Consider the following 72089-nt stretch of genomic DNA (forward strand, 5'->3'; position numbering starts at 1 on the left):
CAAACGCTTCATAAGGAATAAAAAGGTCCAGAATTTGCTACTTTTTCAATTAATCTGAGAGCCCAATAGAAGTTACTGTGTTGGCATATTGCCACACCCCCACGGTGCTGTTCTTCTGCAGGGGCATCCATAGTTTTGGGAGTTCTAGGTGCTTGAAGTCTTGTCAACACTGAGGTGCAGTTATCTGCTACACACTCATACACAAGCACACACAAACGTGGTTTGCATGTGCTTAGCTACCCTACATCCAGATAAATTTAAATACGTTCTGATATTTAGATTACTGCAAACATCACAATGCACACCACACTGACATCATACCCACACCCAACTCAATGCAGATAAAGCCAAAGCCTTGGCTGTGCAACACTAAACTTTTCAACACTCACAAAAACAAGTACCTTTTTGAGGGGTGCTACAACAGCTATTTTGAATATTATGAACATCAAAATACCACCTCCACACAAACACACAAAAACCATATGCATTAGACATGAAGTTAATGGGGATGGAGGCCCATTGTAACATCTTTCACACACAGACAAAGTTGTTATAGGTGCAACACCATGGCTATTTTGAAGATCACTAACATCAAAATACACACAGGCCCACTCACAAATATATGTGATCAATGGCACTGAGGAACACACCCTGTAGGCCCCAGCTCTCACGCAACAGCTGAAGTTCTGTAGGATAGTTGAGCACCCATAGTTTGTTTTTTGCACACATTAAGTCACACATACACATACTTCCAAGGTATGGGTGAAGGCCACACAATAAAAGATCTCACACATCTACAACAACAATTTAGTAAACAACAATCACGACATTCTGCTACAACTACAGTTCTGCCACAGAGTTTTCATTAGCATTGCCTTGAGCCAAACGGGCGAAGTTGAGAATACATAGGTAAAAAGGAGAACCTGTAAATGTCATCGTGTGGGGTACAAGAAACAATAAGTGGCTAGACAATTTCTCCACTCATTATCATCAGCAGCCCTTGAGTGGAGTCTCCCTTGACAGATATTGCAGGTCACAGTAAAAGAAGCATCACGGCCATCCCTGTTCATCTCGACACTCCTACATTTGGTTGGAAGAAGTCAATGCTTCCTGGTCTACCATCACTGCAGGGACACCAGGTATGGCTATAACTAAAGAGGAAAGTCTAGCACTATGGTCCTTAACATAATGTCTATTTGTAAAGTGCACCTTTAGTCTGCAAGGCATCTTGGCCCTGAACTATGGTGCTAATGTTATCAGCCTCAGAAGGATGATTCAAACTCTTGGCCATGTGGTCAAAGACAGAGCCCCGGAGTAGATCCATTAGTCCACTGAACCACGAAGACCCGGCTTTTAGGAGCACAGTGGTAAGGAGGATGATGAAAGACCTTCCTCTGCTGGACAGTCATTTCACCTCTATCCATTTCTGGATGGAGGTTTCAAAGTAGCAGGATCCTGTCTTCTGTTATTATCCCCTGCAAAGAAAGCAACATGTGCTCTGGGTTCTGCATACTTGCAGACAACTCATGGAGCTCTGGCAACATCATCCTCACTCCCTCCTTTTCACTTTGATCCTTTCCCCCAGTCAATACCCTCATACACTGCGCTGCCAACACAGAGCTAGCAACATTGCCTGCACAATTTGGATAGCCTGCTGTTCCAATAACTGCTTGAACAGCTACGATCTCCACTGTGTATGTCCAGATTATATTGCCTTTCATACTTCCATTCCTTGTGTCCCAATACTTGTATTAAATGTAATCCATTGCCATCATTCCTTACCTCCTAAACACAAAACAAATAAAACAGCTCTTAAAGGCAAAAACATAAATTGTACAAAACTGATTACTGCACGTTTTTTTAATCCAAATTATACCAAAAATAGAATTACAATAGTTTATATACTTGTTCGACATACAATGCAGAATGTTAAGACAAAAAACATGCTCTTTAGCAACAGCCTATCAACACTCAGTATATAAAATGCTAAATTCCGACTCTGTGGAATTCCGCATTTGAATAAAAACTCAGTGGAATTCTGTGAAGGCGGAGTTCCATGACCCGCAGAGTCCTGAATTCATCAGATCTTGGAAGCGCTAAGCAGGATCGGGCCAGGTTAGCTGATCCCGACCCTGCTTAGCGCTTCCGAGATCGGGCGTATTCAGGACGGCCATAGGCAGTGAAAGCTGCCATTTCAGGACCCTTGTGCACCAACCTGTCCTGTGTGCTGTGTGCACAGGGCAGGCCAGTGCACAAGAGACCTGAAACGGCAGCTTTCTTTTGCTGCCTGTGGCCCTGGCATGAATTCAGGCCTGGGCCGTAGACAACGAATGCTGCCAGGCCTGTTGTGCACTGGCCTGCCCCGTGTGCAATGCACAACAGGACAGGCCAGTGCACAAGAGGCCTGAAACGGCAGCTTTCAACCTTATCAAATGTCACAAATTTTACAGCCATAAAATTGCATAATTTAGAGTTTAACTGGAACACTTGCTATATTCATAGTTGCAACTACTTCGCATTGAGGTTTAATTTGTGTAAGTATATATATCTGTGCTACAAAGGAAAACAGAGAAGACTCCACAATATTGTATTAAACAGTGGTGGCTGGTAAGGTTTGTGAGTGGTGGAGCTGGGCTTGGTTGGCGGGGCACAGCATTTTTTTAGGAGATTAGCGGCGGATGGGCATCAGTCTGGCCATTTTAAACATTTAGGAGCAAACTAGCAGAAACCAATGTCTTGTGAAAGCAACTTGGTTCCTTGTGTGCGAGTGCCTAGGGCTCTTCAGTCTGGTGCGATGTAATTGCATTATATGCATGCAACTCGTGCTATTGAAGTGTTTGAATTGCATTGACTTGCAATTGCATTCACCATTTATAGAGCGCCTCTTAATCCTGGCGAGATTGAAAGAATATCATAGGCAGTCACACTGTGACACAATGGAATTTGATCATTTTGGGATTTGAAAAAAAAACAATTCTAATGCATTTTTAAAGCAAACATAATAAAGTGATGTTGTGCTTTTATAATTCCAATTTTCTTGTTATCAACATGTACCAGCCTTATATTATTACCACAGATAATTGTAAATCATTAAGCAGGAGAGAGATATTTTAATATAGTGTCAGATTTTGACAGAAAAGGCACTGTGCTTCTGAAGAATACACTTTGTCCTAATATGTTTACAGGGTCCCCATCATTTCACGTGCCTCTGCCCTCTACCTTTACTCGTAGTAATCAATCATATCAGATGCTAAGGGTTATGCACGGACTGAAGTCCGTGAGTGGGGAAGATAGTGTGGACACAGTGCACTGCAAAATATGTTGCCCCTCAGCGTCCCATTATATTCATAGCTCACTCCTGAGACAAAATCACCCTCTAAGGTCTGCTGTTGTACACCCTACATACATTGGGCTCAATCACAGCTCACCAAATGGGCCTGGGTCCGGCAGCTGTCAATTTCATTTTGAGGTCTTACTTGGTGAACTGCTGCGTGCTGGTCCAACTCCTTTACATACATCCAGGAGTCACAACAGGAACCTGCAGTGCTTTCGGTTTACCAGCTCACTAGCTGCTGGCACCGCAGTAAATCATGTGTCTGTCTGAACAGACACACATGGCTCTCACTGAGGCTAAAATGGTGTTGAGCTCTCGTGCGTGGAAGGCACTGGCAGTCTCAGACACCACACAAGTTGAGTCTGCGCAAACTCAGTTTCTTGGCTTCCCACAGGCCACATCATTTCCCAACTCATCAGAGGGTAGGGTCCCACCCAAACCCTGTAACGAGTTGGGAGGGGTCCCAACCACCACACCTTGTAACAAGTTGGGAAGGGGTGGGGTGGCAGTGCTCTCCACTCCCTGATTTACATGGAGGCTAAGCGCTTCAGGGCTTGAATAAAAAATGCTAACTATACCTCCATGTCATCAGGGGTGGATACTGGGCCTTGATGCTAGGTCTTTGTTGAACTGATGACCTCACAGGCCTCAGGGGTGTGAGATTGTCAGCTCAGCAAATAGATGGACTTTTGTCCTGCTTACAGAGGAGCAGTTAAAGTGATGGGTCAGTCACTTGTCCGCATTAATACCGAGCACAGCAACAACAATGCTGGTTACAAGTTAAAGTTACAAGAGGGTATTTTTTAATTGAAAACAGATATAAGAGTGCAATGATTGCTTCGTTTTTACTGTGAATGTAAAGGGACGGAGCCCCAAAGCCCGTGGACTGAAACTGCCAATGGTATTAAATGTGCACTCAAGAGTTGTTTCTTTTGCTTGACTAGTGAGAGTTTTCTCATTAGATGAATGCATGGGGCATGAGCTCCATGAATAGTTACTTGAAAGACTACTGGGAAATGCTTGGAGTGAATATTTGTACTTTTTTGTGAGTTGTTTTCTTCAACTTCTCTCATCATCAATTCAAAACTTAATACTGAACTTCAAATAGAACGTGTACCTACAGACAGTTGAATTTCCACAAGAAAGGTGTACTCTCTCTTAATTAAACACAGTAGTTGCTTCTTTTTTGCTTGACATTTTGTTCTACTTTTTCACAGGATGTTATGGCCATTCAAATTATCAAGAAATAGAGGGCTTCTAGATAATTTGAGGGCCTTAACTACTTTGAAGTGGATAAAAGGCAGTACCATCAGCTACGCACTTAAGGCCTCATTTACAACAGATGCCCTACGACCCCCTAACAATGCATGGATGCACTGTATTTACAATACAGAGCTTCTTGGAGCACATTTTCACAGATGCGTGTAAAAATTATGACGCGTCTGTGGCACTAAACTCATTCATCGCTGGACTAGCATAAAACCAGCAATGCCAGGAGGCCCCCGTTGAAAAAGCACTGCATCAGTTTTACATCTGCTCTGAGCAGGCGGCAAAATTCTGGTGCAGTGAAGTCACAGAATGGGGCAGTGAAATTTTTTACATTTCACTGCGTCTGTTCTGAGGGACTTTTCCCGTGGGAATGTCTACCTTGCATACATTATACCTAGCGCAGGTATAATGTGATGCAAGGCTTTAGAAACTGACGCATTGGCCCAATGCATCAGTTTGTAAATGTGGAGTAGTATAGAGCACTGCTTGCACCATCGTTGTGTAAAAAAAGACGCAACAGTGGTGCAAAGGCCTTGTAAATGAGGCCCTTAGAGAAAGAGTGACAAATTCTTAAATGATCAAAGGATCAGACTGATCTCACTCAAAAAAATACAAGAAGCATTTCCATTAATTTGGTTTTCACACAGGACCTGGGCTATCTCACAACCAGAGAAATGTCAGAGAAAGCTAGGATGGTTAGCCATGGTTTGTTGCCATTGCATAGTCTTCATGAAGGAATGGCAGGAAAAGGAACGAGGGGATTCTCCATAATGCAGCACCCTTAATTGGCTGAAACATCAGTTTTTCACTCAGAACAGTAGCTAAGTAGAGAGGACACACGTCATCGAACCACAACAGATCGGACTGACGACACTCATGTTAAAACAAGAAGCACTTCCATTCAGTTGGAAGTTCACACTGGTTGATCTTCAATAGGAGATATCCAAGGGCCTGTAAAATGGTGGACGGAAGCAGGAGGAATCGCACCATGCCTTAGTGCTGCTGCATATTTTTCACAGAAAAGTAACTGGAAGAAGAGGACATGGCTCTTAAGTGATTTGGCACTATTGAATAGTGTTAAGTGCGTAAAAGGCGATATCATCAGTAGGGCGGTCAGTAAGATTGCGGGGGTTGGGGAATTTAAAAATCATTATACTACAAGCAGGGTGCATGAGAGGGGCTAAAGAGTTAGTGGAAAGGAAGACATATGTGGCTTGGTAAGGGAGGGATATAAAGTGAGAGAAAACAGAATATTTTGTATAAAAACAACATTTTTGAATATTTTCAAAACAGTGAGGAAGAGAGTGTGTGTGCTTTTTTGTCTGTGGGTATGGAAAAATTCCTGGTGACATCCAACAGATACCTCACCATACACGACTGAAAGCACCTGGACCCAAATATTTTTCCAGAAAATACATTTATCATGGGCGCGTAACACCCCAAACACCCCCTTGAAGTTACACTCCTGATCATCAATTGTCTTTGTATAGCTGAAGAACAATAGAGGACACACCCCTACTCCCCTTGCTCCACTACATTTCCTATATATCTTGGAACCTAAACCTCATTGTGATTAACTGTACCAGAAAAAAGTACAGATAATGTGGTAATTCCTCTCTTCCACTGAGTCTCAAACTTTACTTTATCTTTTTAACTGCCAAAACAGAACAAGAAGCTGATATTATTGACGTATGCAGCTTTTACATTTGCTCTTACTCAGAGGGAGTATACAGTTACAATGAAATACAGTGAGTGATACATTTTAAAGTAATGGTTGTGTTTGGGTCTTTACGTCACTAGGAATTTACAGCTGAAATGCCAAGTGAAAGGTGCAGTTTACAGCATTATTTTTAGTTGCTGTCACTAACAGAGACCCACTGTGCCCTAATTATGGTTGCCACCTTTTTTTGGCTGGCCTGCTTTTAAAAACACTGGCCATTTAAAAACCAGGCGAAGTGGCAACTCTGGTCCTAACTGTTTTCACAGGATATATGTAAGCTGCTTAATCATTGGCTGAAACACACAAAAAGCATTTCGCCGTTTCTAGGTCACCTTTTGCAGAGCTTTCTTCAGGCACAGCCAATTTTAGATTTACAAAGCTAATTTGATTTGGCTTGATTCTAACATTGTCGAATGCCAAATTTAACTAAAAGTGCGGGTGGAATCTTTGAGCAAGGGAAGGTTACCACCCTTTGCACCTGATTCACCGCTCCTTGACCCAGCTTTCCAAGGGGCATAGTTATGCTCTGTTTGTGGATTTGCATCCAACAGGGCCAACCACAATGGAAGTTATGATAAGGCAAAGTTGAAAGTATTTGCGAGTCAAGTTAACACTTGGTGGGTACCTCCGGCTTAAAGACATCAAAGGTATGATTGAAAGATGTTGTCATGTCAGGTCCTGTTTGGTAGAAATGTTTAAATTGACAAATGGACCACTTGAGGGTTTGGCTCTGTATGGGCCCATAGGTGGCATTTTAAATTGGTTTGATTTCAGAGATTTTCCAGCTTTAAATTTCAATAAAAGAATCACCAGTTTTTCCATATCTCTGTTCAAAGGTAGCTTTTCTGGGTTGTTTATATTATTCTGAATTTACTGGTGCGGGTTTCTGGTGCACCACAGAAGACATTGGGGTTCTCTAGGTAACCCTCAAAAGTGAAGAAAAACACATTGGTAAAGAATACAAATGTATATTTCTGGGGGTGAATCTGAATCTTTCAAAGAGATCCTAACGGGAAGGAAAATCAATTAGGAATCACCCTATGGAAAAAAGGGAATGATTTCAAATTCCCTTGTATAATATCCAAATTTATAGGAATAGTTGTGAAAATCACAATCCCCAATTTTAACCTTGGTTAACAGTATTTTTTAAATGTTAATTTGCATGTGATATGTGTACTGCTTCTGGTGATTACAGAAAACAAAAAGAAAAACCTTACACATGGAACATTTAATATAGGATCAAAATAAATAGGAATAGTCATGAAAATCCCAATCGTCACTTTTAACCTTCTTCATCAATCTTATTTTAATCAAATGTTCTTTTGAGGAGTGTTGGGAGTGCTACACTAACTGAGGTAGTCATAGAGGGTATGTGTGAAGGGGCCCACCACTAGCACAGAAGATATAGGATAACCCATTTGGTTTTTCGTATGTTTTTTACATGATCTGGAAGTTGATGTGTGCAAATTCAGTGAGGTATAGTTAATGCAAGGTGGGAGATATCTTAATGCTGGACCAAAAAGGGTATTGAAGGTGAGAGCCCCAAAGAACGACAATAGATTAATTTGTTTTTCCAAGCATCTCTTCCCCTGTTGAAGTGGAGAGCTAAATTGCACCAGTGTCCTTTGTTACCACTTATTAATCCTTCTGAATCATTCCTTAAGAAGTAATAGTTCTTCTTTTTCTAGGAAGAGGGGGCTGAGTTATAGAGGGTAAATCCCAGCTCACTGGTGTGGTGGAGGACTGAGGGGACCCTGGGTTGTGTTGTTCCCTTTACCCATTGTAATATCTTGTTCCGCAGACAGGGGCTCAGCAAACTCTAAAGATACTGATGTGGACATGCGAAGAGAAATACAGCTTTTGCCTGTTGCCACTCAATATCATTGTAGAGTTACGAAAGAAGGCCAGAAGGGGAGGGACTTTAATTTTCCCTCCATGTTTCTTAGTCATCCATGTGAGGTTTAGCACAAAATTGATTCATTTTGTTGACCCAAAGAATTTTAACTTTCTGTACATCTTTTTTCTGGGGAGCATTTACTGCACCATGCTGCCCTATTCTAAAATAACAATAATTATTTTGCTCCTTCCACTTTCTTTCCTTCTTCCTGTTTGCCTCACAATTGTGCTAATTTCATTTTGTTGACCTTATGACTCTGAGTACTTTACCACTGCTGACCAGTGCTAAAGTACATGTGCTCTCATCTCTAAACTTGGGTTGATTGGTACATGCACAATTGGCATATTAATGTATTTATAAGTCCTTAGTAAAGTGCACTACATGTGTCCAGGGCCTGCAAATTAAATGCCACTAGTGGGACTACAGCATTGTTTGTGCCACCCACTCAAGAAACCCTTAGACGTGTCTCAGGTCTGACATTGCAGAGCCTGTGTGTGCATTTACATTACCAAGTCGTCTTGGCATTTTAAACGTCTTGCCAAGCCTTAAACCTCCCTTTTATTGAAAATAAGCCACCCCTAAGGTAGGCCCTAGGTAGCCTATAGGGCAGGGTGCTATGTAATTAAAAGGCAGGACATGCAATTTTAAGTTTTACATGTTCCGGTAGTAAAAAACTCCCAAAGTCGTTTTTCACTACTGCATATCTCTCTCACAGGTTAACATTGGAATTACCTTATTACATTTCATAAGTGTAATTCACAGTCTGGAAGCATAACCTTTTCGAGTTTGGTGTCTCTGGAATCACAATTTAATATTACAAGGTATGTTGAAGTCAGATTTTAACTTGCAATTCTGAAAATGCCGCTTTTCGAAAGTTGGCATTTTCTTACTTTAGCCATTTGGTGCCTGCTGCCTGTCTCTGATCACATGCCTGGGGTTGGTGACAGCTAGGTTTTGTGTATTCCCCCTAGGCAGCAACACACAATGGGAGCTTGGGCCTGTGAATACTCTGCCAGGAAGAAGGACTGCTTTGCTGCTGAAGGACCTACACTCTGCTGGACTGCTGCTTTGCTGGGCTCTTGCCTTATTATGCTACCCTGCTGCCTGCTGTTCCCTTGCGTGGGTGAGAAGGACAGGCCATTCATCACTTGAACCCAGAGTGACTCCAAGGGTTAGCTGCCTGGAGTTCTGATCTTAAGACATAAAAGACTTCCAACCACTCTGCATCTTGAATCTGTCATCAATGAGTTTGCCTTGCCAAGTGGTGCTACCCTACTCCTGGCGCCTTGGAAGTGGGCCTAAAGTGCTTTCACAGTGGAACCAACTCATCCTTTGCTGAGCGGTGCATCCTTGAGCAGAACTGACATATCTCCTCTACTGATCAGCGTATCCCGAGCAGTACTGATACATCACAGCTGCTGCATGGATTGGGCCCATCGCAACAGACTCGAATCGTCACTAAAAAAACACATCTGGGTATGACGCATCACCCTCGGAACTGCCACTGTGCGATGCTATTCCTGCCACAAACTGCTCGCATCTCCTGTTAACAGCAGCCTTGACGCGGAAAATCCGCATTGCAGCCTCACCGCTCATCAAAACGTATGCATCGCCTCAACTGCACAATGCATCCTCGACACTGGCATTTACATCATAAGCTTCGCGACAAGATCCTAGATATCGATGCCACAGGACCTCACACCACAGTGTGGCCTCATCTGGCACTGGTACATTGTCTCAGCGGCAACTCCGCAACCAGGATTCAAGGTAATTTGTTTCAGCTGAACAAATGGGTCAATATAGCTGGCCCGTACTCCATCGCAGTTGGCCAGAACTTCTGAATTTGTCCCAGTCTGGCATGAACAGATCTTCCCAATAGTGCATTTTGCTTGTCAGCGCTATTTTTACTTAAAACTTTGAAATTCAGTATCTCCAGTTCGACTTAGTGGATTTTTGTCATTTGTCTTTGCTGTGTTTATGAAATTCAGAAATATTTTTCCAACTTGGTGTGGAATATTTTCTGTGCTGTTTGCACTGTTTTGCTGTTTGACTTGTTGCACAAATACTTTACTCATTGCCTCTAAGTTAAGCCTGACTGCTCTGTGCCAAGCTACCAGAGTGTGAGCACAGGTTAATTTAGGGTTTGAGTGACACTTACCTACTGACTAGGATTGTGGTTGCTGCTTGACCAGGGCTCACACCCTAGTAAACCAACAAACACATTTTTAACAGTGCTGCATTATATATTAATATGCAAAGAAAGTAGGGTCATATTACATTAACTGAAAGTAGCTGAAATGTGCATCATTGATTAGCAGAATATTTAATTCATACGTGGAGGATATGCAACATTTATAGCCAATCTGAGCCATGAATCCAGATGTTCCACAATAGGGTTTGCGAAGAAGAAAGAAGAAAGGATCAACTTTTCCCAGCTCCATCTCACTCCGTCTGCCCTTCGACGCTGTTTTGGCTAAAAAACACGCTTTCCTCTCTCGTTGTTTTGCCTCTTGCTGGTGATTATATCCCTATTTCATTGCTTTGGGCTCTAAAGTATCAGTTCCAGGGTGGACGGTATGCGTGAAGGGTGCCATGTGCCTTTTCCATTCCCATGCTCCCGTCATTTAGGTCATAAAACATATTCTTAAAGAGAACCTTCTACCACGCTGTATGTTTTTTTCTTCTCCGTCTTCACTAATCAGGTCCATTTCTCTCCATGACCCAAATATATTTTTCTCCTTTTATCTGTGCCCTTGGTCTCATCGATTGCCTGTCTCTACCTTTAAGGAAACCTAAAAGACCAGGCACAATAGGCACAATAAATGTCCCCTATACTGCCCATGGAATAACTCCACAATCACTTACCCCAGATACAAAGTCTGCTGGCACCCACATATACAGCCATTTCGCAGTAGTCTTAGAGCATCAGTCCTGTTCCTAAATCCAACCACAAGTGTCAAATTCAGTAAACCTGGTGCAGCAAAAGGTTTTATCGCAAATAAAGCTGCTACACTAGAGGCCTGGGTTGGTGTATGAGCCATTAGGAAGCCCATCGGCGCTACCTCCACAAGTCATATGTAGTGTCACCAGCATTGAACTATGCTACTAACCAGGGTCGACTAATTATACCAAACAGCATTACTGTTAATAGCGGCGGCCAATCCGTCTCTTATCAGGCACCTTCCATTTGTGTCATCCTCCCTTTGGAAGTTTTACTAGCCCTACTTCAATACTGAAATTCGGAAAGAGCCCGAAGCTCGTTAAAGTCGGCTAATGTTTAGAACATTAAGAGACCCCCACACAGGGTAGTAGTGGTAAATACAGGAAATTAGTCATTCAGTAAAATGGCTTTACTGGATTTTAAACTCGTAATATGCAGATCGCAGCAGATGCAAGCAGTGGCCATGTAACTCATTAAGGAATCATGCTAAGGGTGTTTTTACCCTCGAAGAGTTATTTTTCTAGAAAATGCGTGGAAAAGGGAAAAAATTACTAAATTAAATTGCATTCTCTTTCTTTTAAAAAATAACAAAACCCACAATACAGTCTCAAACAGGTTTTTCTTGAAAATTGTGCTGGTTTTAGACAACGTGGATATTTTTTTAAACTTTATGATACATCAGCATTTTAAGTCAAATAATAACTTAATTGTTGAGAAACCTTTATGAACTATTTATGTTTGTATTTCACCTTTGATAGAGCGTTGCGACCTAATAAATTACCTGTATCTGAACGCTCTTAGGTCGATGAATCTTTTGGCCAAGTGGAACTCTCCGTACTCGGGAGTAATCCATCAAAATCAACAATCAATAATCAATAACGAACATAAGCAATTCCCCGATCAACATAACACTTCACAATTAATCCAGAATACATTTCGGCGAAACCATGACCTTTCGGTCATGAATAATCACACCAGTTTATGCAAAGTTAATGATTTTTTTTCCCTATATTAACAAAGCTAGCACAATGTAGATGTGTCTCAACACCAAATGATATATGTAAATGAACATTAATAGCTGTCCATAACGACGAAACAAATGCAATCTATGCAGCATCTGAACAATAATGCCTTCGATAATAGCAACACAAACCACTAAAACTATAATCTGTAATGAGCTAATTGCATACATTTAGTCAGCATAACAAGGTCTCAAATTGCATCGTGCATCAAATGAATCCTCATCTAACCTCAAATTAGCATCCGCATGTGGGACTTCATGCAAAAACAATTTAGCAACATTAATTTGGAAAACTCCTAACTAGGGCTCTTATCAAAATCAGCAGTTGGTTACCTAAAAAGAAACGCAATGCAATTGTACAATTTTTCCTTCATATTTACCAAATTCAATCAGCATTCAAGGAAGTCTTCGTCTCACAGGTACCGATTTCGATCAGCATGGGTACCGGTTCCGATCAGCATGGGACGGGGCAAAGGGGGCAGGGTGGACAGGGCAATTGCCTCTCAGCGGCAAAATAAAACTATTACTTCATGCAAAGGGACAAATCAAAGTTAAAGTCTCTAGGGCGAGAATTACTTAAAGTCTCTTTCTCTCGATTAGAGAAAGCATCAAAGTCTCTCAAAATGGCGTTGAACATCAATTGGCATCGTAGAAGATAGGCAATAATGTCTGATAGGTAATGGGCCAGTAATAGCTGCTTTCTTCTTGTGCACCTGGGTTTTATAGACAACAGTTCAAATCCAGTAGGGTCTTCCATTGGAGGGTTCATAGGTTAGCTTCAAATTGTCCAATCAAAAACAACAGTTCTCAAGCTTTTACTTAAGCATACATTATCCTTGGAGACGGGTACGCAAGTTGCAACATTTTATACCAATTAACTCACTTTCAGAGCTTCCATTGTCCGCACCTGCAGATTGACCTTGGAGCAAAGAGAAAAATGCCAGGCTGGCACAAAACCTTAAGATAAGCATGTGAACGATCTCAGTGGAAAAGTACAGCTTCAAGCAGAAATACACGTTTATTAGCACATTGGAAAAATACGAGCATCTAAATCGTGAGACGCGGCAACTAGGCCAAAGCCTCCACTAAAGTCATGCTAAGCTAAAACATTTCTAACAAGCAAAATCATGGCACACGTTTACGATTATGTCAAACTAGCACAATTCTAATACATCACGTTATATAAAGCACGCTTATAAATGTTGGCAAACTACTCTGAGGGCACATTTGTCCCCGTACAATCTTATTTAGTTCGATTAAAGTCACACTTGATTATTGCTACACTACGTTTAAGCGCAAATAAATGTAAAACCTTCATTTCAGCTTCATCAATCCCTCCTCTGATGACTACTTGTCATCACACAAAACCATGTCCACAAATTTTATTCCATTAAAATTCTGTCAGTTCTCTCTGCCTTGTAGTTCCCCTTGTTCTTGCTTTGTATTCTTCTGCCATTCTTTTCATCATTTTCTCTTCCTTCCTTCTTTTAATTCTTTCCATAATCATTATTATTCCCCTTTTTATTCCCCAGATTCCAAAAATGCAAATCAGTACTATTAATATTCCCTGTATTATTTTTAGCAAGATTCCATTCCAAATGCCACCAAGCCAACTTCCCACTGAAGCAAGTCCCTTTCCAACTTTCTCCCACACTCCTGGTTCTTTCAATTCCTTCAAATCTGCACTTTCTTTTGTCAGGTTAGCAAGCATTGTTTTAATCTTTGCACTGTTATCTGGAATATACGTGCAACAGTGTCGTGCACCAAGCATTTTGCAAGCGCCGCCATCCTTTGCTAAAAGAATGTCTAAGGCAAGCCTGTTTTGAAGAGTCATAGCTCTTTCCGCTGCAAGTTCAGCATCCATCAGGATTATAGCACCTGAAAACTTTGTCAACATGTTATCCACTATAGTAGACAACTTTCTTATTTTGATGGAATTCAACACAACTGCCAATGAAGGAATCATGGCTCCAAATATATCTCCTACCACAGCAGCTGCAGTCTCTCTTTTCTGGATACGATGGGATCCAGATGTCTTTGGAATCATCGATAGGTCATCCAGTTGATAAACCTTTGGGAACACTATACCCAAATAACATCTTCCCCCACCATCCCTTTGGAAGACGATAATAGGCATTATGCCCACAAATGTAATACACACCTGGTATGACAGGGTCAAGTCCGTTCAGCATGAATGTCCATTTGGCTTTAAAGATAAACGTATGTTTACACTCACTCGCTCCTACAAAAATGTTATCATAATAAGATTCACCTCGATATATACAAAATTTCCCTACATGCCAAGCATCTAAAGCTATTCTCCCTTGTGTCTTTATTGCAGCAAAATCATAATTATCTACTGAAGTCCTCTTATGTAGTTCCTTTTCTAATTTCGCATTCATGTGTGCCCTTCTATCATCTGTGCGATCTAAAAAGCTTATTTCTACTGCAGATAGCGAGCAGGTAAGATTCTCCCTATGAGCGTGAGCCGTTTCAAAAGGTAGCATTGGCTCGAAAAATTCCCTCATTATTTTAGCATCCCAATCTTTAGCAATCTGGCTAAGCTGCGTGATTATAGGAACATATGCAAAAGTAACATCATAATTTGAGTAAAAATACTGTATGTTAGTTTGACCATAAAATCTAGAAGTCACTATACTACATGTAATCCCATATGTAAGAGGCATGTGGTGATAAGTCACCCCTTCCGTTACCGATGTCGGTATCTGTGTACACACATAACAATCTTTCGCATCCATAGTCTCAAGATATTCTGTTAGCAAGCGATAGAAAACATTATACGAAAGCTCCTTTTTATCATGCAAGTGTCTCTCATCTAATTCTAGTCTTTTCAATACAGTTAGTTCAGTGACAGTAACAGGAGCAAAAGTAGAAGCATCAATTTTCTCATTCTCACCTTTACCATGCATTCCAAGCACTATTGCCATTATTATTAGTACACATGCAATTACCAAGCCTATACACGCATATTTACAATATTTCTTTCTACTGTTTTGCGTCATGATCTGTATAGAATCAGAGAGCTAGAAGCACCTATAAAAGAAACGATTTAGCAATTCAGTTACAAGGCTGAACGAGCGCAATGTTCACACAGTCTTCTTCAGGAGGCCAAGTCACTTCTCGGTTAGCAGCATTTGTCTCAATTCGGCAATAACTCAGTCAATAACTGAGTTTTTTTTTTTTTTGCAAAGTTCAATAACTCACTCTCTCTTTGTTTTTTTTTTTTGTTTTTTCAGGTGGCACGTTGTCTCAAATCGTGTTTAAGAGTCAATCAGGTTTTCAAAGTCTTATCAAGTTAGCAAATGTCTCATCCGGTTTAGCAATGTCTCAGCTGGTTGTATCACGTTATATTATAGCAAGCAATGTCATTTACCAGCTTTTCAATCAACAGTGTCCATAAAACTTTTCTTTTCTATTGGTATCTCTTCTTCTTCGTTCTCGAGGCTGAGAGATACAAATTCGTCAGTCCAATCGTCATGGACTACATATGCCCATTCTGGACCGGAATATCTCCTGTTCGGTATCCTTTTCCTCTTCAATTTTGCATCTCTCTTTGACTCTGCCTCACTGGTACTTTCCTCTTTGGCCAAGTCTTTCCCTTCACTTGAGGTTGGTGCCACGACAGACACTTCTTTTCTTTTCTCTTTCACTCTTGGCCCTTCGTCATTCAGTTTTTCTCTAGTTCCTAATTTTACTGGTGATCTACTTTGTCTTTTCTTTGCACCGTGTCCATTTGATGGACCTGCGATCTCTTCTGAAGAAGTTTGAATAGTTTGGTTCTGTTCTGTTTTGTCCCCTCCTCCTGAGGAGTCAATCACGTTTTCCTTTTCTTTATCTGTACCGTCTGCTTCTGGGAAAGCCCTCCTCTGATCAGGCTCTCCTGCTTTTTCACTTCTTTCGAGCCCTTCGTCACCGTTACTTTCGTCAGGCTCTTTGTCACTTTCAGCTGCTTCAGGCTCTTGGTTACCTTCAGCTGCTTCAGGCTCTTGGTTACCTTCAGCTGCTTCAGGCTCTTTGTTACCTTCAGCTTCTTCGTCGCTGTCTGAGGTTTCTCCTTGGTCTTCCCCAAGTGAATCTGTTTCTTCGTCTTCAGAGAATATTTCTCTTTCGACTATTTCTGCCTGTTCACTTTCAGTTCTGTTTGGCTCTGTCTCAGCGCTCGGTACTTTATTATCAGGAACTGGCAGTTTCAGCGCTTCAACTTCCTCATCTGTGGGACACAACACTTTCTTTGTGTGACTGGCGTGAATCCAGTTGGGAACCCCCGCACACTTCACAGCGGTAGTGGTTGTCAGGATCACTTGGAAAGGGCCTTTCCAACGGGGTTCCAGACACGACTTCCTCACGTGCTTCTTTACCACGACCCAGTCACCTGCTTTCAGTGTGTGTCCTGGACCTTGGATCGGTGGCAAGGTGGTTGCTTCCACCTGGTGAGAGAAAGAGCGAACCACGTCAGCCAGACCTTTGCAGTAGTCTAACACCATATCATCTGTAATATTCAAAAGCGCGTTTGCGGGAACTGCAGGCAGTCTCATGGCCCTGCCCATGAGAATTTCGTGCGGGGAGAATCCAGTCTTTCTGTCGGGGGTGTTTCTCATTGACATTAACACCAAAGGCAATGCGTCAGGCCATTTCAAATTTGTCGATGCACATATTTTCGCCATTCTCGATTTCAGTGTACCATTCATTTGCTCCACCAGTCCTGATGCTTCAGGGCGATAACTACAATGCAGCTTTTGCTCAATGTTCAGCGCTTCGCAGAGTAACTTTATCACCTCGTTATTGAAGTGACTTCCCCTATCTGATTCTAAAGAGATCGGGAATCCGAAACGTGGTATTAACTCCCTCAACAATAGTTTTGCAACTGTAAGGCTGTCATTTCTACGTGTGGGGTATGCTTCAATCCAGTGACTAAAAATGCACACAATCACCAACACATACTTTAGACCTCCATGCACAGGCATCTCAATGAAGTCCATCTGCATCCTACTAAACGGGCCACTCGCCCTGCCAATGTGGCTCGCGTTCACAACCGTTCCCTTCCCTGGGTTCATCTGCTGACATATGACACATCGATGGAAAACTGCTTCTGCAGCTTGACGAAATCTGGGGTTAAACCAATCAGTTTTGAACAATCTTATCATGGCATCTCTCCCTAGGTGAGCTTGCCCATGATAGAACCACGCTAGCTGCGATAAGAGACAATTTGGTAAGACGAATTTTCCCTCAATTGAAACCCATACGTCATCTGGTCTCTTTGTGCATTGTGACTTAATCCAGGAATCTTTTTCATCCTCCCTGACGCTATTCTGTAATTCTTTTAGTTCATCTATTGTATCCACGACCTTCAAAGCAAATGCTTCAGCTGGTTCGAGCTCTGGCTCACTTATTGAATTCCATTCATCCCTAAGCAATATACAGTTCAAGGCACAAAATCTTGCGACTTGATCCGCATATGCGTTTCCCAAGGAAACATAGTCCTGTCCTTTTGTATGAGCACTACACTTTACCACTGCAATTTCGGCTGGCATTTGAATGGCGTGTAACAATTCCCTTATTCTTTCCCCGTTTTTCACTGGCGACCCTGAAGAAGTCAGAAAACCTCTCTGTGACCATAGTTGCCCAAAGTCGTGCACAATTCCAAACCCATACTGACTATCAGTATAAATGGTAACCTTCATCAATGTGGACAGTTGACATGCTCTTGTAAGGGCTACAAGCTCTGCTACTTGTGCGGAATATACTCCTTGAAGCCAGGACGCTTCCAAGACACCTGTTACAGTACATACAGCATATCCTGCATTCAAGATTCCCATTGCATCTCTTAAACATGACCCATCAACAAAAATAATTTGGTCATTTTCATCAAGCTTAGTATCTTTGATGTCAGGTCGGGGTTTTGTGCAAAATTCAGTCACCTGAAGGCAGTCATGCTCGACGTCTTCAGCGTTCTCAATTTCAGCATTTTCACCGGGAAGCAAGGTTGCTGGATTCAACGTAGTGCACCTTTTCAGCTGCACATTCGGTGAGCCCAGAATTATTGTTTCATACCTTGTGAGTCTTGCTCCAGTCATGTGTTGTGTTCGGGAGCGGGTCAAAAGTATCTCAACTGAGTGAGGGACCATGACTGTTAATGGATGTCCCATCACTATTCCTTCACTCTGAGTGAGGCTGATACCAACTGCTGCTACGGCGCGCAAACACCCAGGAAGTGCTGCTGCGACCGGATCCAAAGTAGCTGAAAAATACGCTACTGGTCTGTTTACGCCACCATGGGCTTGGGTCAAGACAGACAGAGAACATGCATCACGTTCATGACAAAACAATGTGAAAGGCTTTGTGTAATCAGGCATACCTAAAGCTGGAGCCCTGCACATGCATTCTTTCAATTCGACAAAAGCATCCATCTCATCTCCTTTCAGCTCAATTTTATCCAAGGCATCCTTCTGGGTCAATTTCAGCAAAGGCTTTGCTAGAGTCGAGAAGTTGGGAATCCACTGGCGACAGTAGCTCACCATCCCCAAAAACTTCCTCACCTCCCTCCTTGTCTTTGGTGGACTCATTTGAAGTACACTTGTTATCCTTTCCTTCATTATTCTCCGTGACCCTTTCTCTATTTGGTGACCCAAGTATTTCCCTTTCTTCTGACAGAACTGCAACTTTGAAGGAGACACCTTGTGTCCATTCCTTCCCAAATGATTCAGTAGGGCAATGGTATCGGCTGTGCAGCCACTTTCTGTCTTAGTTGCAATCAGTAAGCCATCAATGTACTGTACTAGGACTGACTCGAATGGCAATTCTAACGCTTCCAAGTCTTTCTTTAGTATCTGATTGAAAATGGACGGTGACTCAGAAAACCCTTGAGGAATTCGACACCAACTGTAAACTCTGTCTAAGAATTTGAAACAAAAGAGAAATTGGCTGTCCTCATGAAGAGGCACTGAAAAGAATGCTTGTGACAAGTCGATGACTGAGAACCACTCGGCATCGCAAGGGACTTGGAACATTATCACAGCTGGATTCGGTACTACAGGGCAGCATTTGACTATGATGTCATTTATTTTCCTCAAGTCCTGCACTATTCGGACCTTTCCACTCGGCTTTATTAGTCCCATGATTGGTGAATTACATGGGCTGCTCAACACTTCTTTCAGTACTCCCTGTTTCACGAATTCGTCAATTAGTTGGGCGACTTTCATGAGGGTGTCTTGTGCCATGTGGTATTGTGGGGTCTGAGGAAAAGTTACATTGGGTTTTACTGTCACTTTCACTGGTTCCACTCCTTTCACCAATCCCACCTCTTTTCCTGTCATATCCCACACTTCCTTTCCGACTGTTTCCCGTAATTCAGCTGGAATATCTTCTTCAGTTATCATCGGAAGAAGGTTAATCAGAGGATGTTTTTCATCGACAATTTCCATCTCATCCCCTTCTACACTGTCCTCTTCTTCCCCATCACTGCTCGTCTGAATTCTGATTCCATCGTACGAACACATAATCGAACATCCCAATTTGCACAATAGGTCTCTCCCTAACAGTGCTATCGGGCTTGAGTCACAGACCACAAAATTATGTAACCCTTGGTAATTACCAATGCTGATTGGTACTGGATCCGTGATTGGGTTCGTCAGGTACCTGTTTGCTACTCCCACCACTTGAACTGTTCTCCCTGAGAGGGGCAAATTTGGTACTTCAATGCTCCTCACAGTTGAACGTGTGGCTCCTGTGTCCACCAAGAATGAAACACGATGACCCATAACTTTTCCCTCCACATATGGACCCTTTTGATCAACTTCCAAGGATGCTGCAAGCACACAATTTCCCTCCTCATCTGAACTTTCACTCTCCCATACATTGTTTATTCCACTCTCACTGTGTAATGGGAACTGTTGTACTGTGCCGTTTGTACTCATCACCTGACTCGAGACCTGTGGAGGAACCATCACTTGCTGCTGACTCATTGGTGCCAAGGGTATTTGCATTTGCTGATTAGGTACCATGGGTAACTGCTGTTGCATTGGCTGCATTTGCGTCATCTGCATACGGGGCATCTGCACCTGCTGCGGCTGCATAGGCTGTAATCCTTGCAGCTGATTTATGGTCTGAAAATTTGGGTTTGGACCTCTCATTTTCGGTCCCCTCATTGTCTGAAATGCATTGACATCATTGTTTTGCTGACCAACACCTGCACCTTCCTGCACCACCATTGGGCACTCGCGTATCCAATGTCCGACGATTCCGCACACGTGACACGGCATCACCCTTTTCATTGCCTGCATACCATTTGGAGTCACAACAGTGTTCAAATCCGGACCATTATTTACAAAACCTCCTCTGCCTCTGCCTCTCACCTGTGGCTGAAACACCATATTTCCCTGCAGCTGCGGCTGCGGCTGCGGTATCTGCTGTTGGAACCCTTGCAACCCTTGCAAACCTTGCAACCCTGTCTGAGCTGCTTTAAGTTGCATCATCATCACTTTCTCTTTCAACCTTTTCTGTTTCACTTCAATTTCGTCGCTACAATATTTCGCATAATTCAACACCTCATCAATCGGTTTCGACTGCCAACAAATCAAATGCAACTTTATCATCTGACTTATCTCTGGTCTCAGCCCTTCCACAAATCTGAACACAAAATGAAGCATGTCCTTCGCCTCTATTGTTTCTGTGCCACTGTAGTTCTTAAACGCCTTCAACAACCTCTCGTAATAACTATGAATCGACTCTTTAGCCTCTTGGGCAGTTCGATCAATCTTCTGCCAATCCACATTTTTCGCGGCAACCTTCGTCTTCAAGTGCTCAATCACCTTGTGGTACAAGCTCATCACCATAGGTGATGGTGCACCCATATCCCTGTCTCTCTCTGGTTCACTTGTCGGCCAACCTACAGCTCTTTTGCATTCCTCCCACAAATCTGCCGGAACCACAGTCTCAAAGAGGGTGTTCAGGTCTTCCCAAAGACATTTTGCAAGCTTCACAAACCTATCAGTCTGTTGATACCATTCAATCGGTTTCTCTCTCAGTTTGGGAAAATCATCCGTAAAGGATTGAATGTCGCTTCTGTGCCACGGTACATGTATTAATTTTCCCCCTGCTGTCTCCCTCATCGGTAACATGGTTACTGCATCACTACTCTGTGGCCTTTTCTCCTTGTGCTCTGGGACACTGTCTTTCTTCTTTTCCTTTTTCTTTGCCCACCTGCTTTCCCATTTGTCTAAGCACCTCCACACTTGTGCACTCTGCAGCAATTCTCTAAGGTGCGTTTTCATGCCTGCTGACCTCATGTGTTCAAAGTCTGTGGTCCCGAAATCCAATCTATAGCTCCTGCTCAAGTGTTTTGTCTTGTCTATCTCAATCCCGTTTTTGTCAGCTATTTCTTGCAACCTTCTGTGTACCTTGTTCACTTCTCTCGTAATCCTGGGACATAGATACCTCAGCTCTTCTTCCGAGTAGGACTCTAGCCTATTCACACCCATAGTCCCTTCCACCAACTATTCTGCTTCCATGCTCAACCTTACCCTATTCAGGTAGTCTTCCCCCTTCCCACTTGTTGAGCTTTGTGTGGAATTCAGACTGTTGAACCACTGTGTTAGCTGTTGCGCATTCAACCCCATTAGTGTAGCATTCACATCGACTGCCATTGATGGTTGCGGCAACTTTTCAGTGCTCGATGATAGCGGTATTATCAGTGGGGGACTCGACCTCACCACTTTTGACTGAGCACATATGGGACTAAACTCCATCAAGGACCCAGATCCAGTTGGCTGAGCCGCTATCGGAGTTATCCCTGGAGTGTTTTCTATGCACCTCCTTTCCGTCCCATTCTGCAGCATTGATCCTTGACCGCTCATACCTGAGTTAGGCTGAACGTACAAAGGTACCGGTGGACCTACAGTAATGGGTAGTGATATCGCATCTGGGTTCTGTCCATTTCCCATGTTCTGAGACATGTTCATTCCCACACTATGGGTCATCATTGCCGGCATGCCCATCTGACTCCCCGTCATTTGAGCATGTGCTGTTCCCCCCTGCATCTGCTTTTGAGGCATCAAAAACTGAGTTGTTTCAGCTTGTGCCAATGTTGGGTTGCAACCATTCTGTACTCCCATTACGGTTGGATCTAGAATCATTCCCGTACTGTTATCACTGCTGTAGTACCTTGGGACCTGCAGCTGATAATTTTCTGCTGGTTTCAATATAGGCACATCTGGATATATTCTCCTAACCTGCGGTATCTGCGGGGTGAACAGTAAACTCGGGTCCTTAGATCCCGATGACGTTTCTGAACTCTGAGTTTCATTATTCTGTACTGGTGCCGGAGGGGCAGAACTGGTACTTGGACCTTGTCCATTCTCTGCATAAGGCGGTGGACGGTCGTTCAGCAATTGCATGATGAACTACTCATCATCTGACTCATCTTCTCTATCTTTGGAACACCTCCCAGTTGTCTTACAGGTAGCTTTCTTGCCTGTCTCCTCCTCTTTTTCCTTAGCAATTGCGGGAAAATTTTTATCCCCTGCAATACATCTGACCTCCACACCTTCTGTGCATTGTCCCACCTAGCGTCCGCTAGTGTCTTTTCTACCTTTCTCATCCTGGTCTCGAACTTCTTTTGCTGTTGCTGTCTAGCCATTAGTTCCCAAATCGCTAGAGCCTCAAACTGTGCTGGCCTTGGAGGCACCTTCATGTCGTGCATCGCGAATCTCAAATTCTCTAGGATCCTTATATTGAATGCCCCTGAATCGGGAACGCTACGCTCCCATGTTTCTCTGTCAACTTGTGCCATTGCTTTAGCCAAAGGGACGGAGCTACCCCTTTTTCCTCCATTACAATGTAAGCTGGTGTACCTTCGGGTGGCGTCTCCTCTCCTACTCTCGGTTTAATGTAAGACTCCCCCTTCATCGCACTCTTGAATGCTTTAAAAAATTTCATTTTCTCGTCTTTTATTTCACAAAGTATGTAATCAATAGGTGACTTTAATTCCCGGAATACTCTTCGCTTGCCTTTCCCCTTCCAATCGAGTCCCACGGACTGCGTCCAATCTGTGTGCGACCCTTCTCTGAAACCAACCTATCCCAGCGCAGCTCCTAGTGACGTCACACTCACACACACTGCGGCTGACAAAACCTCGCGGCTAGTCCTCCTTCACTCAGCTCCTCTCGTAACAACTTCTGGCATGTATCGCGAGCAACCAAAATAATAATAAAACAGATCTGTCGGTTTACTACAGGAAGGGTAACACAATCGCTTCAGGACCTTAGGGATTTTTCACTAGCCTCGGCAGTTATTCCATCTTTCTCAGTCCCCACTTTCGCAAGCAAATCTGACCCGCAGACCTACTCTCAACTTGTCAATGATCTATTCTAGTGCACTTAGAATTTTGTCAAAGCCCGAAGTCGAAGTTTCTTTCACTCCCTTAACACACGTACCGACTCGTTGACCACGCCCGATCAACCTACTAAACCGCCCAGACCACAACATAAAACAACATACTCCGGAGTCTCTTGACCTCGCAGGGCCCGTCTCAACAACAACAACCACGTGGACCTTTTTCTGCACAAAGCGCCACACGCACATGAAGTTCGACGACTTCCCTACTCTCACACTCGGAGTCGCACCTCCGCTACTTCTATGAAGTTCGACGACTTCCCTACTTCTACACTCGGAGTCGCACCTCCGCTATTCTCTAAAATCCTCGCAACCTTTTCACACACTCTGCGGCAATAAGCTGTGCAAGCGCAAAACCCTAACTTCACTCATACCGTCACTAGTACCACCAACGCCGATTCCACACCTCCATTCTCTCCATTCGCAAGCTCCGAGATCCCGGGAAAGTCGCGGGGGACTTAGCCCATCATCATTCTGTCAATCTGTTTTACCCAAGAAAAATCTAATTCAACTTCTCGAGTAGGGTCTCAAAGGGCGTAACCGTTAATTCAACATCATGTACTTTAAAATACGGAGTCCCAAAGGGCGAAACCGTTAATTCAAAACCATGTACTTTAAAATACGGGGTCCCAAAGGGCGAAACCGTCCTCTGCTACCATCTACTGATAGAGCGTTGCGACCTAATAAATTACCTGTATCTGAACGCTCTTAGGTCGATGAATCTTTTGGCCAAGTGGAACTCTTCGTACTCGGGAGTAATCCATCAAAATCAACAATCAATAATCAATAACGAACATAAGCAATTCCCCGATCAACATAACACTTCACAATTAATCCAGAATACATTTCGGCGAAACCATGACCTTTCGGTCATGAATAATCACACCAGTTTATGCAAAGTTAATGAATTTATTTCCCTATATTAACAAAGCTAGCACAATGTAGATGTGTCTCAACACCAAATGATATATGTAAATGAACATTAATAGCTGTCCATAACGATGAAACAAATGCAATCTATGCAGCATCTGAACAATAATGCCTTCGATAATAGCAACACAAACCACTAAAACTATAATCTGTAATGAGCTAATTGCATACATTTAGTCAGCATAACAAGGTCTCAAATTGCATCGTGCATCAAATGAATCCTCATCTAACCTCAAATTAGCATCCGCATGTGGGACTTCATGCAAAAACAATTTAGCAACATTAATTTGGAAAACTCCTAACTAGGGCTCTTATCAAAATCAGCAGTTGGTTACCTAAAAAGAAACGCAATGCAATTGTACAATTTTTCCTTCATATTTACCAAATTCAATCAGCATTCAAGGAAGTCTTCGTCTCACAGGTACCGATTTCGATCAGCATGGGTACCGGTTCCGATCAGCATGGGACGGGGCAAAGGGGGCAGGGTGGACAGGGCAATTGCCTCTCAGCGGCAAAATAAAACTATTACTTCATGCAAAGGGACAAATCAAAGTTAAAGTCTCTTGGGCAAGAATTACTTAAAGTCTCTTTCTCTCGATTAGAGAAAGCATCAAAGTCTCTCAAAATGGCGTCGAACATCAATTGGCATCGTAGAAGATAGGCAATAATGTCTGATAGGTAATGGGCCAGTAATAGCTGCTTTCTTCTTGTGCACCTGGGTTTTATAGACAACAGTTCAAATCCAGTAGGGTCTTCCATTGGAGGGTTCATAGGTTAGCTTCAAATTGTCCAATCAAAAACAACAGTTCTCAAGCTTTTACTTAAGCATACATTATCCTTGGAGACGGGTACGCAAGTTGCAACATTTTATACCAATTAACTCACTTTCAGAGCTTCCATTGTCCGCACCTGCAGATTGACCTTGGAGCAAAGAGAAAAATGCCAGGCTGGCACGAAACCTTAAGATAAGCATGTGAACGATCTCAGTGGAAAAGTACAGCTTCAAGCAGAAATACACGTTTATTAGCACATTGGAAAAATACGAGCATCTAAATCGCGAGACGCAGCAACTAGGCCAAAGCCTCCACTAAAGTCATGCTAAGCTAAAACATTTCTAACAAGCAAAATCATGGCACACGTTTACGATTATGTCAAACTAGCACAATTCTAATACATCACGTTATATAAAGCACGCTTATAAATGTTGGCAAACTACTCTGAGGGCACATTTGTCCCCGTACAATCTTATTTAGTTCGATTAAAGTCACACTTGATTATTGCTACACTACGTTTAAGCGCAAATAAATGTAAAACCTTCATTTCAGCTTCATCACCTTTCACCCATGTTTTCTTTTTCCAGATCTTCTTAATATAGACACTAAACCAATACATGTTTTAGATGAGCATGATATCGAGAGAGCTATGCATTATACTTACTAGACTAATATTAGCTACGTAATTCAAAAACATAACGGTAGAATAAGGCCAGTGAAGTAAGACACACACCTACAGCACTCTGGCGCGCAGGAAGCCTTCACTCATCAGGGGGTCGCCGTCATTCAACTCTAGAACTATGAATATTGGTGAGATACGGAAGTAACAGGAGAGCATCACCACATTCTGCAGGGGGCCTTATGCTTTTTCGTCAGACAACTAGATAAGACATCGAAGTTGTATAGGGTACACTTAAAGTTCCCAAGATAAACTGAGGTGGCATTTCAGCCCTAACAGCACTCATATTGCTGGCTGCAGACAGAAATCCCGAGGAGACAATAGAGGCAAAGCAAAGACCCACCACATAAATCAGAGCGAGTGGGTAACTTGAAAGGGATGATCTCATTTTAACAACTGCAAATGAGGTAAAACTAGTTGAAATTAGAGAAAGGAAATAGTTCCGAAATACGTTTTTCTATAGAACTTTATCATGTAACTGAAAGGATGTGAAACAGAAAAAGTTTTAAAAAAAACAGCTATTTATTAGATATGAAAACCATATGAAACCTTAAGGCATCTGCATTGTAAAGGCATGCGAGGTAAAGGAACCTGCATGGTAAGGGATGCGTGGTAAAGACATGTGTGCTAAAGTCATATATCCCCAGAGGACTGTTATGGGTTTTTATTAATAATGTGGAAATACTGAACTGATAGTATACTATTTGATGGTAAGAAAGTAAGGGGCTGATTTATACTTTTTGCCGCAAACCTGCATTAGCGCAGGTTTGCGTCAAAAAGTATAGCACCAGCTAGCGCCATTCCTAGACTCCGGGCGCGCACCATATTTAAAGAATGGTGCTAGCCGGCGCTAAGGCCCTGTTAGCGTCCTTTGAAAGGACGGAAACGGGGCCTGGGAGGCCTAGGGGGAACCTGGGCCTGTGCGCCAAATTATGATGCTACACTGTTTAGAGGCAAAAAAATTGCCTCTAAGCAATGTAGCGCCATTTTCTAGCGCACAAGCCCCATGGGCAAGGCTCCTGTCTTAGTAAAGACAGGAGCCATGCCCACCACCCCATTGGGGCCAGCGCCATGCAGGGGGCCCCAAGTCAGGGCCCCCGAGCGGTGTTGGATAGTAAAAATAAAAATACCTACCCGGACTTACCTTGGGATGGGTCCCCCATCCGTGAGTGACCTCCTGGTGTGGGTAGGGGTGGGTGGGGGATGTCCCTGGGGACAGGGAAGGGCACCTGTGGGCAATTTCCATGGTCTCTGAACATGGAAATCTACCTCCAGGTCCCCTTAGGCCTTCCCATACCCAGGCGTTAAATAATGGTGCTAAGCAGGCTTAGCACCATTATTTAAGGCCCTCCTTCTCCCGTGCGTGATTTTTGCATGGGAGGATAAATAAGGCGCTAGGGCCTTTCAGGCATTTTTTGCCCAGGAACACCTACCTTGCTTCTCATTGATACAAATGTCGTTAACTCCAATATTTTGGCGCTAGACATGTCTAGCGCCAAAATATAAATATGGAGTTAAGTTTGCGCCAGATTTGCGTAAAAAATGACCCAAATCAGGCACAAACAGAGTAAAGATATGGGTCTAAGTTGGATGTGGTGTCCAGGTCCCCGAGTTGAACCTCCGAGCATCTCAAGAACCTAGATCATTTGGATCAAAATCAGTTTATAATGAATAGGTCCACAACGCTTAACATGCACAGACTACACTGGATACTGGAGAATGCTCCAAGTTGTTGGCCTTTCACAGCATGTGTGATATTAGGCCTAGAAAAAGCATTTGACATTGTAGACTGGGGATACATGTTTTCAATGCTAGATCTGATGGGCATTAGATGTAGGTCACAGCGTCTCATAAGGCTCCTATACAAGGAACCCCTGGTAAGGGTGAAAATAGGGCAAAGTATCTCGACCCCCTTTCCTATCAGTAGGGCCACATCACAGGGCTGCCTCCTCTCTCCCCTGCTGTTGGTAGTGCTGAGACTCAGAGAGGCCAGTTTAGAATGAGGCATTCCAAAGGTAGAAACAACTCTTGTAGTCTCATTATATGCAGATGCCGTCCTAATCTACATCAGGGATATAAGGACATTCTAGCTGCATTTTGATCTGCTTCGGGACTGGGGATAAATTGGCCAGCTACCTGTTTGTTTCCAATTCATCCGTAATGTCACCCCCAGCTAGACTAGGGAGGCTCACATACCCTTTGCTTAGAGCACCGTACCTTCTGCGATCTGGGCATTAATGTTTACAACACAACTCGAGATCTCACAGATGGAAACCTCATGAAGCCAATCGCTTCCTTCATCTTCAAATCACATTCTGATGCTTGCTTCTACTTTCAGTACCGGGCAGAGTGTCCCGGTCAAAGATGGAGATACTCCTGCACCTATTGCATTATTTTCCTACCTTACCAGTAAACATCCACCTCACTACATTCTGTACATTGCACGCTATGCTTGGCGGCTTTCTTTGTAAAAAGGGTAGGATCAGGGTAGCCCTGGCCAAATTTCAACTCCCCATGGAGACTTGGTGAACTGAACTCTGAACATTACTAAGTGGCAGCACAACTGTGGTGCCCCCCCGGTTGGCGGGGAGTCACATATAAAAGCTGTGATTGATACCTGGGTGAAGAGCACTGCAGATGGTGCGATAATTGTTTCTCTTTGGGGCACAGTCCCCTCACCTGCAGGTAGTCTGCTGTGGGTGACATATGACATCTTTGGGATAGCCCTGAGTCTCATGCGGGATATGCCTCAATATGTCCTTGGGGTCCACTTGAGCTCAGTATTCAGAGAACAGATCAGCGGGGAGTGAGTGGAGCACTGGGAGCTGGAGGACATAACTTCCTGGGTGATCTGTTCCAGGATGGAGCCCTCATCTCATATGATCAGCTGGTAGAAATTGTGGGCCTCCTGGTAGGCCATGTCTTGGTTTCTAGATTGTGGTTGAGAAGGAGAGATTGTGGGGTATAGTGGAGACAGAGCCTAACCCCCAGAAACTGTTACAAGCAATGCACACAATGGGGGACAGATGTCAACTAATTACGTAGCTGACTTGGACTCTCTCCCACACATTGCAAAACCACTTGGAGTCATTCAGGAGGGCTTGGGAAGTGGACAGAGGTTGAAATGCCATGGATTGACCCAGACAAGGGGGACAGAATTGTTTTATATCTATGATAGGTCTTCCAGAACGCCCACTTCCAATACATAGAACTTAGGCTGGGCAGCGTTTATGCAGAACGCCGTGAAGTGCTGAAAAAACTCTGCAACGCTATGCAAAGTCCACGAGTGGCAGAGTTTGGATAAGTCACAATGTTTGCTCAGGTTTTCAGTGCCGGGAGTTTCTACCACGCTGTAAAATCAGCAGCAAAAGCATCACATGTAGAGGCAGAGGGTGCTAGCTTCTTACTTCCACTCGAGTATATTTTCAACTGAAGTTGCAGCTTCATCAATGTGAACAGTGGCTTTCTTAATGTGAGCAATAGTGATTTCTCTTGCTGACCAACTTAACGTTGGCGAGCCGCCTGAAATAAAAAAAACTCTGCTCCACTTCGTGGCATTTTCTGGAAATCCACGCTCTGCAGGGAGCGCAAAATGGGGCAAACTCTGCAAACTCTGCTAGCAGAGTGGAATTCTTTACCCACCCTTAAATAGAACACAACATCCTACACATGGTGTACCTCACCTATGTCAAACACCACAAATTATTCCCCAAGGCTTCATCGGAATGACAGCCCTGCCACAAGGCCAGAGTGGACATGCTGCATATGGTCTGGACTGCCCACTTGCCTGCATACTTTGTCGGGGGTCACAAAAACCCTTCCCAGAATAACATGCTGTCCAGACCTCAACTTCATAGCTAGTAGCGTGCTAAGCCTTTGTAGGTGCCAAAGGGCCGGGAGGTACAAATCGATTTAAAAACCTGGTATTACTATTACTTATGGCATGTAGATTAATCACTATTTACTGGAAGGCTGGCAGCCTGCCTAGTGTAGGGCACTGGCAAGCAGCAACACCTATCTGGGGAAAGGCCGAAGCCAAAGTGCTCCAGCGGGAAGAAGTGCAGGCTGCAGAGGCGTCCCATTGCTGTGGACTGGAAATATCTATTAGTTACCATTCAGGGACAGCTGGGAAGTTCCACCACATCAGACTGAACAATCACTTGCTATAATAACTCATTGGAGACATTCTGGGTGTATATACTCCCTTTCTCTTCCCTTCCTCTCTGACCCCTCATTCCCTATATAGTTGCGGCGTGGTGGTGACATACTTTATGCCATGGGTTTAATGCGGACACTAGATCCACCATACACTGGCGGATCCCAGAGGCAGTCTGCATGCTGCATTTTTGTCTTCTTTTAGCCTCTGCAATTGGACTGCCCCACAGTTTGAAAATGTTTGTTGACTCTGTGGAACATGTTTTTCCTAACCACTACAACTTTGTGTAACAAGATATGGGATTCTTGTTACTTAATGCCTGGAATGATGTTGTCAAAATGATTGCATGGAATGACAACCCTGTTATACCGTCTATGATAAAATTCCAATAAAGATGATTTCTTTATTTAAAAAAAGGGAAATTACCCATAATAAATGGTCAAAAGAAAATGTGAAAATACAGCAAGATTAGTGTTCTGTCCTCAGGGGATTGCATGGGTTCCTGCATCTCTTGTGGTGTCGGGGGGCCCAACCCTTCTGGGTGACCCATTTGCCCTAAGGTCTATTATTATATTATTTCTGAGGTATGGGGTTCTTATGAGACCCCTCAACATATTTTGCAGGGGTCCCACTATGTTGTGGTATGCCACTGAGAGTCACTACACATGTACTCAAATACAAAAAGACAAATGAGATGTGATAGGGTGACACAAATAGTTTAGGGTAAAAATAATTTATCATAATGTACATGTGACTAGATAGTTGTAACTTGGGTATAATATAAGAGAACATGTTGTGCAAATTTCCATTGGGAGGTGGGTGGAAGTTTCAGGGTTAGAATTTCCTAGAGGTTTGTGTACACCCACAAACTTAAACTTACATTCATAATCTCCTTCCTGAGCTGTTTCAGCCACCAATACAGTTGGAGGTTTACTTTTAACGAGGTCTTTTGTGAATCCCTGCCACAACAGAAGAATCAAGAACATCCTCAAGGCATTTTGGAAATGTAGTGGAAGGATTTTCTCATGCTTAGCAATATTTTCCAAACGGAGAAAAAATATTCACATTTATCAAATGTGTTTGCACTTGCTCTATTATTTCCTCGTGCCAAACTATGCATGTATAAATTTGCTTGAGAAAATGTAATTTTCAAAACGTTTCATAGATTATGCATTGAAAACTGTAATTTGTGAAGGTTTCCAGGCATAAACTTGACATCTTTTGAGAATTCCACTAGGTAATAAATTTGCAGCAATGTACTTAAAAAACTAGGCACCTTTGTGTCAACTTATTTCTCAATACATGCAAAATGTGAAACCCGTGCTCCAACTCAGATACAGACCCACTTCCACACTCCCTTGCCTAGGGAATTCTCCAGAAATTATGGGTACATCACAACAGTCAAATCATCTTGAATCTCCCTTCTTGTGAAGTAACTTCTAGTCAAATTTATTCCATTTGCAGTCCCGGGAATCTACCATGCTAAACATCCGAGGAGAACTGCTTACCGAAAGACCCAAAGTTGTGTGTACACTGATTCTCTTGCAGCTCTCCAGGACATTTGATACCATTGATAATAAATACCTTCTCGAATATCAAATGCTGGTGTGCGGGGATACAACCCTACTGGATTCTCGTCAGTCCTGTCTAATCATAACTACTAAGTCATGGTGAGTCCTTTCTTCACTATATTAACTCCTATCATGTGTGGCATCCCAAAGGTTCTGAACTCTCTCCCAATCGCTACAAAATTTACCTGCTTCCATTAGCACACAATCTGAATGTTCACATCATTGTGTATAATATGTCTGCAGATAACACTCAAATCTTCATCAAACTTGAGGAATGAAGGCTTTTTCACTTTCATGTAGTAAACTGAAGCAAGGACGAACAAGAATGCATCTCAGTTGGCTTTACCTAATCAGTAGAAATTCTTAAATCTTGCAAGTGGGCCCAATCAAGCCTTCACTTCTCCTCTACTTTTGGATGGAATTAATGACCCCACCTCTAAACAGGTTCTGACTTTCCACAATCTGGACATTATCTTTGACAGCAATCCCACCTTTTTTCCTCTCATTAAACCAATCAACAAAAGTGCATTCAACAATCTATGCTTGAGTTAAGGCATCCTCTCTTTCCCTCAATTCAGCCTAAATATTTTACTGTTTTTTTTTGTGCTGTTCTCGTCTATGTTACTGTATTCTCAGTGGTGTCCCTAAGATTTGCTACACAAACTGTAAAAACTTCACAATAAGCTAGCAAGGCTTATTTGCAGCTCACGATTTAACAACAACTTTACTTCCACCCTCAAAATTAAATATCTGAGAGAAGCACTAAAATTGTGCATCATACACAGGTATTTTGATGTGCTTGTGCCAGGCTACCAAATCAAATATTCTCACAGTACCATCCATGCTGGTGCCTTAGATCATTCTCATCAAACCTTGTGCCCAATCATTGCTCAAAGTACTGAAAATTCAAAGTTAGATCAAAGGTGGATCTCTCCAGATTCAGGGCTCCTACCTCTGAAAATCCCTTCTAGGATGCTTCTTTTCTGTTTATCGTGTGGCTTGGACTGTGTGGGCTGCCAGCTCCCAGCTTAACTCTGCCCATATCACTTTACACCTTCTTACCATCCAGGCATTTAGGACTGGCACATTAACTGTACAGACATTTCACTCAAGCCTACTGGACATCTCCTACAGACATTTGAGAATTTACCCATCAGTTCTACTCCTGTTGGTGTAACTCATGTTAGACAATTGGTCTCTAGTTGGTAGAAGTGTGCACCCTGCCCAGGTAGGGACCACAATCCTAGTCATGATAAGTCAGATACACATTTTTGATTAACCTGGGCTCACCTTCTGGTAGCTTGGCACAGAGCAGGCAGGCTTAACTTAAGAGGCAATGTGTAAAGTATTTGTGCAACACACACACACAACACAAACATAGTAAACAATGATAACACCACAAAAAGACCACACACAGGTTTAGAATAATAGCGAATATTTATCTTAATGAAACAGGACCAAAAGAACAGAAATCCAATCAGTAAAATTCAAGATATTAATTTCTAAATATTAAACTACAAATTGTGCTTAGGAAGTCACTAGGGGTCAAAAGGTTACTTGAGGTCCTGAGGGACCAGTACAAATCCAAAGTTCAGGCCGACCTTGATGGCAGCATCACCAAGAGATTTGCAGGCAATCTTTGATGTCCCTGAGACTGCACAAGAACAGGGGTAAGCCTGCAAGTCTGAGTTCAAGTGAGATGAGTCCAGTCCATGTCCTCAGCAGGGCAGAGATCAGCAGGCAGCAGTGAAGCTCAGCAAAGCAGAGAAGCAGTTCCTTAGAACAGTCAGTCCAGGAAGAGTGGCAATCCTTACAGCACAGCAGTCTTTATTCTGGCAGAGTTCTTCCCAGTTCCAGTAGTGTACTGAATTGGTACGGTCAGAGACCCGATACTTAGACCCAAATGTGCCTTTGAAGTGGGGTGACCCCAAAGAAGGGTCTTTGAAGTGTACAGAGATCCTTTCTTCCTAGCCCTGCCTCCAGACAACCGGTTCGGGGTAATCAGCACTTTGTGTGGGGACAGGCACTTCCCTATTAAAATATAAGCCTCAGATTCCCTCCCCCCTTCCTTCCCAGGAGGGCCCATCATAATGCAGATGAGACCTTTTGTCACACGCACCTTCCTGTCTTTGTGACTGTCTAGAGGGAATGCACACAGTGTAGCTGTCACCTACCCCAGATGTGTACTGGAGACAGGCTGCAAGTAACACAGAGCAGTAAAAGCAGAGAAATGCCCACTTTTCAAAAGAGGCATTTCCAAAATAGTAATGTTAAATACAACTTTATCAGCAAAGAGGATTTATCACTACCATTGCAATAAAATGAAACATGATGTAGCTACCACTTTCTGATCAAGAATTACAGCTCAAAAGTATATTAAGGAATTCCCAATGCTGGCCTATGAGATGAGTAGGCCTCACTGTAGTGAAAATTACTCTGGGACTTTTTCACTACCAGGACATGTAAAACGTCAAAGTACATGTCCTGCCTTTAACTTACTTAGCACCCTGCCCTTTGGGCTATGGAGGGCCTAGCTTATGAGTGACTTACATGTAATAAAAGGTTAGTTTAAGGTTTGGGATGGGGTTTTAAATGCCAAGTCGAAGTTGAAGTGAACTGTACACACAGGCCCTGCAATGACAGGCCTGAGACAAGTTTGAAAGGCTACTGGTGTGGGTGGCACAATCTGTACTGCAGGCCCAATAGTAGCATTTAATTTACAGGACCTGGTTATATGGTATACCACTCTACAAGGGATGTAAAAGTAAATTAAATATGCCCGTTGTGTATACACCAATGTTACCATGGTTTAGGGGAGAGGCATATGCACTTTAGCATTGGCCTGCAGTGGTAAAGTGCTCAGAGATCAGAGGCCAACAAAATGATACAGCAAAAATGTGAGGCAAACAGGAAAGACCCCCTTAGGCTGTTAGGTCTGACAACCCCCACCATGAAACTTGTCATTGAAGTGAAGTTCCTGATGCCTCTACCCCTGTCCAAAATATCCAGCATTTGAGATATCTACTCATGGTTTGAGCACTCTGTAATACCTATAAACAGAAGAACTAGCAATACTTTTCAAATTAACTACGAAGCATTACTGCCTAAAACTCCCAAAAATGATAAAAGGACCCAGTGACATATTCAGAGTTCATTAGTATATTATCAGCTGCTGATAGTTTCATATGTGTAGTATAACAAATACAACCAACATAGACATGATATTTTCTCTTCAAATGGACACATCCTAATAAAGGAGATTTGCCTTTCTACACCTGTATTGAAACATCTGCATATTCTATCAGCCCGTGTGATACTATGACAGGTTCAGCAGTGATGGTTCATCATAGCATGCTATAAACAAAGTCTATAGCTAGTGCACATTTTTAATTGGATTTACCACAAACTCTTATGTGCAGGATTGCATCAGTATTAATCAATTTGGCATGCAGAACATACAAGTGCTTTATGGGTGCTGCAGGGCTATCAGCTTCTTTAGCAAATATATGTACAGTTCATTTGATCATGTTTTTTTAAATATAAGGGCTGTTGTCCTTACATTTCCAAACACTGATATACATTTTTAAACTGACAGACATTCGAGGCTGAAGAATGCACGGTTGACAATGGTCCATGTATGATGCTTACCAACTTTGGTATTAATTGATGCCAGCATTGGAGTACCACAACGGAGCTGACACAAGGAATTTACACCACACTGACAGCAAACATAATTCCCATCTTATCGACAGTGAAGGAGTTCTACTTCTGATAAAATTCTTCTCAGAAAACCCTTCTGAGAATGGTCATCTCTGGTGCATAGGTAGATAGATTGCTGTAGTGGAGTCAGTTTGAGGCACAGTACATGAAGACACCAGTGGGCATAATTGCAAATTCTTTTGGCAAAAGCGGAAGCTACTTAAAAGCCCCTTGCACCACTGTTGCATCACTTTTTGTGAGGCAACAGCAGCTCAAACCTTAAAATCATATCTATGAATCCCACAAAGATATGGGGTATGGCAATGCAGTGCAGATCACTGTCTTATCTAACTCTGAGCAAGGGAGGTGTTCCATGGGTGTTGCGGTGGGTGCTCTCACATAACACCCATGGATTTTTAAGCATTCCCAGATTTGCAAGACCTTGTAAACTTGGAGATGGGCCCAAACCTCACACCACCCCAGGCGAGGCGCAACAAAGAGAAATATCATTATTGCTCCTCATTTTGTACTCTTTCTATGTGTGCTGTATTCTGCAACACACATAGAAAGAGTAAAACACCTTCCAGGATGCCCTTCCTGCACAAACACAATCCTGCTTACAACTCAGGCACCCTTGCACGATGGTACAACAATGTTTGCATTGGTGCTTGGCTGCCAAAATATCGCCAGCACCATGGGAAAGGACGGGAATGCACCATATACCAAAAACACAGCACAATTATGCCCTTTCCCTTTGATGCAGGGCAGTGCAGCAAGATGACTTGCTGTGCTGCCCTGTGCTAAAAGCCCATAAATATGGGTCTTGGTTTTTATTCTATGGAGTGACAACACTGATGACTGACAACAAGGAAATCATGGACAATCCCAATTGGTCTCCAGCCCATTTAAAGAGCATGGTGACACATTCTATAGAGTGAAACAGTACCAAAAAAGATGCTATTTTTTTCACAATATATTATGGTCATTATGAAAGATTGCTGTTGCTCAAGAGTTCCCAATACTTGTAGTTTACCACTCTTACTTTTGTCCTGTTAATTATCTAACCTGCATTTCTAATACACTTTTTCAAACCACTTAATCTGAGTCTTAAAGAGATTTACACAAAAGAACTACTTTCCACACAGTGAAAAACATTGCTTAAAGTCTGCCGAGTTGGAGACCTAAAGTAAGAGGCGAGAACCAATATGTCATCCATTTAACTGATATTTCTCACTGACATAGGGATCTAGTTAGGTGAAAAAACATAACCAGCAAGCAGGGTTTAACTGAGGTCAAACACACACACACACATATATGTATATTACCTACTGGTAGTTGGCAGTAGTTAGTTATAGTTAGGACCTGGTTTCCATAGGAAAAGTGTTTTTTGACTTGCCTATATCTTTGGCGCCACTTGATAAATCTTCAAGAAAGTTTCCAAAAAAAGTGTGCCACTGATTCTAGTTGTGCATAGGAGGTTTTGAGGTGATCCATCAAGCGTGGGCCCCGAAAAAGAGGAGGGTCAAAAAAAGTGTGTTTTCCATGTTAATTTCCATTGAGATTTTAGACACTGAACCGCCTGACGGAATTACACCAAATTTGGCATAATGCTGGCTCTTGGTCCAGAAAGTGCCCTTTTTGTTATTTGATGTAAATCTGTTCAGTAGGTTTGGAGAAATTAAGGGCAAATCCTAAGCATAGATCTCATGGTGAGATCTGATTGGCTGTCAGCACTTCAACCAGACAGGGATGGCAGCCATCTTGGGAGCAATATACATGAGATTACCCTATTGAAATGCATGTTAGTGAATGGCAGGTTTTGAGGGTGACATAAAAGAGAATGTATAAAGGGTGGTAACAGATTTTAGTTACAATATAAATCATTTGATGTTAAGGTGATTTTACCCTATGAAAAAAACTTCTGCTGGTATTTTATGAATCATGTTTGAAAGAAAACTTTTTCCTTATGATTTTCCTATAGAGGTTGTGGAAGGTGCTCCAGAAGCTAAAATGAGAGTATACTTTCTGAAATGTCAAACTGTCTTTTTCAGCCGTATGAGAATGACATCTGACATGCTCAGTAAAACATGTACTTCCAACAGAAGTAGCCTGTCAGTCAATTCCCTTGTGTTCTACTGCAGCCTCCCAGTGTGTTCTAAAGAACAACTAGCACACAGTCTTACTTATGAAAAATGTATGGCACACCTGAAGCCATCTTGATTGAATCAAACTGGTAAAACTTAAAAAGTTTAATTTAGAAAGGAACAAAATGAGGGGCTTCATAGAAATTATTGTTCGTGCTGTAAAAGAAAAATTAGAACATGTTTTAAGTGAATTCTCAAAAATCTTCCTCTTCTATTTTATTAAACATGCTGACACGTAAACTGAAGCATACGCTTTCATCACCAGCAGCAGACTGCCAGTTAACTCCTTGGTGATCGGCAGTTTACTACTGTGTTCTGATGAGCAACTAGAGTGCTAACATTCTGAATGTATGACAAAGGTGTGGCACATCTGACCACCATCTTGATGGAATTGAAGTGGCAACCTAAAGCCATTTTCTACTGAGGATACTGCAGTAAATGAGTATAATAGGGAGTGTCAGAAAAAATAAGTCTCCTAAGATGACAGCCAGAGAAAAATACCCTAAATGTAGCACAAATATCACCCAAATGTGGCACAAGTATAGCCTGAGGACAGTTGTGTGCAAACACTTAGGGCTTGATTTAGATTTCGGTTGAGGGTTTACTCCATCGCAACAGTGAAGGATATCCTGTCACCTGAAATCTAAATACCATAAAAAACAATGGTATTTAGACTCCAGCAGACGGGATATCCATTACCGTTGCAACAAAGTAACCCCTCCGCTAAGATCTAAATCAGGCCTTTAATGTTTTTGTTTTTTTGCATTTTTATATTGTGCAGACTAGAGTCCTTTACATGAGCATAAGTTACATCACACAAGATCACATTCCTTTTGGGCTTTAAGTATTGAAAATTAAGTGATTTGCCCAGAATCACAGGATGTGAAGCTGAAGCCGAAACACAAAATTGGTTCCTCAGTTGCAAAGTCTGCAGATCTGGCCATAACACCACATTCTGTCCCCTAAGTGCAACATATAATCAAGTGTTCAACTGGATAAATAAACAAGTTAGCAAGTAATTGAAAAGTGCTTTATCGCTATTTGAGAACTCAGAAAATGTCCTTATTTTATTTTAGAGCACTACCGACAATTTCTAAGGGAATAAAAACCTCTCATTTTTATAATTTCTAAAGGAAATGCTTAGGTATCACAGTATTGATGACATCATACTTTTGCAATAAATATGGATTGTTAGCAACCTAGTTATTCATTTGAGGGGAGGCAGATGCCAGGTGCACAGACTCTGATAATTGATGGCAGGCATGAGGTTGCAGAGGCAATAAGTTGACCATGATGTGCAAGCGAGAGGGGCAGTGACAGCACAACAGACCATGGAGTGCAAGGGAAAGGGGGTTGGGGCAACAAACCAACCACGCAGGGCAGGCAAGAAGCTGTGGGAATATAACTGATCATTGAGTGTAGAAGGAAGAGGCAGTGCTAGTACAACCATACATACCAAAAGATCCAATTCAGGCAGGAGACTCCTAATATTTTTAAGCCTAAAAGGTCTTTATTTTATCTGTCTCCTGTCTAAAATCTTCCCTTTTTCTATGTAGGTTAATGGGGAAAACCAATTCCCCAGTTTTGTTTTCAAAATCTCCCTTTTACCAAGTTCAAAATGTTGGCAAGTATGGTACATTTGATCACTGAATGCAGTATGAATGGGGAAGGGACATGAACTCAGACAACAGAGGGCAGTAGGGAGAAATGCACGGGCACCAAACTGACCTTACAGGGTTTGCAGTAGCACAATGCACCCCACAGTGCAAGTGGGGTGATAGTACAGCATTATGAAGCATAGAAAGCAGCAGGAAGGAGAATGGGCCGTGCACATGGACAACAGAGAGCAGTGAGGAAAGAGGCAAGGTCAACAAGCTGTCCATGCTGGACAGACAGGCGAAGTAGTTGCAGCATAACGGACCATGAAGGGCAGGAGGGAAGGGGCAGGGGCAGGTCAACGTACCAGGCAAGGCAGAAGGGAGGGGAAAAGGGCCTGCACGTGGAAAACAAAGGGCAGGGGACAAGGGGGCAGGGCTGAACCAGCAAGCTGAACATGGAGGACAGGTGGGATTGGCACTGGAAATACAACACACCACAGAAGGCAACAGTGAGACTATAATGGCATGCACACAGACAACTGGGGAAAGGTGGGAGGGGGTCAGGGGCAGCAAGCGACCACAGAGGGCAGGTATGAGGGGCTGTGACAGCACAGAAGGTCATGCATGGCAAGCAGGACGGCTAGTGGCAACACACTGGCCCTGGAGGGCAAAAGGGAGGGGGTAGGGACATGCACAAAGGACCATGGGGGTCAGAAGAGATAGGTAGGCACTGGACACAGACACAAGAGGGCAGGGGAAGGGCCTTCACAACAGACCACACAAGGTAGACAAGAAGGATCAGTTGCAGCACAGCAGAGCATGGAGTGCAGAAGGGATCGGCAGCAAAATGGGCCAAGGAGGACAAATGGGAGGGAATATGCACATGGAAGTCGGACGTGCAGGTTGGAGGTGGCAGGGACAGGCGGCAGTTATCTGACTATGCTAGACAGGTTGGAGGGGGCAGTGGCAGCTCAACAGATCACTCAGACTAGAGGCAGCGGCAGGTCCATGGAACATGGTGGGCAAAAAGGAGGGAGCAAGGGCAAGCACACAGACATAGGGGGGCAAGGGGAAGGAGGGAAGGGGTGGGAAGCTAAGCAGGAGGGCAATGATGGGGCATAGAATTGTGCAACGGAGGGCAGGAGGAGTAGAAAGGGATAAATGGAAGGAGGTGGCAGCTCAGTGGGCCATGCAGGGCAGGAGGGAGGGTGCTGGTGCATGGACTCAGACAACAGAGGGTAGAAAGGAGGTGGATGGGCCAGCAAGCTAACTGTTCAGGGTAGGCGGGAAGGGCAGTAGCAAAACAACAGGCACGCAGTGCTATAATGGGTAGCAGGGGCATGGACTCAGACAATGGACGGCTAGGAGTTGGGGGAGCAGGAGCATCAAGCTTGGGTTGGAGCAGCACACTGCCAGGTCAGGCCCTGCGTCCAACTCCTCCACCTTGCATTACAATGGGCATTTTACTTAATGTTACATAAAACCCTAGAAAGTCCTAGAAAAAAACAAAGGTTACAGGGACCTTAAAGTTAGGAAATAGAATTTAAAAACACTAAGAAATTCACTAAAAAAAACAAGGGATGTTATAGTTAGGTTCCGATTTTACACTCACAAGACCATATAAATTCAGCTATTATAGCTGGAGTTATTTGAAGTAACTATCACTTGTGCCCTAAGGTAACTATAACTCGGTCCCTCTCCAGGCACTGCTAATTACTCCAGATATTACATCACTCATGACATCTTCTATGACATCACTGATAATATCATTGTAACATTTGCAGTCAAATTATTGATGAGAAAACTGTGCATGGTGAGAGCGCAAGTTATAGTTATTTTAGGGCACGAGTTACAGTTACTTGAAATAACTCTATAATAGCTTAATTTATACGGTTTTGTCTGTGTAAAATCTGGATCTAACAATGCTGTTTCAAATATATTATTTATATAAATACATTTATATATAGATATATTTATATATCCATATATAGCATTAAAAAAGGAAGGTTATAGGGACATTATAGTTAGGTTCAGTTTTTACACACAAAACCATATTAATATACACACCGTGTGCGTGCGTGCGCATGCGTGCCTGTGTGTTTTCCACAAAATCCACGGCACGACAAAATTATTAATTTCCATGGTGTCAAGGACAGAGAGTTTCGGCTCTACAGCCTTTCTCAGGTAAAGTGCCCATTTTCCATTGAAAATATATAGAACAAACCAATCATCATTTCTTAAAAGACATTGTAAACATATTATGCAAAAATAAGCTCAAAAGTGGCATTGATTCAATACAAAAATAATCTTACTTTGTATGCAACTAATATAAATGCATTTGTGAATCATCAATAGGAATGTGACATATTCTTTTATGCAAAAAAACTGTAGCGGCATCAAATGTAATGCATCGTAACCCACGAAAACAGGCCTCATAGTCCCATAATGCATTTTAAGAAAGAGCGAGCCCAAAAAGAATTGTCTCGCTGTTACACAGTTAGCCTCATCATACGCTATCATGCAGGATAATGTATATCTCGTAACTATCAAATCACCCGCAGCACAACATGCCAGCTTCTGGAATTTGAAAAATTACAAAATAAATAGAAATTAGAACCAACAGTAAAACCACGTATCACGGAGCATAATCCTGCATCTGTTATTAAGTGTGTCTGGGTTCAATATTACCCGTATTTGCTTGGCGTGTATGCCTATTTCCCTCACCCTCAGAGACATGCCAATGAATGATACGAAGCCCTAGTGGGCCTACACCAGATTCCGTATTATAATGTGCGATCATAAATCAAAGTGCTTCATGGAGACAGGCCTAGATATCCCCACATCCAACAAATGTATTAATATACCGTAAGGTCGTTGCACAACGATATGTAACTTAATGACATCCTGTACTCATATGTTATGTGTCTCAGTGAGTTCAATGAATAAATCTGGTCAAATAAACAGTTGAGACCAAGATGTTGTCATTATAAATTAAGAGAGACAACCATAATAATAATAAACAAAAAAAACAAAAACGAAAAATGAAAAACAAAACTTTACAGGTATCAGATCTATTTATTGCATCTATTTGGTATTGAAAATTATCCAAGCGCAATGGAGACCCTGTGGGCATGTAAATTCATCCTCATCACCATGAGGACTTTGGCAACAATGTTGAAAGACAACGACAATCATGAAAGAATAAAATGAATGAAAAAACCAAGGCAAAAATCATGAGAAAAAACTATGCAGATATCCATGCATGTGATACCTGTGTGGGGGTTCTGTAATGGGTTTGACCACTGGATCAGCTCTTCAGACACCCAATGTTTTGTCACCAACCGCTTTATATCCCCCGGTTTACAGTTAAAATCTATGATGAACCTTACTTGATTATCCTGATTGCGCATGACATTTTTTTTCTTCTTTTTTACCTAAAGAGCAGGTCATCCCTCTGTAAGGAGGTTACTTTATCCTATGCTGATTTTAGGACCTTGTAGGGGAACCCGCATTCCCAAAAACGATCAACCATAGTATCACATTCTTCTTTGAAGAATTCCTCACTAGAGCAACTTCTTATGGCGTGAAGCAACCCGTCAAACGGAATGCTCCATTTGAGGCTTGTGCGATGAAACGTGTTAGTGTGAAGAATGCCGTTACCAGCAGTTTCCTTCCTGTACATTTTTATTGACAATTTTCCCCCTTCTACTCTGAGACAGATATCTAGATATTCTATAGTCTCCCAACTGATTTTGTGGTTGAAACTTAGGGGCAGATTTAAGTGCCCCTGGTACCACTTCAGCGCCACCATTGCGTCATTTATTTGATGCTAAGGTGGCACTAAAGTGGCCTTTTCCCCACGCCATATTTACAAAGTGGCTCAATGCATTTATTGTGCCACTTTGTAAACCCTTGTGCTACATTATGCCTGCGCCAGGAATAAAGTATGCAAGGGGGCCTTTCCCCCATTAGGGGTGCCAGATAAATGGTGCAAGGAAATCTTTCCCTGTTTCATTTTTTGGCACTTTTAATGCATGCTCAGAGCAGGTGTTAAAAGGGGGCATACCAATATTTATAATGGGCACCTATGTACTCTGCAGGAGTAGCACCAACATTTTAGTGCTACTCCGGCAGAGTACATCAATAGCGTAAAAAAAATGATGCTATTGCCCCCTACGCTGCACCATGGTGCACCGTATTTTAAATATGGTGCATACATGGTGGCGGTGGGGGGCGCTAAGGGGGGCAAGGAAAGTGAACCTGCACTGAGTGCAGCGCCACTTTTCTTATATTTGCCCCTCAGTTTCAGGTAATTCACCTTCAGTCTGTCGACAAATTCAGTGGCAAGTGGTTCTTCCCCATCCCAGATTATGAACAAGAAATCAATATGTGCTATTCATATTGCTATGTGGACTATATATCTCATGTCCTTCAGTCCAAACCACCTGCTTCTCCCATCGGCCAAAGGGAAATCTGGGAGCGAAGCAGGTTCCCATTGCTGTATCGGAGACCTGGCAATAATAGATATTATGAATAAAAAAATCTGCTTTAGGCAGAAACTGATCATTTTGCCTAACATTATGGTGTGATCCAGAAGCTTGATGGATCTGCTCCTTAGGAAGGAAACACATGCATTTATGTCCTGCTGTTGGTCAATACACATATATAAGGAACTCACATCCAGAGTCATCATTAGATAAGTATCTTTCTGATGAATGCTGTGTATTTTTGTCCGAAAATTAGTCATGTCCCTACAATCTGATTGTAATGCTAAAATGCGTGGTGCTAGGAAATGATTTAAATACATTGCAGTTGTATCCAGGAGATCCCCATTGCCTGAAAGTATATGTATTCCTGATGACCTACTAGGCTTTTTGTGCACCTTGGGGAGAAAGTATATAGTTGGTACTCTAGGATAGTAAACTCTCAAAAAGCGATATTCATCACCACCTATGATTTCCTGTGATTTCCATGTGTTTAGTAAGTCATGGTATTCAGAGATAATTTTTTCATACTCCGAATGATAATCATCATATACCAATTATTATTGCCCAATTGTGTACAGGCTTCATCACAGTATTGGTAAGTACTCATAAGGACAAAGTTCCCAGCTTTGTCCAATGGTTTGATTATGATGCTGGCATCATTTGCCAAAGTCTTGAGTGCCTGTTTCTGGGATGTTTGTTGATTATAACTCCCTGAATATGTTTGAACTCTAAGCTTATGCAGTTTAACTGTCAGCGTGCCCTACAATAAATAAATGGCATCGTATGGGGTGTAAGGGTTCATGTGGCTCTTGGATTTAAAGCCACTCAAGGAGGATTGGTCTACTTGCAAACCTATCTCCATTAAAATGTCACAGATTGTAAGATCTTCCTCCTCACCATGCTCTATAGAGTTCAAAAGCCTATGTTCACTTTCCAAGGAATACTGGGAATTGCTGATATTTTGTTCCTGGTTATACCCTCTATTGGTATCCAATTCATATAATGATACTGAATCCATAATATCATTAATACAAAAGTTATCTCAACAAGTGTCTGATTGGGAAAGTGCTTACCCATAGATACTTTGTGTGACTTGTGTAATTTCATCAGTTTGAGTTTATGATAAAATAGAAACAAATCAATTCTAGACCATTTATTAATGTCCCAATTTGCTAACATCTCCAACATTGTCAATTTATATTTCAGTGTATTTTTGTTTGTCGCAATCGTTACATTGCATGCCAGACATAATCCTTCCTCAATGTTCTCATAAAATAATTCTTGAGCCTCTAAAGTGCAGGTCTTATCAACCTTATTCATATCAATCAATCATTCAGTGATTTCTAAAGCATGACTAATCACCCATAGGGACTGAAGGCGCTGTATGCAGGCATGCTGCTCAATCAAAGAGCCAGTTCTTGAGGGCCTTCCTGAACTGCTTCAGTGATGCAGTTTGCCTGGGTTTGAGAGGCAGCATGTTCCATGTCCGGGCTGTGAGGTAGGAGAAGGATCTTCCTCCTGCTGTGCTTTTCCAGATCTCAGGAACAGCTGTGAGGGCAAGCTGGGAAGTACGGAGATGTCTGTTGGGTGTGTGGAAGTGGTATGCATCTCCTATGTTGTGTAGTGCCTTGTAGGTGTGGATCAGGAGTTTGTATATCATGTGCTTGTTGACTGGGAGCCAGAGTAGGTCTCTGAGGTGAGAGAAGATGCAGCTGTGTCAGGGGATGTCCAGGATGAGTCTGGCTGCTGTATTTTGGATTATTTGTAGTTGTGATTGAAGTTTCTTGGTGATACCGGCATAGAGTGCATTGCTGTAGTGCAGTTTGCTAGTTACAAGTGCGTGGGTGACTGTCTTCCTCATGTCGGAGGGGATCCACTTGAAAATCTTTCAAAGTAGTCAGAGGGTGTGGAAGCATGATGATGAGATGTGTTGGCCTGGTGGGTCATGGATAGAGAGGAGTCCAGGATGCTGCTCAGATTGCATGCGTGGTCTGTGGGAGCTGGGGTGTTTTCTAGTGAAGTGGGCCACCAGGAGTCATTCCAGGTGGAAGGGGTGGATCGGATTACGAGGATCTCTGTTTTGTCCGAGTTGAGTTTGAGGCAGCTGGCTTCATTCCAGGCAGCAACTGCTCTCATCCCATTGTGGAAATTTCTCTTGGCTTTTGCAGGGTCATCAAACAGGTAGAGGATCAGTTGGGTACCGTTAGCGTAGGGGACTATATTTAGCCAGTGCTGTTTGATGATCTTGGCTAGCGGGGCCATGTAGATGTTGAAAATCGTTGGGCTGAGTGATGATCCTTGGGGCACTCTACAGCATGTACCTTTGGATTCTGACGTGAATGGCGGTAGTCTGACACTCTGTGTTCTTCCAGTGTGGAAGGACCTGATCCATTCCAGTGCTTTATTGCGTATGCCTACATCATGTAGTCTGGCACAGAGGGTGGAGTGGGAGACAGTGTCAAACGCAGGGGCAAGGTCAAGGAGGATGAGTGTGGCTGTGCTCCATGGTCTAGTATGGTACGTATGTCATTGATGGCTGCTAAGAGTACTGTTTCGGTGTTGTGGTTCCTTCTGAATCAGGATTGGGATGGGTCTAGTATTTTTTGTGTCTCGAGGAATTCAATGAGTTGCTGGTTGACAGCCTTTTCTATTACTTTGGCTGGGAAAAGGAGCAGAGAGATGGGTCCGTAGTTTTTCAGCTCCCTTGGGTCGGTGATGGGTTGATCTCGGCGTGCTTCGGGTCTCATGAGAAGATGGCGATCTTGAAGGAATGGTTGATAGTTCAGCAGAGCTCAGGTACTATGGTGGCATTGGCTAGATTGAAGTTATGATGAGGGCATGGATCTGAGGGTGCTCCAGAGTGGATGGATTTCATGAGTCTTTTGGGTGTCCTCTTTGGTGATGGAGGTGCAGGAGTTCACGATCTGGTGTGGTGCTGGGACCATGGTGGTGTTTGTGGGCAGTGTGGGTAGGTTTTGGTTCCTGAAGCCTTTGTAAATGTCCTGAAAAACGGTGGCAAGGTTGTTGCAGAGGTCTTGGGAAGGAGGGATGGATGAGGTGTCTGTCCCGGGATTTGCGAACTCTTTGGCAATGGCGAAGAGCTCTTTGCTGTTGTGAGCGCTGGTGCTGAGGTGTTCTTGAATGGTGGCTTTTTTGGTGACTCTGATGTTTTGGTGGTGCGTGGCAGCTGCGTTCTTGCAGGCTGTGCAGTCTTCGGTTGATTTGCTGTTTCTCCATTTCTGTTCCAGTCATCTGCAGGAGCATTTGGATTCTTGTAGGGCTGCCATAAACCATTTAGATGTTTTTCTATGTCAATTTCCTGCTGGGTTCCTTAGGGGGCTCCATTCTGATGACCCAGCGGTGTAGATTGCGTGCGTCTTCATTATCGCTCTCTGCGTCCGGTTAGTGGGAATGGTTGAGAGCGTCATACTGCTTATAATGTCACAAGCAGTATCTTTCGCATCACTGAATGTAAATCCACAATATGCAATCAAAGCAATCAACAGAGAAAATATAGTGAGAGGCAGCCACTTCTATGGCTCTTCAAACACACGCCTAAAAACTTGCAATAATAGGTACAGGCTGCTTGTACATCCCTTCTTGTGCCCTGTACTCGGGAGACACCTTTGTCTTAGGCACCGTCTGGTACCCTTAACACGGTGCTCGCACCTAATGAACAACTCACCATACTTTGGCTAAATAAATCAGGACTTGCAGGAATATCAAAACAAAGATTCATAAGAGGCTGTGGGATTTGGCTCCTTGAAATGTTATTTCTGTATTCCACAAAACGATGATCACTTCCACCACTGGCATCATTGCCGATAGATACAACATTATGGCAGAAGTTCCTCTCTATCAAGCATCTCTAAGATACAGGAAAGTGTCTGATTATGGAGTCTATAATGACTTAATGTGGTTGTGTATATTTTAATAAAAGCAATTACTAACTTTCTAGATTCATTCATTTGAAAAGACATACCCCACAATTTTGCTTGGTCAAAAAAGTAAAAATCCATTGAAAAGATATGTTTTTTAGTGCTATCACACAGTGCACAGTCATCATACTCTTGAAAAACTAGTTGGTAATTGTGTAGCCAACCTGTATTGCTTACACAAATGTTCAATCTCTTCATGAGTATGCTAGCAAAGATCTTGGCCCGGGGTTCACAAAGGTCACAATTCTATTACTAGCAGGCAGTAATTTATTATATTTCTTGTAAATTGACCACAGATGTGTACCCTTCATTAGAAATGGGTTCTCTAGTTGGCATTGGTTTGCACCCTCTCCAAGTAGGGACCCTCACTCTAGTCAGAGTAAGAGAGCCATACAGCTAAGATAACCACTGCTCACCCCCTTGGTAGACTGGCACATGCAGTCAGGCTTATCTCAGATACAATGTGTAAAGTATTTGTTCCACAGGCGCAGTACCACAGTGAAACCACCACAAAAGTACTCCACACCAGTTCAGAAAAATAGCCAATATTTATCTGATTAAAACAAGACTAAAGCGACAAAAATCCAACATACACAAATAAAGATATTAAATCTTGGTGTAATGCTTAGAAACACAATGGCTCCAAATAGGGGTATCACAGCATCTTGACAATCTCATTCCCAATAGTCTGATGGCACTCACAAGGAAATGTGGGCCGGTCATGGAGTCACATGGACCTCAGGTACAGTACCTTGGAAAACAATGAGGAAACAAAGACTCTGCACAGAGTCAGAGAGGAGAGGTGTTGCTGGAGCCGGTGTGGCATTGGTTCTTTACTGCTACCAGGAAGCTGAGGCATTGGTTCCTTACTGCTAGGCAGGAGAGGTGAGGTGTTGGTTCCTTACGGTTGCAGGGGAGGTGATGTGGCATCGCTGGTGATGTGTACGTTCCTTACAACCCAGCGGGGTCAATGAATCCAGCAGGTCAAGATGTTAGGCATCGACTTTGCGGTTTCACGATCACACCATGGAGCCACAGGTGCTGCGACAGAGATGAATGTCACGGATGTCAGTGACATGGCACTCGTGTCTCAAGCTGTGGCAGGACTTTCAGAGGTGCTGTGGCGGTCTTGGGCTAAGGTTGCAGGTAGCAGGCAATGCACTCAGTGGGGCCTATGGCTCCAGTGCAGGCAGCAGTGAGGAGTTGGACAGCAGCACCAGTTCCAAAGTCCTCTGGAGTCTATGGTGGTCATTCCAACCCTGGCGGTCGGTGTTAAAGCGGCGGCAAAACCGCCAACAGGCTGGCGGTAAAAAAATTGAATTCCGACCGATGCGGTAACCGCCAACAGAGACCGCCACATTAACACACCGCCCGCCACGGCGGTACAAACAAACAGCGCGGCGGTCCCCGCCAACAGACAGGCGGGAGTCAATGTACCGCCCACAGTATCACAACCTACCAATCCGCCACCTTTTCCGGGGCGGTAGCCCCACCGATAAAAACACGGCGGAAACAGCCATTTCGAAGGGAAAACGCTCACCTCCATACACCCCACGAGGAATCAGGACAGCATGGAACCCGAACTCCACATACTCCCAGCGATAGTCTTCCTGCTCCTCTACCAGGAGCACGAACGCCGGCGCAGAAGACAATGGTGAGTACTGCACCTACGACACAGGGGAGGGGGGAGGAAAAAAATTACGGGGACACACATACGCGACACACCCACCCCCACCCTCACCCACTACAACACACACATCAATGCATAGCAATACATCACAGTTACACCCCCCAGAAGAATGCAAAGACAAAAGGAAATGATTCTAAACATTGAAATATATTGCAATACTGCCAAAAAAATATATATACACATCAAAAACTCTTATATACAGAAATGTACAAGTCCGAGCATTGTAGCAGGCATTGTCCGTGGACCACTGGGCCCAAATCACATGGGCAAAGCCCACACACGATACCTGACTCTAATGGAGAGAACACTGCAGGGGCATCAGATAGCAAAACTACAGGCACCTCAGCCAGATGAGTGCACGACGCCAGATCCACGAGGGGCCTCCATGCCCACTGTTCAATCCTGGGGATTGCAAAGCCACAGTCTCACAAGTCTATACAGTGGGTGGGCTGCCCACTGCTCAATCCTGGGGAGTGCAAAGCCACAGTCTCACAAGTCTGTACAGTGGGTGGGCTGCCCACTGCTCAATCCTGGGGAGTGCAAAGCCACAGTCTCACAAGTGGATAACAGTCTCCACTGGTTCTGGAGGGGGCCTGGTGCCCAGAGTGCCTCGTGCAGCCCTGCTCGACACAGATGCGGCCCAGCCCCTGCCGCTCATGGGCCAGCGGTGCCTGCGATGGAGTGGCCAGTGCAGCGGTGCTTGAGACGGCGGTACCCTTTTCAGCGGTGCCTGAGACGGTGGTGCCCAGTGTAGCGGTGCTTGAGATGAAGGGCCCAGTGCAGCGGTGCTTGAGATGAAGGGCCCAGTTCAGCGGTGCATGAGACGGCGGTGCCCAGTTCAGCAGTGCTTGAGACGGCGGTGCCCAGTGCAGCGGTGCTTGAGACGGCGGTGCCCAGTTCAGCGGTGCTTGAGACGGCGATGCCCAGTGTAGCGGTGCTTGAGATGAAGGGCCCAGTTCAGCGGTGCTTGAGACGGCGGTGCCCAGTGTAGCGGTGCTTGAGATGGCGGTGCCCAGTGTAACGGTGCTTGAGATGAAGGGCCCAGTGCAGCGGTGCTTGAGATGAAGGGCCCAGTTCAGCGGTGCTTGAGATGAAGGGCCCAGTGCAGAGGTGCTTGAGATGAAGGGCCCAGTTCAGCGGTGCTTGAGACGGCGGTGCCCAGTGTAGCGGTGCTTGAGATGAAGGGCCCAGTTCAGCGGTGCTTGAGACAGCGGTGCCCAGTGTAGCGGTGCTTGAGACGGCGGTGCCCAGTGTAGCGGTGCTTGAGATGAAGGGCCCAGTTCAGCGGTGGTTGAGACGGCGGTGCCCAGTGTAGCGGTGCTTGAGACGGCGGTGCCCAGTGTAGCGGTGCCCAGTGTAGCGGTGCTTGAGATGAAGGGCCCAGTGCAGCGGTGCTTGACATGAAGGGCCCAGTTCAGTGGTGCTTGAGATGAAGGGCCCAGTGCAGCGGTGCTTGAGATGAAGGGCCCAGTTCAGCGGTGCTTGAGACGGCGGTGCCCAGTGCAGCAGTGCTTGAGACGGCGGTGCCCTGTTCAGCGGTGCTTGAGACGGCGGTGCCCAGTGTAGCGGTGCTTGAGACGGCGGTGCCCAGTGTAGCGGTGCTTGAGATGAAGGGCCCAGTGCAGCGGTGCTTGAGATGAAGGGCCCAGTGCAGCGGTGCTTGAGATGAAGGGCCCAGTTCAGCGGTGCTTGAGATGAAGGGCCCAGTTCAGCGGTGCTTGAGATGAAGGGCCCAGTGCAGCGGTGCTTGAGACGGCGGTGCCCAGTTCAGCGGTTCCGGCCATGGCGGGGAGGTCATTTGCCACCTGTCCTGTGGCTGGCGGGGCTCTCCTGCCCATCTGTCCTGTGGCTGGCGGGCCCTCCTTGCCAGCTGGGCTGATGGCGGTGTTGTCGGGCGTGCTGCCCTTCCCAGCCTTCCCTGATCGCCTGTGGCCCTTCCCCACCTTGGGCGGTGTGCCAACTGTCTCCACACTCCCTGCCGGAGCCCTGGTAGGGGTGTTAGTCCCTGGTGTTTTCACCCTCTCCCGTTGGCCACTGCCTATCTTGGGATGTTTCTCCGGGGGTGGGCTGCCCGTGCCTTGGCTTCGCACCAAACTGGCTGCCCTGGTGGGTGGGGCACTCCACTGTCCATGGCAGACTGTGATGACAGGGGCCGGTTTTGTCGTGGCTGAGGTGCTGACTGTAGTCCTATGACATGGACGGGGTGGGGGAGTTGGTGGAAAGAGGTTGAGTTTAGACAGGAAAAACTTTTTGGGAGCAGTGGGACGGGTAGGTGTAGTGGGTATGGGAGTGGAGGAAGAGGTTGTGGTTGTAGGAGTTGTAAGTCTGGTGGCTTTGGGTGCAGGTGCTTGGGCTGGAGGCTGTCGTGAGGTGGATGGCTGTTGGGTGGGTGGCTGCCTGCGTTTGTGTATCTTGGAAGAGGGGGTCACAGACACACTGGGAGAGGACACAGGGGACGTGTAAATGGCAGTGGGGGGTGGTGACTGCACGTGTGCGGGGGGTTCTGGTGTGTGTGCTGCTGAGGGACGTAGTGGCTGAAGATGTTGTGCATGCAGGAGTGAAGGGAAAGGTGACAGGAGGGAGACGTGGAGGAGGGGGACACAGTGGAGGCAGTGGGTGTTGGTTTGTCTGTATGTGGATGTTGCTTGTGTGACTGCCTGTGGGATGTGTGGTGCTTATGTCTGGCTGAGCTTCCCTTGGGTGTTGAGGTGTGTGCAGGCTGGTCTGATGGTGTGTCTGGGATAGGCAGAGGTACAGGTGATAGGGTATGGGTGGAGGAAGTTGGAGGGGGGAGGCTAGAGACAGGGACAATGGCTGCCATGAGTGCCGAGGCCAGAGTCTGGAATGATCGCTGAAGGGCCGCCTGACCAGAATGAATGCCCTCCAGGTATGCATTACTCTGGTGCACCTCCCTTTCTACACCCTGGATGGCATTCAAAATGGTAGACTGCCCAACAGTGAGCGTCCTCAGGAGGTCAATGACCTCCTCACTGAGGGCAGCAGGGGTGACTGGGGCAGGGCCTGAGGTGCCTGGGGCGAAGGAGATGCCCACCTTCCTGGGTGAGTGGGCACGGGCCAAACGCTGAGGGGCTGCTGGGAGGGCGGTGCTGGTGCGGTGGGTGGCGGCTGTACCTGTTGTTGAGGGGGGCACAGATGTTGCCCCCACCACAAGGGAGCTCCCTTCAGAGGACGAGTCGTTGTCACTGATGTCTGCCCGAGTCCCCGCTGTGGAGCTCCCCTCGCCCTCCGTCCCACTGGTGAATTCGGAGTCCGTTGTGTGGCCCTCCATGGCCATGCGGGATGCAGCTCCCTCGTGCTCCGATGCCACTTCTCCTCCGCCTGATGATGCTAATGCACACATGAACAGGAAGACCACAAAAAAGGGGGGGGGGGGAACAGAATATAGACATGTTTAGTGCATGCATTGGCGACAAGGTTGGCGGACAGGACAGACACAGAAACCCCCTGCACTACGCCGCACACTTGGGGTCGACTACTCAATTCGTGGGACATGGCCTACAAGCCTATGGACGACATCTGCACACATAGATGACACAGGGCCATGAATAGCTGTACTTGGCACCCTACAGAGGTGGGGGGCGGGGGCACAGGGCCATGCCTTACGGAGGGGCCTAGCCTACAGAAATCGCCCTGGCCTAGGGATACCCACAGCCCTCCTCCCCCACCCAGACACCTCCACTGCGCGCAAAGTCACCAGAATGAGAGTGTACTCACCCCCTTGTGTCTGCTGTGATGCCCTCACGTGCCCATCCAAATCGGGGTAGGCCTCCGCCAGGATCCGGGACATCAGGGGGGTCAAAGTCCGACTGGCACCCCTCCCACGTTGGGAGGCCATCCCCAGCTGAGCCTCCGCCGTCTTCCTGCTCCAGCGGCGGATGTCCTCCCATCTCTTCCGGCAGTGGGTGCCCCGTCTGTGGTGGACCCCCAGGGTCCGGACGTTCTTGGTGATGGCACGCCAAATATCGATCTTCTGGTGGGCGCTGACCTATATGAAATGTACAGGGGGAGAAGAATAGTCGTTACCTTCTGCACCCTCAATGTGAGTGGCCCCCCATCCCTACCCTTGCCATGTGGCACATGCTCTCACCGTCGTTTGATGCATGCCTCAATCGCTCCCCTCCCCCCCATCTTTCATCCACCCCACTCAACACAGGCATAGCCCATAAAGAATGCTCCCAGTGTATTTACCTGTTTGTCTGGAGGACCGTAGAGTAGCGCGTACTGGGGGAGGACCCCATCCACAAGTTTATCCAACTCCTCTGCAGTGAAGGCAGGGGCCCTTTCCCCAGTCGCATGAGCCATTGTCTCCTCCAGACCGAGGTCACAGCAGCACTTGCAGTGTAGGTCCTCTCCTGTCGAAGATCAGGTATCGAGTGATTAAGCAGATAGAAAATGGCGGTCAAGGCCGCGGCGGTGCGTACCGCGACCGCCGGCGCACATCGTCATTGGCTCCTGAGACCCATAGGGTTCAATGTTAACCAATGCTGCATTGCGCCGCGGTCTTCGACCGCCTACCGCTATGGTGTGCAACACCAGCGCAGTTACCTCACATCCCATTGTCGCACTTTACAGGTCAGGCAGCCGCCATTTCAGGGGTCCACATGGCTTACTTTTTACTGCGTCACACATACCTAGGCCTTGCATCAACACTCATACAAGCCATTCTATGGATTAAGAATCGTGTTCTGTGCAAGCTGTGGTTACGTACCTGTGGGTTGATTGACTCTGTGCTCGCTGTTGTCCTTCATAGGCACCGTCCGCTGGGACATGCGAGGAGATGGAGGCATCCTCCGGTGTACAGACCGCTGGTGGACCTGTTGACAATGGAGGAGAGACATGTCATACTGACATACAGGCTTGACCGTGCCACTATTCAGGAACTGTGTGCCCAGCTGGAGCCAGACCTGATGTCAGCTATCCGCCAACCCACAGGAATCCCCCCTTAAGTGCAGGTGCTATCAGTGCTCCATTTCCTAGCAAGTGGGTCATTTCAAACAACAGTGGCCATATCATCAGGGATGTCCCAGCCTATGTTTTCCAAGGTGTTGTCCAGAGTGTTGTCTGCCCTGCTGAAACACATGCGGAGCTACATCGTTTTCCCTGAGGTGGGGGATTTGCCTACAGTGAAGGGTGATTTCTATGCCCTTGGACATATCCCCAACATCATAGGTGCCATTGATGGGACCCATGTGGCTTTGGTCCCCCCCCCACAGGAGTGAACAGGTGTACAGAAACAGGAAGAGTTATCATTCCATGAATGTCCAGATGGTATGTTTGGCAGACCAGTACATCTCCCATGTTAATGCCAAGTTCCCTGGCTCAGTGCATGACGCGTACATCATGCGGAATAGCAGCATCCTTTACGTGATGGGGCAACTCCAGAGGCACCGTGTGTGGCTAATTGGTGACTCTGGTTACCCCAACCTGTCATGGCTACTGACCCCAGTGAGGAATCCCAGGACAAGGGCAGAGGAACGCTACAATGAGGCCCATGGGCGAACAAGGAGGGTGATCGAGCGGACCTTCGGCCTCCTGAAGGCCAGCTTCTGCTGCCTCCATATGACAGGTGGATCCCTATTCTACTCACCAAAGAAGGTGTGCCAGATCATCATGGCCTGCTGTATGCTTCACAACCTGGCTTTGCGACAACAGGTGCCTTTTCTGCAGGAGGATGGTCCGGATGGTGGTGTTGTAGCAGCTGTGGAGCCTGTGGAGAGTGAAGACGAGGAAGCCGAAGAAGACGACATAGACAACAGGAACACAGTAATACAGCAATATTTCCAATGACACACAGGTAAGAATACACACCGGCATACTACATGTACTTAAACACTACTACCTCTCTACTGTCTGTCCTTTTCACCCAGTGTATGGTAACTGAGTTGTGACTTTCCCTTCCGATTTCAGAGATGTGGGCCCCACTGTGTGACATCTGCTTTGTTTCCCCATGGACTACAGCTGTGTGACATTGGTATGTTGGTATCACAATGTAAATAAGCATTTTGTCACGGTATTGTCTAATACATTTGTTCAAAATCACAGCCAGACTCCTGATTGTTTTGTGCAATAACTGTGTTTATTACAGTGCTCTATATTGGTGGGTAGTTGCAAATTGGTCAGGGGTGATGGTGGAGGAATGTCCATGGCAGAGTCCAGACTATTAGTATCACAGGTGCATTGTCCAAATGCCTGTGGAAAGTGGAGCTGGAGCAGTTTAAGGATGGACAGGGTGACAATGTGGGACAGTGGGATGACAATCAGGGAGGTATCCTTTCCTGGCGGGGGTCTTGGCATCTTACTCTGTCTTCTTCCTGGATCTCAGGGACCGCTTGCAGTGTGGTTCTCCTTCTGCAGGGGGTGGGGTGCTGGTGGCCTGTTGGTCCTGTGGCGGGGCCTCCTGTCCACTAGCGCCGGTGGAGGTGGTAGGCAGTTCTTGGTCCATGCTAGTGTCAGGGGCCCTTAGTGGTGCCACAGTGTCCCGCAATGTGGTGACTACCAGATTCAGAACCCCTACGATGCCCAGGGCGGAACTGATGGTTCGTAGTTCCTCCCTGAACCCCAAATACTGGTCCTCCTGCAGGAGCTGGGTCTCCTGAAACCTGGCCAGTACCGTCGCCATCGTCTCCTGGGAATGATGGTACGCTCCCATGATGTTGGAGAGGGCCTCATGGAGAGTGGGTTCCCTGGGCCTGTCCCCCCCCTGTCGCACAGCAGCCCTCCCAGTTCCCATGTTTCCCTGGGCCTCTGTCCCCTGGACCGTGTGCCCACTGCCACTGCCCCCAGGTCCCTGTTGTTGTTGGGGTGGTGGGTTAACCTGGGTGCCCTGTAGTGGTGGACACACCGCTGATTGACGTGTCCTGGGGACAGAGGTATGGGCCCGCCGGGTGGTTGCTGTGCTGGTGTTCCCAGAGGGGGGAAGGTCTGCTGTGGCCTGTGGCTGTCTGAGGGGAACCGACTGTCCCGAGGTCCCCGATGGGCCGGGCTGGTCATCTAGATCCAGGTTGACAGAGCTGCTGTCATCACTGTGGGCCTCTTCTGGGGGTGGAGTGGACATTTGTGGACCCTCCTGCGCGGTGATGTGGCGTTCGGGTCCTGCAGGGGTATAAAACCATGATTATTGCATCTGTGTGTGCCATGGTGTGCAATGGGTGGGTGCCCGTGTACCCCAGTGCTTGCATTCTTGTGTGGGGGCTTTTGTGACGGTGGTTTGGGGGGGGATGGGTACGTGCAGTGGGCATGCTTTGGTGATGGGTGTCCATGCTTTGTGGTCGCATGCAGGGCTTGGTGTTGGGATGGGTGGGTTGTGATGGTGAGACATTTGCAAGGAGTAGGAGTGATGGGGGTGAGGGTGAGTGTGGGGGTATGAGTTGGCATGCTGGTGGGGTGGGGTGGATGAAGTAGTGAAGATGAGACTTACCAGAGTCCATTCCTCCAGATACTACGCAGAGGCCCTCAGGATGCAGGATCGCCAAGACCTGCTCCTCCCATGTTATAAATTCTGGGGGAGGAGGTGGGGGTCCGCCGCCAGTCCTCTGCACTGCAAGGCGGTGTCTGGATACCACGGAACGCACCTTCCCCCGTAGGTCGTTCCACCGCTTCCTAATGTCATCCCTATTTCTTGGGTGCTGTCCCACAGCGTTGACCCTGTCGACTATTCTGCTCCATAGCTCCATCTTCCTGGCAATGGACGTCTGCTGCACCTGTGTTCTGAATAGCTGTGGCTCTACCCGTACAATTTCCTCCACCATGACCCTGAGTTCATCCTCAGAAAACCTGGGGTGTCTTTGCGGTGCCATGGGGTGGTGTAGGTGATGTGTGGGGTGGATTGTGTGGTGCTAAGTGTGGTGATGTGTATTGGTGTGTTGTGTGAAGTGCGTGGTAATATTGCTGGGTGATGGTAATATGCGCGTCTGGGTGCTCGGTTCTCTATTTCTCTGTGCGTGGTCCCGATTTTTTAGGAGTGGGGGTTTGTGGGTGATGTGGGTGTGTGTTTTATATTTAATTGGGTGTGTGGGAGTGGTGTGCGTATGTGTATCAGGTGTGTGTATTTGGAATTGTCCAATGTGGCTGTGTTTTGTAAGTGTGTGTGTATTTTGAGCGCGGCGGTGTGTACCGCCAATGGAATACCGCGTTTGAAAGACCGCCGCGTGGATTTGTGTGTCGTGATAGTGTGGGCGTATTTCTGTTGGCATGACGGTGTCGGTTTGGTTATCGCCAGTTTCTCGCTGGCCTTTGGTGTGGCGGACTTTTGTGGGTGTCTGTATTTTGGCGGGTTGCGTGTTGTGGATCAGAATGACCGCGGAGGTTTACCGCGACCGCGGCGGTATGTTGCCGATCTTCTGACAGCGGTATGCACCTTTTACCGCCAATGTTGGAATGACCCCCTATGTGTTTGCTTTCTTCTTGATTGCACCAGAACTCACTCCCAAGGGCCCAGGAACTGGATGTGGCACCACTTGGCAAGTCAGGACTCTCAGCAAGAGAGCCCAGGTGCTGGCAGATGAAGTCTTTGATGTCCCTGAGACTTCTTAACAGGAGGCAAGCTCAGTCTGAGCCCCTGGAGAACCTTTGGAAGCAGGATGTAGAAAGCAAAGTCCAGTCATTTCACTCCCAGGACAGACGCAGCAAGCAACAGGCCAACACAGCAATACAACAGGCAGAGTGTCAATCCCTCCTACAGCATTCAGATCTTCTACCTGGCACAAGGGGCTCCATCCAGAAGGATTCTAACTATGTGGGGTCAGAGGTCCAGTACTTATACCTATTTCTGTCTTTGAAATAGGCAAAATTCAAAGAGAAGTATTTGTAGTGCACAATATTCTGCCTTTCCCTACCTTGGCCACAGACACACTGTAGGGGGTTGGAGACTGCTTTGTGTGAGGACAAGCACAGCCCTATTCAGGTAAAGTGTTAGCTCCTCCTACCACTCTTGCTCAGGAAGAGCCATCAGGAAATGCAGGGCACACCTCATCTCCCTTTGTGTGACTGTCTAGAGTGAATTCACAAACAACCAAACTGTCATCTTGACCCAGACGTGTATTCCACAGACAGGCAGAGGCACAGAATGGTTGAGCAAGAAAATGCCCACTTTCTAAAAGTTAAGAAAATACAGGCATCATCATAGACACTAGTACACGCAATTTTTAAGTTTGGTCGGAGAGTTAAGGTACTGCGGCCACTCGATTATTTATTAAGTGACTTTAACAATTAAATCAACACAATTAATTTACAATTAAAAAACATGTCATACACTCCAGAGAAATTACATTTCTATTCCCAAACTAAGAAAAAGGCTTCACCACCTTGCTAAAAAGATTTACCTAAAAGTTCACTTACTAAAAGTGGCATTTTCAAACTTACAATTCAAAAACCAAGTTCACCAAAAATTTTATTTTTAAAGTGTGAGTTCAGAGACCCCAAACTCCATCTGCTCCCAATAGGAAATTATACTTAAAAGATATTTCAAGGCTATCCCCTTGTTACTCTATGGGAGAGACAGTCCTTGCAATAGTGAAAAATAAATGTAGTAGTATTCCACTACCAGGACATGTAAAACATACCTGTACATGCCCTATTTTTTTGATGCACTACACCCTGCCCATGGGCTGCCTTAAGCCTACCTTATGGGTGACTTACATCCAGTAAAAAGGAAGGTCTGGACGTGGCAAATAGGTGCACTTGCTAGGTCAACATAGCAGCATAAAACTGCACATTTGGCAGGCCTGAGACATGTTTGCAGGGCTACTCATGCGGGTGGCACAATCAGTTCTCCAGGCTCAGCAATAGCATTTGATTTACAGGCTCTGGGCACTCCTGGTGCACTATATCAGGGACCTACTAATAAATCAAATATACCAATCATGGATAAACCAATCACCAATACATTTTAGACAGGCAGCATAAACGCTTTAGCACTGGTTAGCAGTGGAAATTGATTTATTGATAGATGATCCCCTATTTCTCTGAATGAAAGAAGCTTTTTTTGAAAAATTGCCAAAAATTCCAGTGATGTTTGTTAATTTTGGAACATCGTTCATCCACAAAACAAGTGTGCTTATTAGACTGTTAGATCGCTGCTTTTAATTTTTATTGTCTGTCATTAAGTGCAAACATTTCTAATGATTCAATATGTAAAATCTCCAAATGATGCAGAGTAGGAGATGATGTAGTTTGCAGGATTGTTGATCAAAACAACAGTCGATTTTAGCATTTATATGGCATACTCCACACGGATTGGTCTCAAACAATACCCCAAAAACCATAAAAACCAAGACATCACTATGGCATTGTGTTAAAATAATGGTTTTGTTTCGGATTACAGTGAGCTAGCCAATCCATCAAATCAGCCATTTTAATCATTTGGTTCAATTATTTATTTGTGATGACAAGATAGCAGCTTTACATATGCAGTAGGGAGAAACATGTGATTGGTGTTCTGGCTAGTGACAAGGCAAAGTGATACATACAACTGGTGTACTGTCTCAGACAGTGACATCACTGAAATTATGAATATTTCTCAATAGATATCCAACAAATTTGAAAGGCACAGTACTACAGTAGTGATTTTCGCACCAGACAGCCTAGCTAATAATACTTTTGTTAACAGATGTAATATTAAGGCACAATAAGTAGTCAAAGTCCAGTCAATGCCATAGCGTACAACTTATAACGAGTTGCCCTCACCTCGCCTCGTTTGAAATCTTTTGCCACTTGATTGCCTGATACCTGTGTAGCCACAGAAGTGCAGAACCAGGCCTATGTTTTGATAAATCCAACATCCCAGTGCTAAAGGTTATTGGTACAAAATACTGGGTTAGCAAGACCGATACCAATTCGTTTTCACACATGCTACTATCCATCCATGTATTTGGTCTTTGTGAACCCGTTGGAGGGCTAACCAGAACTCTATCCTTTTCCATCCCTTAAATAGGCCAGAGGGCACTATTCAGAGGTAGGAGGCTAGCCTGTGGTTTATCCTTTGAGTAGCTATCTCCAATGCAGTGTTTGAGATTGGAACAGTACAAACCATTTCTCAGTCAGACTTAATAGCAGTGCACCCTGAATGTTCCTAAACCACTTTGCCATTACCTCCTCCATATTTCATAAATGCCCACATGTGGCTATACAACCATATTCATCCTCAACTTGTACGAGAACAGGATAGTACAGAGATTTGGCTGCAGATAAGAGTTAGGCTCAAGGCAAGGTTTGCAAATCTCACAGTGGAAGCCACAATGGCAAACAAGGCTTCAAAAGATCTGTGTGAAAGTTGAGTGAGCTAACTGAAAAGCATAAAAGAAGCTATAAAAGTTAAGCAGCTTGGAATCCAGAAATAAAGTTAGAAGTTACAGACACAATGAGTGAGTCAGGAGAGGGAGCATTATTTGTACAAGGAATTGTTGGTTTATGGATATGGCATAAGATTAATCCTGGAGTGATTGAAATATTTTATTGAAAGCAGTGAAACAAATGTAGCAACTCAATTTCATTTGTTTGCAACTTTGAACTTGAGATGGGAATGAATGGAAAATAGAAAGAGAGAGACAAAACACGCGGGCACTGGATGAGCAAGGAGAAGGAAGAGATTAATGCAAGTCAGTTTTTTCAGTACATTTATAGGAAAGGAAAATAGGTTATTGCCTGCCTTCAAGCCTCCCCGCAGACCGCCCGCGGACCCTTCTTCTGCCGGAACTGCACCTTCACCAGCCTCCATACAAATGACACATTCACCAAGGCAGGACGCAACCATCTCAGATGTATCCTCCTCAACACCTGCTCCGTCCACAAGCACAGAGTAGAGCTATGGAATCTACTCCACTCAGCCTCCCTAGACGTCGCCTTCCTGACTGAGACCTGGATGAACCCCTCCTCAGCGCCTGACATCATGATAGCCATCCTGGACAGCTACAAGATCACCCGGAGGGATCCCTCCAACAAACCAGGAGGAGACATCGCCACCATCCACAAGAACACCATCAGGATCACGACCAACACCGAAGACACCCTCAGCACTGCCAAACTCCTGCACTTCCAAATCCACACTGACCCAAACACCACCCTTCGAGGGACCCTCATCTACAGGCCCCCCGGCCCACACCAGAAGTTCCGCGACTCTATTACCGACATCATCAGCACACTCTCACACCCACTGACTACATACTCATTGGAGACTTAAACTTCCACCTCGAGAACACCAAAGACAACAACACCGCCACCCTGCTCGACAACCTCTCCAACCTCAGTCTCAAACAGCTCGTCACGACACCAACCCACTCTGCAGGACACACACTCAACCCCATTTTCTCTGTCAGCAATCACGTCTCTTTCAGCCACACCACCGAACTTCACTGGACAGACCACCGCTGCATCCACTTCTCCTTCAAGAAACCCACAGCACACCACCACGCACAACGGATCCCCCACTGCAGTTGGAACAACATCACAGAAGACCAACTTATCGCGACCCTCTCCCAGAACCCACCGTTCACACCACCAACACTGATGCAGCTGCCCGCAACTTCAGGCAATGGGTCAACATCTGTGCCAATAATCTCGCCCCAATCAAGAATCTCTCCAATAGATGCACAAACAGAAAGGCCTTCTGGTTTACTGGTGACCTCCATGAATCTAAGCAAAGCTGCCGAAGACTCGAAAGAAAGTGGCGCCAAGATCAGAATCTGGACAACTACACAGCCTTCAAAAATGCCATCCGCAGACACCACCAACTCATCTGAGCCGCCAAAAGAACCACCTTCAAAGATCGAATCCACAACAACGCACACAGCCACAAGGAGCTCTTCAGCGTCGTGAATGAACTCTCCAACCCCAGCTCCAACCTCAACGACATCCCGCCATCCCAAGACCTCTGTGACTCCCTAGCCTCCTACTTTCACCCCAAGATTGCAGACATCCACAATAGCTTCAGCACCCCGACCCCCCCGGCAACCACCAACACCACAGATTCACCTCCGACCAACCTTCTGCTCTCCTGGACCCCCGTCAATGACGACACCATGGAAATCATGAACACTATCCACTCCGGCTCTCCATCTGACGCCTGCCCTCACCACATCCTCAACAAAGCAAGCTCCGTCATCGCACCCCAACTACGGAAGATCATCAACAGCTCCTTAAAGTTCGCCACCTTCCCAGAGAGCTGGAAACACGTTGAGATCAACGCCCTCCTCAAAAAAACCAAGGCTGTACCCAAAGGACCTCAAGAATTTCTGACCTATCTCCCTGCTCACCTTCTCTGCAAATGTCATTGAGAAGGCCATCAACAGACAACTAACCCGTTTCCTAGAGGAGAACCACACCCTGGACCCTTCCCAATCCGGATTCCGCATCAACCATAGCACTGAAACCGCCCTCATTGCCACCACTGACGACATGAGAACCATACTGAACATCGGCCAAACCACGGCCCTCGTCCCCCTGGACCTCTCGGCCGCGTTCAACACTGTCTACCACCACACCCTACTCTCACTCCTCAACAATGCTGGAATCCACAACAGAGTCCTGGACTGGGTCACCTCTTTCTCACTGGCAGAGCCCAGAGAGTCTGTCTCCCCCCATTCCGCTTGGAGGCGACAAAATCATCTGAGGCGTACCCCAGGGTTCGTCCCTCAGCCCGATCCTCTTCAACGTCTACATGGCCCGCTTGCTAACATCGCCCGATCCCACAACCTCAACATCATCTCATACGCCGATGACACCCAGCTGATCCTCTCCCTCACAAAGGACTCCGCCAAGACCTACCTCCATGAAGGAATGAAGGCCATCACCAAATGGATGAAGAGCAGCTGCCTCAAACTCAATTCGGACAAGACAGAAGTCCTTATCTTCAGCTCCATTCCCTCTGCATGGGATGACTCCTGGTGGCCTGCCACTCGCGGAACCGCTCCGACTCCCACCGACCACGCAAGCAACCTAGGATTCATCTTGGACCCCTCACTATCCATGACCCAGCAAGTCAACGCCATCTCCTCCTCCTGCTTCAAAACCCTCTGCATGCTCTGAAAGATCTACAAAAGGATACCCACCGAAACCAGAAGAACAGTCACCCAAGCCCTAGTAAGCAGCAAATTGGACTACGGCAATGCCCTCTAGTCAGGAAACACGGCCAAACTCCAGAAGATGCTGCAACGCATCCAGAACGCCTCCGCACACCTCATCCTGGACATCCCCCACCACTGCCACATCACAGACCACCTGAAAGACCTGCACTGCCTCCCAGTCAACAAGAGAATCACCTTCAAACTCCTCACCTATGCTCACAAAGCACTGCACAACACCGGACTGCAATACCTCAACAACAACTCTCCTTCTACACCCCGACCCGGCGTCTCTGCTCCACTGACCTCACCCTCGCAACTGTCCCACGCGTCCTCAGAACTACAACCAGCGGTAGATCATTTTCACACCTCGCAGCCAAAAGATGGAATACTCTTCCCACCCACCTGCACCAGACCAAAGACGTCCTTACCTTCAGGAAACTTCTCAAGACCTGGCTGTTCGATTAGTAGCAGCACCTCTCCCTCCCCTCCTCAGCGCCTTGAGACACTCACGAGTGAGTAGTGCGCTTTACAAATCTCCTGATTGATTGATTGGAAGCTCCTACTGAAGAACAGTCAGCACAGATTTCCCAATTGGAGGACTGAGGCCTCATAGGTAACACCCCAGTACACTACCCTTGTTTCATCAGACGAAAGTCATAGCAGAAATATAGTATTGGTAAGAATAGAGAGGAAAGTGAAACCATACTGGGCAGGAGACATCCATGCCACTCCTGAAGATGTTAGTGTAAAAAGATTTTCTTATTGCCTCAATGGTGATGTTTAACCCCACATCTTTGTGACTGGAGCTGAATGTTTGCATTGTTCGGCATTCTGTCCTTCATCTGTTATTTTGCTTTTGTCGCCCTGAGTGGGAACATTATGGCCAGACGTGGGTCCTGTGCTCTCTGCGCCACTGGAATCAAGCTAGCCTGGCTGATGAGGACTGATACCCCAAAACTGATCCCAGGATGCTTGATTCCAGTCCAGGGAGGACCTGGCCTGGCACTTCGGGCTGGACTGTACCCATGGGGAACAGGATCGATACAGACTTGCCTATGGCTGTGTCCAAAGTGAGGTGGCATGGTGGGCAAAAAAAACAATAGATTAAACCTAGATCTTTGTGACGAGGTGAATGTTTGCATTGTTTAGCATTCTGCCCATCATCTGTTCTTTTTGCTTTTGTCGCCCTAAATGGGAAGGGTATGCCCATATGTGGGTCCCATGCTCACTGTGCCACTGGAATCAAGCTAGCCTGGCTGATGAGGGGTGATACCCAGAAACCGGTCCCAGGATGCTTGATTCAAGTTCAGGGAGGACCTGGCCTGGCAGTTCGGGCTGGACTGTTCCCATAGGTTACAAGGAACAAGGTCAGGACTGATTTGCATGTGGCTGCGTCCAAACTGGGGTGGAATGGTGAGCAAAAAAGCAATGGATTAAACTCAGATCTTTGTGACGGGGTGATTGTTTGCATTGTTCAGCATTCCATCCATCATTTGGTCTTTTTATCAATGGTGATGGTGGCGCACTGTTTTTTATGGCAGAGCCAATAGTGGAGGTGTCACTCTGAACTTTGTCCAATATGATGCTTTCACTGGCCCACTTCAAAACTACTCAGGGACCTTGGGTGTGGATCTGTTGTGTATCCAAAAACTGACTAAAGGTTTATTGTAGCAGGACAGAGGTGCCATGGCCTATTATGGCATGTTAGAAGTCACTGACCATTTTTCAGTGAGGTGACAGCCAGTAGCCAAAGTCAGTCAAAATGGTGTATGAACATGGCAGAACATTTACCTAAAGGGATAAGCAAGTAAATAGTAGTTTAAAATAATTTTAGATGCTTGCATTCATGCTTACAGAGAAGAAAAACAGTGGATCTTATTCAGTGACATACTATGAAACAAACAAGAAAACCCATCTATTAATTGCTACCAAAACCCATAAAAACTAGAATGAAGTACAGCCTACCAATACCAGTATTTTTTGGTGAAAGGTCCTTAATTAATGGAAGGGTATTTTCCTGAATAACATGGATAGGAAAATTGAAATTAGTTCTGTAAGGTTTAGGGTGCATTCACTGGACTGAAGATGGCAGCAAGACTAGCTTTCGAGCTTGAACTAGTACCCAAATCTCTCTCTGAGATGATTTAAGTTAATTATCTTTCAACATTTGCTGCTTGCTGAACAAATTCTGGATAACTGTGGGTTTCTCAATAGTGGCTGCATTTTAACCACATTTCTAGATTGATACATGGTATTCACTTTTTTCTGAACTTTTGTTTTATGGGGTTAGAAGTCACTGACCATTTTTCAGTGAGGTGACAGCCAGTAGCCAAAGTCAGTCAACATGGTGTATGAACATGGCAGAACATTTACCTAAAGGGATGAGCAAGTAAATAGTAGTTTAAAATAATTTTAGATGCTTGCATTCATGCTTACAGAAAAGAAAAACAGTGGATCTTATTCAGTGACATACTATGAAACAAACAAGAAAACCCATCTATTAATTGCTACCAAAACCCATAAAAACTAGAATGAAGTACAGCCTACCAATACCAGTATTTTTTGGTGAAAGGTCCTTATTTATTGGAAGGGTATTTTCCTGAATAACATGGATAGGAAAATTGAAATTAGCTCTGTAAGGTTTAGGGTGCATTCACTGGACTGAAGATGGCAGCAAGACTAGCTTTCGAGCTTGAACTAGTACCCAAATCTCTCTCTGAGATGATTTAAGTTAATTATCTTTCAACGTTTGCTGCTTGCTGAACAAATTCTGGATAACTGTGGGTTTCTCAATAGTGGCTGCATTTTAACCACATTTCTAGATTGATACATGGTATTCACTTTTTTCTGAACTTTTGTTTTATGGGGCTACCAGGTAATCTTTGTACATGCTGAGGCTAAGCCAAGCTTTTAAAGTGGTCGTTGGGTGGCAAAGATTAGTGTCACCGATGTCAAGATGGAATGCTTTACCTACATTTGGTAATTTCTGCGTAGTAAGCTGGACTCTGAGATACAAGAGTCCTTGTTTTACATATAAATGCTGTACAGGAGCAGTTCCTGTCTTTTTCAAATTCTGAGTATGCACCCCACAATTCATTTAATATAATATTTATTTGAGTTCACTTTTATTATGTATAAATGCATGTTGCATTTAGCATTGGTTGTACATGTATACCATCTCACATTTGCTTTACTTTAGTTTGATAGTTCTGTAATAATTGATATTTGTACTCACATGATTTAAAAACACTTTATGAGATTAAGTAAAGGTGCAACAAGATGAATATGTTTCATCTTCCAGCTGACATAATTTGATGTAAAGTGCTCCCTCTTCAAAATAATAAGAAATGTGTATTTAAGCTTGGTACAGACAAGTGGAAAGCAGAGAGGAGACTCTGAGCTTGAGCAAGTAGAAGACTGTGTAGCCTCTTGAAGGACACAGAAAGGTATCTTTGAGCAATTTTCACCTCATCAGCTTGCTAGGAAACCATAGCTGCTATGCAGAGATAGACATCAATATTCTTCACATAGAACAACCCTGTTGTTCAATTAGAGTATGCAAGTAGGAGTCCACCTAAGAAAGTTGCACAGGCCCATTTGGAGCTCAATTCTTTTTAATATTGGGAAACATCCTTTATTACGACGTCTTTTTAACGAAGTTGTGGTTAACGAAAGCGCAACAATGCTTTTTTTAACCACGACTCCGTTATTTTGTGCCTTAACTACGTATGTTCTGAACTACGAAAATGCGTGGTTAAGGTACAAAGAAGGGAGTTGGCGAAGGAGGAGGACGCAGGTGAAAAGGGGCCGAATAAGGTAAGTGGGGGGTTTTAGGTTTTGGGTGGGGGCGGGGGGTCAGGGGTGGGGGGTCAGGGGGTTTTAGGTTTTGGGGTGGGGTTGGGGGGGTGGGGCGTTTTTGGTTTTGGGGAGGGGGTGGGGGTCAGGGGGTTTTAGGTTTTGGGCTGGGGTTGGGGGGTGGGGCGTTTTTGGTTTTGGGGAGGGGGTGGGGGGTCAGGGGCTTTTAGCATTTGGGGCGGGGTTGGGGGCGTGGGGCGTTTTTGGTTTTGGGGAGGGGGTGGGGGGTCAGGGGGTTTTAGTTTTTGGGGTGGGGTTGGGGGAGTGGGGCGTTTTTGGTTTTGGGGAGGGGGTGGGGGGTCAGGGGGTTTTAGGTTTTGGGGTGGGGTTGGGGGGGTGGGGCGTTTTCGGTTATGGGGATGGGGTGGGGGTCAGGGGGTTTTAGGTTTTGGGGTGGGGTTGGGGTGGTGGGGTGTTTTGGGTTTTCGGGAGGGGGTGGGGGGTCAGGGGTTTTTAGGTTTTGGGGTGGGGTTGGGGGGTGGGGCATTTTTGGATTTGTGGAGGGGGTGGGGGGTCAGGGGGTTTTAGGTTTTGGGGCGGGGTTGGGGGCCTGGGGCATTTTTGGTTTTGGGGAGGGGGTGGGGGGTCAGGGGGATTTAGGTTTTGGGGCGGGGTTGGGGGGCTGGGGCGTTTTTGGTTTTGGGGAGGGGGTGGGGGGTCAGGGGGTTTTAGGTTTTGGGGTGGGGTTGGGGGGGTGGGGCGTTTTTGGTTTTGGGGAGGGGGTGGGGGGTCAGGGGGTTTTAGGTTTTGGGGTGGGGTTGGGGGGTGGGACGTTTTTGGTTTTGGGGAGGGGTGGGGGGGCGGGGTGAGGGATGTAGGGTCAATGGTGCCTATTAGTAATGCTTTTATCAGGAATGCCTTTATAACGAAAATCGTTGTTAAGGCATTCGTGGTAAAATCATTAGTAGTAGCAACAAGGTCAGTGTTCCGACCTCGTTGTTAAGGCACTATTTGTTTAGGAAATCGGTGTTCCGTCGTACAACCTTAATATTCTGTATATCATCCATTTTGTTTGCCACTGGTTTGTTAATTTTTAGAGTTACAGCTATGTATATTTATGCACTAGGATAAGACATCAATTTTAATAAAAATATACAACATATCCTTATCGTTCATTCATGAGTGTGTATATTCATGGTGAAAAGAGATTGAGAACCTACTAACAAAAAGTAATCATGTGAAGGCTTACAAGTCCGATTGTTACCCGGAATGTACAATTGTCATGAAGTGCTCACATGGCTCGTGAGATACAGTTCACAAGTGTGAGAGAACAGGGCAGATTGCAGAGGCCCCCTAACTTTTTGCCCCCATTTTTCACTTTTTGCTGGTGTTTTCCTGATTCTGATGGTGCCCTGGGTACTGCTAACCAGTCTCAGGGCCTGTCCTCTGTGTAAAATCAGTGTGCAAATTAGGATAATTATAATTGGCTAAGTCAACCTACCTGTAAGTCCCTAGTATATGGTAGGGCATGTAGGTTTAGGGACCCCAGCATAGGTAGTGCACCCATAGGTGCACTGCTGAGATGACTACCATGTAAAGGCACACGTTAATATCAAAAATTATTTACATCATATAAGTCAAAAATGAAGTTCATAGATATTGTCCATTTCAAATTTTCACAAAAACGTTTATTCCAGATGACTAGTTATGATCCAAGTTATATTTACGTCTGCAATCTCCAAAAAGAAATGAAATGCTTGTTCCAAATAAATTCACACATCCAATCTTCAAAAAGCAATTCTTGAGTTCCACTCGCTTGTCCTTATTATCATTTTAAAAGTCCCCTCAAGTAACAGCTACTACAAGGTTGGTATCAAATTAATGTTATAATAAATCCCACAACTTCCAGTTGTGGGATTTAATATAACTTGTTCAGCTAAGGAGTTTTAAACTGTACCTGAAAAGTTGCCAACTTCAGCCCTGCAGTGTTTTTGTTGCTTTGCTCCGATTGGCCAGACTCTGGCAGCCTGGCCAGGCTGCCTTGATGAGGCGTGAAGTGGCCTGGCTCAACACAAAGAGATGTGCCTGGGGAGGAGATCTTCCCTCAGCAGATGGGGAAGCAGGAAGGGGAAGGGCTTCCAAACTGGTCTTCAAAGGAAGGGAAGGACATTTGGAGCAACTCAGCAACACCCTCACAATCTCACATCCTGCAAACGCAGACAATTAGGTGCCCCATTGATTAGATTAGGAGAGGGCAGGAGAGGGGTGTGTTTAGGATTTTTAGCCACACCAGACATGATTGATTTTTGAGGAATGTTGCTTCCTGGGACAGATTTTTGCCACACTTCCCAGGAAATGGTCATCACAGCGGGAAGGACCCTGCCCCTGAATGGAGAACCAGGACCCCCCTGTTTTTCACCCAGGAGCAAGGATAAACTGGCAGACTTGCACCCACACCTCAGTTCCCTACCAGATCCCTATCAGCTTCCAAAAAGGAAGAACTACAGAAGAAGGAGGACTGCTGTGCTGGACCCCTGGCCTGCACCTGGACACTGCACTCTGGAGGACTGCACCAGCTGCACACTTGGGCTTCACCACAAGAGGGTCTTTGCCTGGCTTCAACTGGTTCAAGGAGGGACCCCCTGTTTGCTACAGGTGAAAACTTGCTAACCAGAGTCCCCTGCACCAACTCCCGAAGAAACCAACTAGCTGACCACTGCCAAGTGGCCAAAAAGGAGTTTGTGCCAGGTGCATTCTGGGAGTTGTAGTCTGCACCCTAAAGGAGCATCTCAGAGCTTCTGGAACTTTGGGGTGAACTGTGGACCTCAAAAGAACCTTAAGGGAACATCTGGAAGAAGATCCAGAAGTTTGGAGAAGTTTGGAGAACTTTTGGAAAAAAGCTCCATAAAGGGACTGACCCACCGCGGCAACTCTAGCCGGCTTGCCACAACCGCTACCTGGCCTGACTTGCAGGTTCGTCCTTGGGAACAAATTCTCCAAAAAAGTGACTAAGTCTGAACATAGGAAGTTGACCAGGACTTCCCAGGCAGTGTATCCGAAGAGGGGCTCCAAGGACGTTGGATCAAGATTCAGGTTTGCCCCAGTCGAAGGATTTTCACCTAGAAAAAAATGACTAAGTCCGAAGGTAAAAATCTCCACCAAGTGCTCCCGCGACGCGTACCTGAGGAAGAGTTCCAGGAGATCGGATTGGACTGGCAGGTGCGTCCCGCTGAAGAAAATCTCCAGAAAAACGACTAAGTCCTAAGGTGAATTTTTGACCGAGGCTTTACGCGGGTTGTAGCCGAGCCGGGCTCCATAGCGGTCGGCCTTAAACTTTGACTTTGCCCCGGTAGAGGTGTGACCAGATTGTCGCTTTTTGTTTCCTTGCGCTAGAAAGCATTAAGGCCCTCATTACAACCCTGGCAGCTGGTGATAAAGCGGCGCGAATACCGCCAACAGGCCGGTGGTAAAAAAATTGGAATCATGACCACGGCGGAAACCGCCAACACAAACAGCCACTTTAACACACCGACTGCCACGGCGGTAGTAACAAACACCGCAGCGGTAACTGCCAACATCCAGGCAGAAGACAATGTACCGCCCAGTGCATTACAACACGCCTATCCACCAGCTTTTCTTGGGGGGGTACCAATGCCATCAAAAGCACGGCAGAAACACTAACTCTGAAGGGAAACAACTAACCTCTCGACACTCAAAGAAGCACCACAACGCCATGGAGCCTGAGCTGCGCTTCTTCTCAGTGCTGGTGTACCTTCTCATACACCAGGAACATGAACGGCGGCGAAGAGGACCATGGTGAGTACTGCACCTAGCACACAAGGGGGTGAGGAATAAGAGAGTGACACACATACGCAACACCCCCACCTCCACCCCCACCCCCAACACCATACACACAAACACATGCAACAACATTACATATACACCCCGTAACCCTGAGGAATAACGCAAGGACGAAAGTAATGGAGTAAAATGAGTGTAATATTAGAAATTTTGAGAAATATGTTCTTAAAGCAATAAACAGTATGTACAATATATACAATATATACAAAAGGATGGACAATGCCCACTCAAAAATGTCTGTGGCCTACTGGGCCAAAACACATAGGCCGAGGCCACACTTGACTCCTGCCTCAATACGGAGAGAACACTGCAGGGGCGTCAGGTCGAAAACACACAGGGGGTCATTCCAACCCTGGCGGTCGGTGTTAAAGCGGCAGCCAACCCGCCAACAGGCAGGCGGATAAAAAAATGGAATTCTGACCCTGGCGGGAACCGCCAACAGAGACCGCCACTTTAACACTCCGACCGCCACGGCGGGACAAACACACAGCGCGGCGGTCACCGCCAACAGACAGGCGGGAGACAATGTACCGCCCACCCTATCACAACCCACCAATCCGCCACATTTTCCGGGGCGGGAGCCCCGCCGATAAAAACACGGCGGAAACAGACAGTACGAACGGAAAACGCTCACCTCTACACACTCCACGAGGAATCTGGACAGCATGGAACCCGAATTATACATCCTACCAGCTATTGTCTACCTGCTCCTCTACCAGGAGCACGAACGCCGCCGCAGGAGACAACGGTGAGTACTGCACCTACGACACAGGGGAGGGGGGAGGAGAAAAGATTACGGGCACACACATACGCGACACACCCACCCTCACCCTCACCCACAACTACATACACATCAATGCAGAGCAACAACTCAGAGTGACACCCCCCAAACCCCCCGGAAGAATGCAAAGACAAAATAAAATGATCATGAAAATTGAAGTATATTGTACGGCTAAGTAAAAAAATATAACAAACAACTATAACTATATATACATATGTAAATTGTCTTGTCCAAATTGGGTATCAGCCATTGTACGTGGGCCAATGGGCCGAAACACATGGGCAAAGCCCACACAGGAGACCCGAATCCATTGGAGAG

The sequence above is a fragment of the Pleurodeles waltl genome, chromosome 8 (genome assembly GCF_031143425.1).
Source record: "Pleurodeles waltl isolate 20211129_DDA chromosome 8, aPleWal1.hap1.20221129, whole genome shotgun sequence".
Taxonomy (NCBI): Eukaryota; Metazoa; Chordata; class Amphibia; order Caudata; family Salamandridae; genus Pleurodeles; species Pleurodeles waltl.